Genomic DNA, 72,089 nt, shown 5'->3' on the forward strand with positions numbered 1-72,089 from the left:
CCCATGTTTTAACTGTTCAAATGTTTACAACTCTTCATCATCTGATTCTTTCCCTAGATATGCAGTGCAATTTTTAAGATTGCATTTTTTTTGTGTGTGCAATTATTTCACCTTCAGGATAGAAGTTCCTTTTTTTCTGTTCCATCTTCAGGAATCTTCATTTTTTTCTTTGTTTTTTCTTTCTTTCTTTTTTATGTGTATGCTTTTCTTCCAAGCGCCTATGATTTGTTTAAGTTCTTGCCCTCATGAGGTGCCCAATTTTCTTCCTTTTTCAGTTTTGGGACCTGTTATATCTTACAGCAGTTTAATCCTCCCCTTCCTTTTATTTCTGTGAGGCTTTTCTGCCTCTAGTTTCTTCCCTGTTAGGGTTTTCTTCTCTGGGGAACCAGATGAGGTCAATCCAGAAAGTTGGGTCACTTCAGAAAAGTTCATTCTCCCTAGAGCGGTCCATTTGACTGAACCTGGATTGAGTAAAGGCACAACAATTCTTGCCAGCACTTGTATTGCCATCTAGCTCTCTTTTCTTTTACTCCGGGGGGCCCTTTTCTGGGTTTCTACATACTTGAACCCTGTGCCTAGATATGTGTGGAGTTCTAACTTGCTGCTGTGAGTCACTTTATAATCTCTATCTGTGGTAGGAGGGACCTGGGCTTTGCTGCCTCTTTGTGGTTCCCAAATTGTATGGGACTGAGTAAGGAGGAGGGGAATTGGAATGGATTGGTTGTTCAGGATGGAATTTTCTGACCTGTGTTTTTCTGTTTTTTTGATTATGCATTTATGGAGCAATTCTGCAATATCTACCATCCTCCAGAGTTCTCAATAAGTGGAATTTGTTCTTTATTCACTAAATCTCTGGGGAGGCTTCTTCAGGGGATGTCTTATGGCACCATGTTGGTGACATCACCTAACATGTGTGCTTTCAAAGGGAGTCGAATTACTAGGTTACTGTATAAGATAAGTTAAAAGTTTTTTAAAAAGATGCTTTTATTATAAACAACAAACATGCAAGCATTCTTGACATGGTTATGATCAATGGCTCATAATATCATCACATAGTTGTGTATTCATCACCATGATCATTTTTTTAAACATTTGCATCTCTCCTGCAAAAGAAAAAAGGAAAAACTCATACATACCATACCTCCTACCCTCCCCTCTCATTGGCCACTAGTATTTCAATCTACTCAATTTATTTTAACATTTGTTCCCCCTATTATTTGCTTATTTCTTATCTATATTTTTATTACTTTTTAAATTAAAAAATATAACAATAAATAAACACAAACATTCTTAACATATGGTCATTCCGTTGTACATATATAATCAGTAATTCACATTATCACATAGTTGCATATTCATCATCATGATCATTTCTTAGAACATTTGCATTAATTCAGAAAAAGAAATAAAAAGACAGAAAAAAAATTCATACATTCCCTACCCCTTACCCCTCCTTTTCATTGATCACTAGCATTTCAATCTAAATTTATTTTAACATTTGTTCCCCCTATTATTTATTTTTATTTTGTATGTTTTACTCGTCTGTTGATAAGGTAGATAAAAAGAGCATCAGACACAAGGTTTTCACAATCACACAGTCATAGTGTGAAAGCTACATCATTATACAATCATCTTCAAGAAACATGGCTACTGGAACACAGCTCTGCATTTTCAGGCAGTTCCCTCCAGCCTGTCCATTACATCTTGACTAACAAGATGATATCTATTTAATGCATAAGAATAACCTCCAGGATAACCTCTTGACTCTGTTTGGAATCTCTCAGCCATTAACACTTTATTTTGTCTCATTTCATTCTTCCCCTTTTTGGTCGAGAAGGTTCTCTCAATTTCTTGATGCTGAGTCCCAGCTCATTTTAGGATTTCTGTCCCACATTGCCAGGAAGGTCCACACTCCTGGGAGTCATGTCCCACATAGACAGGGGGAGTGTGGTGAGTTTGGTTGTTGTGTTGGCTGAGAGAGAGGCCACATCTGAGCAACAAAAGAGGTTCTCTTGGTGGGTGACTGTTAGGCCTAATTTTAAGTAGGCTTGACCCATCCTTTGTGGGGTTAATTTTCATATGAACAAATCCTAAGATTGGGAACTCACCTATTGCTTTGATTGTCCCCACTGCTTGTGAGAGTATCACAAATTCTCCACTTGGGAAGTTGAATTTTCCCCCTTTCTCACCATTCCCCCAAGGGGACTTTGCAAATACTTTTTTACTCACTATTCAAATCACTCTGGGATTTATTGGGGCATCACTCTGGACAAACCTGCAAAATTTCATGCCCTACTCAAGGTTCCATGTACTTATGGTGTTCAATTAAGCTGTCCACATAAGTTATATTAGGAAATGCACTAGTCAAAATATAAATTTTGTACCAAATAAACATTTTTTTGCTTTAGTCTCACACATCAGTTAAAATTTTAAAATATTAATTACCATCTATTTAAGTCTTCTGTAATTTCTTATAACAATTTCTTGTAGTTTTCTTTGTATAGGTCTTTTGTCTATTTAGTTAAATTTATTCCTAAATATTTTATTCTTTTGGTTGCAATTGTAAATGGAATTTTTTCTTGATTTCCCCCTCAGATTGTTCATTATTAGTGTATAGAAACACTACAGATTTTTGAGTGTTGATTTTGTAATCTGTCACTTTGCTGTACTCATTTATTAGCTCTAGTAGTTTTGCTGTGGATTTTTTGGGATTTTTAACATATAGTATCATATCATCTGCAAACAGTGAGAGCTTTGCTTCTTCCTTTCCAATTTTGAATTTTGATTTCTTATATTTCTTTTTCTTGTCTAATTTGCTCTGGCTAGAACTTCCAACACAATGTTGAATAACAGTGGTGATAGTGGACATCCCTGTCTTGTTCCTCATCTTAGGGGGAAAGTTTTCAGTTTTCCCCTTTGAGGATGATGTTAGCTGTGGGTTTTTTTATATATTCTCTTTATCATGTTGAAGAATTTCCCTTCTATTCCTATCCTTTGAAGTGTTTTCAACAGGAAAGGATGTTGAATTTTGTCAAATGCCTTTTCTGCATCAGTCGAGATGATCATGTGGTTTTTATGCTTTGATTTGTTGATATGGTGTATTACATTAATTAATTTTCTTATGTTGAACCATCCTTGCATACCTGGGATGAATCCTACTTGGTCATGGTGTGTAATTCTTTTCATGTGCTGCTGGATTTGACTTGCTAGAACTTTGTTGAGGATTTTTGCATCTATACTCATTATAGAGATTGGTCTGCGGTTTTCTTTTTTTGTAATATTTTTGTCTGGCTTTGGTATGAGGGTGATATTGGCTTTGTAGAATGAGTTAGGTAGCTTTCCCTCCTCTTCAATTTTTTTGAGGGGTTTGAGCAGGATTAGTACTAATTCTTTCTGGAATGTTTGGTAGAATTCACCTGTGAAGCCATCTAGTCCTGAACTTATCTTTTTGGGGAGCTTCTTTTTCTTAATTGTAATATTTTCTACTCCTTAAAAAATCTTACCTCTTTATTGAAAAAATAATAGTTTAAGAGTCATTTAGTTCATTTGGTAAATATTTATTGAGTATCTACTATTTGTTAGAAATAGTTCTAGGGTCTTGGGCTATAGCAGTGAACCAAACAAAGTACCTGCTCCCAAAGATTTTTACATTCTCATTGTGGAGGCAGGCAATGAAAAATAAACCAATGAATATAAAACATAGCAGAGCTTATAATCTGCAGCACGAAACAGACAAATATACAATAACAAAGCTCAGCAACAAGTTTTATGGACAGGGAGATGAACTTGGATTTCAGAACTGGGAGGATAAGGCCTAACTTCCCAAGCAAGTGTTCTGAACTGAGACCTGAAGGATAAGGCGGAGTTAGCGTTGTCACCCAGGTGGGTGAGGGACTGAAGGGGAGATAAGGGTGAAGTGTTCCTGGAAAAGGGAACAGCATTGGGAAGAGGTGAGACTTCCCGATGTGTTTTAGGAACCCAAACAGCAATAATCAGTGTGACTGGAGAAAGAATTGAGGAAAGAGGGGTGGAAGGAGGGCTGAAAATTTATACAGAGGCCAATTATGTTGGACTGATATTTGGGGAGCTTCTTAATGACTGATTCAATTTCTTTACTTGTGATTGGTTTGTTGAGGTCATCTATTTCTTCTCGAGTCAATGTTAGTTGCTCATGCCTTTCTAGGAAGTAGTCCATTTCATCTACGTTGTCGTGTTTATTAGCATAAAGTTATTCACAGTATCCTCTCATTACTTCCTTTATTTCTGTGGGATCAGTGGTTATGTCTCCTCTTCCATTTCTGACTTTATTTATTTGCATCCTCTCTCTTCTTCTTTTTGTCAACCCTGCCAAGGACCCATCAATTTTATTGATTTTCTCATAGAAACAACTTCTGGTTTTGTTGATTTTCTCAATTGTTTTCATGTTCTCAATTTCATTTTTTTCTACTCTAATCTTCATTATGTCTTTCCTTTTGCTTGCTTTGGGGTTAGCTTGTTGTTCTTTTTCTAGTTCTTCCAAGTGGACAATTAATTTTTGATTTTTGCCCTTTCTTCTTTTTTGATATAGGCATTTAGGGCAATATATTTCCCTCTTAGCACTGCCTTTGCTGTGTCCCATAAGTTTTGATATGTTGTGTTTTCATTTTCATTTGCCTCTAGAGATTTATTGCTTTCTCTTGTAATTTCTTCCTTGATCCACTGGTTGTTTAAGAGTGTGTTGTTGAGCCTCCATATATTTGTGAGTTTTCTGGCACTCTGCCTATTATTGATTTCCAACTTTATTCCTTTATGATCTGAGAAAGTATTGTGCATGATTTCAATCTTTTTAAATTTATTGAGACTTGCTTTGTGACCCAGCATATGATTTATCCTTGAGAATGATCAAAGAGCACTTGAGAAAAAGGTGTATACTGCTGTTGTGGGTGTAATGTTCTATAAATGTCTGTTAAGTTTAGCTCATTTATTGTATTATTCAAATTCTCTGTTTCTTTATTGGTCCTCTGTCTAGATGTTCTGTCCATTGATGAGAGTGGGGAATTGACGTCTCCAACTATTATGACAGATATTTCTATTTCTTCTTTCAGTGTTTTAAGTGTTTGCCTCATGTATTTTGGAGCATTCTGGCTTGGTGCATAAATATTTATGATTGTTATATCTGCTTGTTGAATTGTTCCTTTTATTAATACATAGTGTCCTTCTTTGTCTCGTTTGACTGTTTTACATTTGAAGTCTAATTTGTTGGACCTTAGTATAGCTACTCCTGCTCTTTTCTGATTGTTATTTGCATGAAATACCTTTTCTTGACCTTTCACTTTCAACCTGTGTTTATCCTTGGGTCTAAGATGTGTTTCCTGTAGACAGCATATAGATGGGTCCTGTTTTTTAATCTATTCTGCCAGTCTATGCATATTAGTTAGGGTTCTCTAGAGAAACAGAATCAACAGGGAACACTCGCAAATATAAAATTTATAAAAGTGTTTCACGTGACTGCAGGAACGCAGAGTCCAAAATCCACAGGGCAGGCTGCGAAGCCGACGACTCCGATGGATGGCCTGGATGAACTCCACAGGGGAGGCTCACCAGCCAAAGCAGGAATGGAACCTGTCTCCTCTGAGTCCTCCTTAATAGGCTTCCCATGATTAGATTTAGCATCACTAATTGCAGAAGACACTCCCCTTTGGCTGATTACAAATGGAATCAGCTGTGGATGCAGCTGAGTGATCATGACCTAATCCTATGAAATGTCCTCATTGCAACAGACAGGCTAGTGCTTGCCCAATCAGATAAACAGGTACCACAACTTGGCCAAGTTGACACCTGTCCCTAACCATGACAGTCCACCCCTTGTCAACTTGGCACCTATATATATATATATCACTTTAGTCCATACTTAATTTCCAAATGAAAACAAATAAGCACACTTTTTTTTCCTTTTACCTGACAATACTCAACTGTCCTGCATATAACTGGAAACACATTAAATCTCTCCAGAATAAGGTGCAAATCCTTGGGCAACATCATTCTTAAACTTGATATCTTACAACTTAAATAGTATAACATGAACAAAACAGCATTACAGTCCTCGTTTCTGTAGCTGATCACGTGGTCGAAGTTCATATTTATCACTACCTTCTTCCACTACCCATTCCATGTTCCCTTTACCCTCAGCAAGCACTTCAGCTGGCCGTGGTTCTTTGCCTGGTAGGGTGACTCAAACCTTCATTCCTGAAGTTTCAGAGCCATTAGTAGTCCTGCCTGGATTGCGTTGTTGCAGTTTTCCATTGATTTTAATCACAGGGCATGGTAGTACTAATAGACGCCTTGGGGATCTCCTATATTCCAAGAAAAGTCTTCTTTACCTCCATTATGTAGTTGCAGTCCTACTTCCTTCTGATAGTCAGGGTCAATTACCCCAAACAATAATGTAATCCCCTTCTTGGCTTATTGATCCAGAGGCATAAGTAGCCCAAAGTGACCAGGTGGCAATCTTAACTTCCAGTTCAGTGGTATCACTGTTGTTTCTCCTGGAAGAAGCACACACCATTTTGGAACTAAAACCTGTAGACCAGCAGAACTCAGGGTATCAGGGACAGGAAGCAAAAATTTTCCTAGTGGATCACTAGGGGTGATAGTGAGTGGTACCACACCCATTTCCATCCCTTGGTTCCTGGACCCATGGATCCTGGCTATGGGAGAAACAGCACCATACAGCGGACGCTGATTCAGAGCATACACAGCTTCCTGGAGAACATTACCCCAGCCTTTCAAGTTTTTGCTACCTAGTTGGCACCGTAATTGAGTTTTCAAAAGGCCATTCCACTGTTCTATCAATCCAGCTGCTTCTGGATGATGGGGAACATGGTAAGACCAGAGAATTCCATGAGCATGTGCCCATTCCCACACTTCATTTTCTGTGAAGTGTGTTCCTTTATCTGAAGCAATGCTATGTGGAATACCATGATGACGGATAAGGCATTCTGCAAGCCCATGGATGGTAGTTTTGGCAGAAGCATTGTGTGCAGGGAAAGCAAACCCATATCCAGAGTATGTGTCTATTCCAATTAGAACAAATCGCTGCCCCTTCCATGAAGGGAGTGGTCCAATGTAATCAACCTGTCACCATGTAGCTGGCTGGTCACCTCGGGGAATGGTGCCATATCGGGGGCTGAGTGTGGGTCTCTGCTGCTGGCAGACTGGGCACTCAGCAGTGGCTGTAGCCAGGTCAGCCTTGGTGAGTGGATGTCCATGTTGCTGAGCCCATGCATAACCTCCATCACTACCACCATGACCACTTTGTTCATGAGCCCATTGGGCACTGACAGGAGTTGCTGGGGAAAGAGGCTGACTGGTATCCACAGAACGGGTCATCTTATCCACTTGATTATTAAAATCTTCCTCTGCTGAAGTCACCCTCTGGTGTGCATTCACATGGGACACAAATATCTTCATGTTTTTAGCCCACTCAGAGAGGTCTATCCACATACTTCTTCCCCAGACCTCTTTGTCACCAATTTTCCAATTATGGTCTTTCCAAGTCCCTGACCATCCAGCCAAACCATTAGCAACAGCCCATGAGTCAGTATACAAATGCACCTCTGGCCAGGTCTCCTTCCAAGCAAAATTAACAACCAGGTGCACTGCTCGAAGTTCTGCCCACTGGGAGGATTTCCCCTCACCACCGTCCTTCAAGGACACCCCAGAAAGGGGTTGTAATGCTGCAGCTGTCCACTTTCGGGTGGTACCTGCATATCGTGCTGAACCATCTGTAAACCAGGCCTGAGTTTTCTCTTCCTCAGTCAATTCACTGTAAGGAACACCCCAAGAGGCCATAGCTCTGGTCTGGGGAAGAGAAGGTAATGTGGCAGCAGGAGTGGAAACCATGGGCATTTGTACCACTTCTTCATGTAACTTACTTGTGCCTTCAGGACCTGCTCTAGCTCTATCTCGTATATACCATTTCCATTTTACAATAGAGTGCTGCTGTGCACGCCCAACTTTATGGCTTGGTGGGTCAGACAACACCCAACTCATGATAGGCAACTTAGGTCTCATGGTAACTTGGTGGACCATGGTTAAGCGTTCAGTCTCTACTAAGGCCCAGTAGCAGGCCAAAAGCTGTTTCTCAAAAGAAGAGTAGTTATCTGCAGCAGATGGTAACGCTTTGCTCCAAAATCCTAAGGGTCTGCATTGTGATTCCCCTATAGGGGCCTGCCAAAGGCTCCAGACAGCATCTCTATCTGCCACTGCCACTTCCAGCACCATTGGATCTGCTGGATCATGCGGCCCAAGTGGCAGAACAGCTTGTACAGCAGACTGGACCTGTCACAAAGCCTCCTCTTGTTCAGGTCCCCACTCAAAATTAGCAGCTTTTCTGGTCACTCGATAAATGGGCCAGAGTGGCACACCCAAATGAGGAATATGTTGTCGCCAAAATCCAAAAAGACCAACTAGGCGTTGTGCCTCTTTTTTGGTTGTGGGAGGGGCCAGATGCAGCAACTTATCCTTCACCTTAGAAGGGATATCTCGACATGCCCCACACCACTGGACACCTAGAAACTTTACTGAGGTGGAAGGCCCCTGTATTTTTGTTGGATTTATCTCCCATCCTCTGACACGCAAATGCCTTACCAGTAAATCTAGAGTAGTTGCTACTTTTTGCTCACTAGGTCCAATCAACATGATATCATCAATATAATGGACCAGTGTGATGTCTTGTGGGAGGCAGAAATGATCAAGGTATCTGCGAACAAGATTATAACATAGGGCTGGAGAGTTAATATACCCCTGAGGTAGGACAGTGAAAGTATATTGCTGACCTTGCCAGCTGAAAGCAAACGTTTTCTGGTGGCCCTTACTAATAGCTATTGAGAAAAAAGCATTTTCCAGATCAATAGCTGCATACCAGGTACCAGGGGAAGTATTGATTTGCTCAAGCAATGGTACTACATCTGGAACAGCAGCTGCAATTGGAGTTACCACCTGGTTGAGTTTACAATAATCCACTGTCATTCTCCAAGACCCATCTGTTTTCTGCACAGACCAAATAGGAGAGTTGAACAGGGATGTGGTGGGAATCACCACCCCTGCATCTTTCAAGTCCTTAAGAGTGGCAGTAATCTCTGCAATCCCTCCAGGAACATGGTATTGCTTCTGATTTACTATTTTGCTTGGTAAGGGCAGTTCTAGTGGCTTCCACTTGGCCTTTCCCACCATAATAGCCCTCACTGCACTAGTTAGAGAACCAACATGGGGATTCTGCCAGTTGCTCAGTATGTCTATGCCAATTATATATTCCAGAACTGGGGAAATAACTACAGGATGGGTCCAGGGGCCCACTGGACCCACTGTGAGACAGACCTGAGCTAAAACTCCATTGATCACCTGGCCTCCATAAGCCCCCACTCTGACATGTTGTCCAGAGTGATGTTTTGTGTCCCCTGATATTAATGTCACTTCTGAACCAGTGTCTAATAATCCCCAAAATATCTGATCATTTCCTTTTTCCCGATGCACAGTTATCCTGGTAAAAGGCCATCGGTCTCCTTGGGGAAGACTTAGAGGAAGATTAACAGTATAAATTTGTGGCAGTGTAACAAGTTTCTCCCCCATAGGGACCTGGCCTCCCCTTCATTCAAGGGGCTCAGTGTCTGTAAACTGTTTCAAGTCTGGAAATTGATTAAGGGGCTGTGACTCTGTGTTTTTGTAATTCAGGTTAGACTTCTGTTCACTTGACCTGGAACTCTTTTGTTTATTCAGCTCAAACAAGAATTTAGTAGACTGCCCTTCTATTGTATTTCTAGGCACCCCATGATTTACTAGCCAATGCCACAAATCTCTGCGTGTCGTATAATTTTGATGCCTCCTTTGAGTTTGTTGTCCATTATAATAGCCATGTCTACCCTGTCTTTGGTGATTAAGTGCTGCCACCTGGCTTCTGCCAACTCGGGATCCTGTCATCCCCATTGTGCTTAAGGATTCCAGCTCAGTGACAGTAGTTCCTACTGTAATATCTGACCTACAGAGAAGTGCAACCACAGAGCTCTTGAGGGATGATGGTGCTAGTCTCACAAATTTATTTCTCACTGTTCTGGTAAAAGGTGCATCTTCTGGACATTCCTGGGGTGTAAGAGCAGGCTTTGCATGATAAATCCACTCTAACATTCCAATCTCTGGTGTGTTGCATTCTGGCAGCTAGCAAACCAGAACACTATGTCTTTTGATTGGGGAGTTTAATACATTAACATTTAGTGTTATCACTGTATGGGTAGTACTTTCTTCTATCATTTTGCCTATATGTCATATCTAATTTTTCTTGTTTTTACCTTTACTGATAGTCTTCATTTCTCCACCCTTCTCCACACCTCTCTCTCCTGTCTTTTCATATCTGCCTCTAGTGCTCCCTTTAGTATTTCTTGCGGAGCTGGTCTCTTGGTCACAATTTCTTTCAGTGATTTTTTTTGTCTGAAAATGTTTTAATTTCTCCCTTATTTTTGAAGAACAATTTTGCTGGATATAGAATTCTTGGTTGGTAGTTTTTCTCTTTTAGTAATTTAAATATATCATCCCACCGTCTTCTCGTCTCCATGGTTTCTGCTGAGAAATCTATGCATAGTCTTATTGGGCTTCCCTTGTATGTGATGGATTGCTTTTCTCTTGCTGCTTTCAAGATTCTCTCTTTCTCTTTGACCTCTGACATTCTGATTAGTAAGTGTCTTGGAGTACGTCTACCTGAATCTATTCTCTTCAGGATACGCTGCCCTCCTTGGAGCTGTAATTTTAAGTTTATCAAAAGAGTTGGGAAATTTTCAGTGAAAATTTCCTCCATTAGTTTTTCTCCTTCTTTTCCCTTCTCTTCTCCTTGTGGGACACCCACAACATGTATATTCATGTGCTTCATGTTGTCATTCAATTCCCTGAGTCCCTGCTCATATTTTTCCCATTCTTTTCCATATATTTTCTTTTGCTTGTCAGATTTCAGGTGCTCTGCACTCCAGTTCACTAATCCTATCTTCTGCCTATTGAAATCTAACATTGTAGGTTTCCATTGCTTTTTTTTTCATTTCTTCTGCTGTGCCTTTCATTCCCATAAGTTCTGTGATTTGCTTTTTCAGACTTTTGATTTCTTCATTCCTTGCTTTCTTTATATCCTTCCTCAATTCATTGATTTGATTTTTGATGAGGTTTTCCATGGCTGTTTGAACACTCTGAATTAATTGTTTCAACTTCTGTATTTCGTTTTAATTGTTGGTTTGTTCCTTTGACTGGGGCATATCTTCAATTTTCCTAGTGTGATTTGCTATTTTTTACTGGTGTCTGGGCATTTAATTACCATAATTAGTTTATTCTGGAGATTGTTTTCACTTCTTTTACCTAGGGTTTTCTTGATGGATGACTTTGTTGTCTCTGTGTTGTTTGACATTCAGTTCAGCTTATTCTGGACCTCTAGCTTAGGTTTTATTTAACAGAGCAGGACTTTTCAGTTCTTGTTTTCTTGTTTCTTGCCCTGCCTGTATGGTGCCTTCCTCCTCCCCCTTAGGAGTGTCTACTTAGGTATTATAGACTCCAACCAGATTTTCCCAGACCAAACTGGCCTCCTGTCAGGAGGAAAGAGTCACCTGCATCAGTTTTCCCTAAGGGTGAGACCCAGCATGTTGAAAGAATTTCCTGTGAAGCCTCTGGTCTCTGTGTTTTTCCTACCCTGCCCAGTATGTGGCGTTTGTCTGCCTGCAGGTTCCACCAGCATCAGATGATTTGATACCTTTAACTTTGGCAGACTCTCCCTGCTGGGGGCATGGTGGAGACCTAGAGAAGAGGTTGTAGGCTGGCTTTAATTGCTTCAATTTTCCAACCCCTGTGGTCTGAATTCCTTGAGGGAGGAAATCCACCTGATCTGGGTCCCACCCCTTTCCTGGGGAAGGCACAGACTCCAGACAAGCTCTCCATAAAGCTTGTTTCTGCTTATGCCTGGAGCAGTTGCAGCCTGAGAAGCCCTGCCGCTGTATTCAAAGGCAGCCAAGCCTTTGTAGAAACACAGCCACAAAAAAGAAAGAGAAAAATCCTTCTCAGAGCAGGACCCCCATTCCTTGGGTTTGCCAATCAAGAGCATAAGTTGGTATGTTGCTCTGTGTACCTTCAGATCCTATGTGCCGCCTTGTTTCCTTCAGGGCGGGCCCAGACCCTTTCAAGTATTATGTGCTGTCTGATCCTAAAAACCTCTGTTTCTTTTTTTGTCTGCCCTGCCCCCTTGGTGCTGGGGCAAAATTCAGCAACTTTTGCTTTGATGAGGTTCAGCTGAGCTGGGGGCCTATTTTTAGTCGTCAGAATTTGTGAAATTAATTCCACAGTTGGAGTCTGGTTGCACTCAGCCCCTGCTGCTGGTGAACTCTCTTTCCTTTCCCCTCTGGGAAGCAGCCTGTGGTGGAGGGATGCCGGCCATTGTGGCTTGGGGAAGTCACGGTTCTGGGGGGCACACAGCCGGTCCAGCTGTTCTAGACTGGGGTACACTGTGTGTCTAGTCACTGACATGTCCCCAGCAGTTGTTCTGTACTGTTCCTGGCTATTTAGTAGCTGTTAGGAGGACAAACTAAATCCCACACCTCGCTAAGCCACCATCTTAGCACTGTCCCCCAAATTAAAGTTTTAAGAGATGCTGTTCAATTGTTTTTCAAAAAGTTGCTGCACCAATTTTACTCCCATTGTTAATATATGAGAATGCCTGGATTTTTCTGCTGTTTATATTTAAAAGTAAATATAGCTTGAAAAGCATTTTGAATCAAGTTGTGTTGATTTGAAAATATTATGTACCCCATAAAAGCCATGTTTTAATCCTGATTCAATCTTGTGGAGGCAGCCATTTCTTCTAATCATGATTCTATATTGAAGGGTGGAAACTTTTGATTAGATTATCTCCATGGGGATATGACATGCCCAATTGTGGGTGTTACATTTTGATTACATGGATATGACTTCATCCATTTTAGGTGGGTCTTGATTAGATTACTAGGATTTTTAAAAGGGGAAACATTTTGGAGAATGTTTCTGGAGGAACCTCAAAGCTGATAGAGCCCAGAGAGCTGAGAAAGCCCAGAGTTAATACAGATGCTGACATGTGGAGAACAGAGACACAGATGTTTGGAGATGTATGGAGTCCAGCAGACATGGCCATGAAATATTAAGCAGGCCAGAACCTGGAGAGAACCAAGAGATGCCAAAAGATGAGAGCCAGAAGTGAGGAATTCCCACAGGAACAGAGGCCAAATGCAATGGATCCCAGGAGCAAGGGAGCAGCAGATGCCAGTCATGTGACTACCCAGCTGACAGAGGTGTTCCTGACCCATTGACCTTCCTTGGATTAAGGTATCTTTCCTTGGATGCCTTAGTTTGGACATTTTTTATAGGCTTAGAACTGTAAACTTGTAACTTATTAAATTCCCCCTTTTAAAGAATTGTTCCAGTTCTGGTGCATCGCATTCTGGCAGTTTGCAAACTGATACACAAGTCATGCTGAAGTTATAGCCAGCATGGACCCAATCACAGACCAAGACGTTGGAACCTACTGTCAATCCACTGGCTAGTTTATTGACTGACAGGCTGGAATTAGCATGCTGTGAATAAAATCCTTCCTTAGCTCCAGAATGTCTGAACTCACAGTATCCTCAAACCTTACAACTTGGTTTTGGTAACTTTGTGGGTGAAAAGTGTGGGAGAGTAAAACGTGAAGATACTATGGGGATTTGGAGGTCTACCCTGGGTTCTAGGATGCTGCAGCATTCTGAGAGGATTTGAAGACAAAGTGGACAGAAACTGCTCATCTTGACTTTCAATGATCCATGGCTAAACAAAAGCAAGGCCCAGCAAACCAGTGTCTGTCACATAAACGTTTTTTCAGGTTCATACAGGATGAGAAATGAGTTAGGTTAAGCCTGATGCCTGGAGCAAGGTCTCTGAATTTTTACCTCCCTTTACTTGGTTCTCCTGGATGTAATTTAGGGATTGCAAAATTCATATATCATTGAAACTATGTTTCTACTTATTATTGAGCATATCTTCTCTTCCAAGCACTATGATCAATACTGGAAAGTCAAAGGTGGAAACAGGCATACCCAGCTCTCACAGAGCTTGCAGTCTGATGGGGTTGGGGTTAGGGAACCAGACAATGCAGTACAGGTAGGGTGCAGGAAGTCCCTGTTTCCTCTTCCTGGGAGCCTGGGTAATTTGAATTTTTATGCCTTGTTTATGAAAATGAATATGGGGTAAAACTCATCAGCCTCTGACCCAGCAGGATGTTATGCATTGGAGAAGAGAGACAGCTGTATTAGGAAATCAGCATATGTATTAGGTGACACCAGTTCACTTGGAGCATGTGCAGAAGATGTTTCAAAGGGAGGTTGAGGGGTGTCTTGACTCTTTAGCTCTGAGGGGATTCCCAAGGGAACTTCTGTCCAGGGCAGTCTCCAGGAGGGTCACAGTATTGCTAATTGAGTGAAGTTTCACATTCTATCACATTATTGCTGGAGTTTAAAATGCTGAAAGTTATAATCCTGTTAGGCCAGGATAGGAGCTTTGGGGGGCCTGCCAACACCAAGAGTGTCCATACATTGCAAAGGGCAGCCAAAGGAGAACACTAGCCCCAGTAAGTCCCTTAGTCTGCAGAGACCCTATGGATAATCATGCAGCTTTGGATCTAATGAAGAATACACATTCATTCCTTCTCTTAGAACTAATTCCTTTCTCCAAAGTGCTAATATATCTTGGATTTGCTTTTGCATTTATTTACTGAAAAGCTCAGAACTATGAGTTGCTCTAGTTGGGGATTATTTAAAAAATCTAGAAGACTTGGTTTGGGGAATAGAAAAAACCATAATGCCAGAAGAAGAACAGGAGAAAAAAGTTTTTTTGTGAAGGGGTAGGAGAGCTGGCATGAGGTTATTCTGTGCCTACAAAAGTAATTTTGAATCTGTGCATTGTGTTTGGGGGTGAAGCTGGGGAAGGAGTTTAAAGAGATTTCAGCAAAAAGCTGAGCAGATTATTTAGATAAAGCGCTTGTTCTGTCCAAAGCTTCTAGGTTCCCATATTCCTTCCAGTAGAGGTAGGACAACTTGGAACCACAAAAATCAAAGTAATATTGAATATTCAGGTAAAGGATCTAATACAGAATGGGGGGCTCTTGATTAGTGACCAATTTGGGACAAAGCAAAATGGACCTACAAGCATCTAATTGAAACTACATAAGAAGTACCGGAAAAGGGTCTTGTGCAGTGGTTTTCAACCAGGGGTGATTTTGCCCCCCAGAGAACATTTGGGAATGTCCGGAGACAGGTTCGGTTGTCATGACTGAGGAAGGGGGACTATTGGAACTGACGTACAGAGAGTGGAGGGCAGGGATGCTGCCAAGCACATACAATACACAGGACAGCCCTCTACAATGAAGAACCACCTTGCATAAAATGTTAATAGTGCTGAGGTTGAGAAACCCTAGTCCAGTGAGAAGGGATAGCAAATGAAGGATAAATTTTGTGGTTCTGATGGTCATTAGGTTGAAATATTTAACATTTTAAATGGTTTATTTACCTTACTGTTTTTATGTTTCATTAAATAGGAACATATTTAGGAGAGCTTTTCAAAGATTTTTTTGGAATCTCTGTGTCATTACCATATTTTTTCTCATAAGATTTCTTTTATGCAATTTTATTGGATATGTTGACATACCATATAATCATCCAAAGTGTACAATCAATGGTTCACAGAATCATAGAGTTGTGCATTCACCACCAAAATCAGTCTTTGAACATTTTCATTACTCCAAAAAAATAAAAATAAGAACAAACATAAAAATAAAAAAGAACAGCCAAAACATCCCATACTCCTTATCCTCCCCGGTATTTATTTCTTTATTTTTTTACTCATCTGCCCACACACCTGATAAAGGAAGTGTCAGTTACAAGGTTTTCACAAACACACAGTCACACCATAAAAGTTATTGTGTTACAGTTCAATGGTTTCAGATATTTCCTTCTAGCTATTCTAATACACTGAAAACTAAAAAAGGATATCTATATAATGCATAAGAATAACCTCCAGGGTAACCTCTGAACTCCGTTTGAAATCTCTCAGCCAGTGAAACTTTATTTTGTCTCATTTCGCTATTCCCCATGCTGGTCAAGAATGCTTTCTCAAACCCATGATGCCAAGTCCAGGCTCATCTCTGGGAGTCATGTCCCAGGTAGCAGGGAGGGCAGTGGCTTTAACTGCAGAGTTGGCTTTGAGAGAGAGGTCAAGTCGGACCAACAAAAGTTCTTTGGGGATGACTCAGGCATAATTATAAGTAGGCTTAGCTTCTCCTTTGTAGGAATAAGTTTCATAAGGTTAAGCCACAAGACCCAGAGCTTGTTCTATTAAATTGGTAGTCCCCAATGCTTGCAAGAACATCAGAAATTCCCCAGGTGGGGAAGTTTAATATTTTCATTTTTCCCCCAGTCTCTCAAAGAGACTTTGCAAATACTTTTTTGTTTTCTGCCAAGATTACTGTGGGATATATCAGGGCATTACACTAACATGTACAAACCAACAAAGATTTCACTCCCTATTGAAGGTTCTATGTAATTATGGTGTTCAAACAAACTTACCATACAAATTAAATTGGATAATGTGCTACAGAAAATATAAATTTTGCACCAAACAAACATCTTTTCCTTTGGTCTCACACAGAAGCTAAAATTTTAAAACACAATCAATACCATCCTTTACCCTTTAGTATGATGTACCTTAGTCCTACCTACATCAGCTTCTTTCATATCTCTAATCTACATCAGCTTCAATCATAGCTCTGATCTTATTTTCAGCTTTTGAACAGTCACTGTATGGGACAATGCTGACTTCACAGCAGCAGAACTCGGGTTGAGTCTCAGACATCACACAGATTTTCACAGTTCCAGGGCGTGATCAGGTTATATATGAAGAGCTCAGCTTCTCAGAATTTAAAAATAAACATTACAACTCAGGAATAGATGTGACTGCTATAAGAGTTTACAATCTAGGAACCTTTACAATATCCCTCCCCTGATAACCTATGCTCTTTTAGGCTATCAATTCCCAATATTTGCACATTATAGTTAGTCCATGTTAGTGAGTCATTATAATATTTGTCTTTTCGCTTCTGCTTCTGGTTCATTTCACTCATCATACTGTCCTCAAGGTTCATTCACCTAGTTGCATGCCTCAAAACCTCATTCCTTCTTAAAGCCACTTGATGTTCCATTGTATGCATATGCCATTGTTTGTCCTCTCATTCATCAGTCTATGTACCCGTAGGTCAAATACATCCACAGCAAATCATGAACATTGCCACCATAAACACCAGTGTTCAAACGTCCATTAGTCCTGCTTTTAGTTTTTCCAAGTATACACCTAATAATGGGATTGCAGGCTCATATGGCAACTGTATACTCTGAAATCACCACGCTGCCCTCCAGAGGGGCTGCACCGTTCTACTTCCCTACCAACAGTAATTAGTTATATCTCTTTTTCCACATTTTCTCCAGCACTTGTAACTTTCTGTTTATTTTTAAACACTTTTATTCATACACCCCACAATCCATCCTAAGTAAACAATCAATGGTTCCTGGTATAATCACATAGTTATACATTCACAACCACAATGTATATGAGGACATTTCCATTTCTTTTGCAAAGAAAGAAGAGGAAACAATGAAGATAAAAAATAATAATAAAATAAAATACAAAGGAGAAGCAACAACAAAAACACCAAGAATCCCACACCCCTCCTTCATATCCTTCAATTCCCTGAGACCCTGTTCATATGTTTTCTTTCTTTTTCTATCTGTTTTTTTTGTATGTAGGATTTCAGATGTCCTGTCCTCTAGTTCACTAATCCTTTCTTCTGCCTCTTCAAATCTGCTGTTGTAAGTTTCCATTGTGTTTTTCTTTTCTTCTTTTGTGTTTTTTATTCCCATAAATTCTGCCATTTGTTTTGTCAAGGTTTTGAGTTCTTCTTTATTGTTGCCCAATGTATCCTTTATGTCCTTCATCTCTTTTCTGTATCGTCCCTCAACTCATCGAGTTGATTTAGCTGTTTGTTTGAACATCTTTAATTAGTTGTTTCAACTCCTGTACTGCATTTGAAGTGTTAGTTCATTCCTTTAGCTGGGTCATATATTTATTTTTCCTAGACCAACTTATATTTTTTGTTGGTGTCTAGGCATCTTATTTCCTCAATTAGTTTACTCTGGAGGTTATTTTCACTCTTTTTACATAGAGTTTTCTTGTTGGTTGGCTTTGTTCTCTGTCTGTTCTTTGGCATTTCAGTTCAACTTATTCTAGACCTCTAGCATAGCTTCTGTTTAACTGATCAGAATTTTTCAGCTTATTTTTTACGGGTGCTTGCCCTGCCCACATGGAACCTTTTTTTGAGGAGGGTCTCCCCAGATATGATTGACACCAATCAGATTTTCCCAGACCGGACAGGCCCAGGTCTCAGCAGGAGGGTGTAATTGGCATCAGGTTTCCCTGAGGATGAGACACAAAAGGTTGTCAGACTTTCCTGTGAAACCTCTAGACTCTGTGCTTTTCCTGTCCTGCCGAGCAGGTGGTGACTGCCAGCCTGTAGCTCCCCACTAGTGTAAAGTGGAATGATGCCTTTAATTCTCAGCAGACCCTATCCCTGGCAGGGATATGATTGAGACAGAGGATGAGCTAGAAGGCAGGCTTAAGCTGTTTCTGTTTTCCAGACCCTAGGGTCTGAATTCTTTGATTGACAGCTGCCATTTGTGCTGGGCCTGTCTCTCCTTTTCTTGGGGAAATTATGCCCTTTAAGAATTTATCTCCTTCACTTAACTGTGCTCTTGTCTGGGTTAGTGCTGACAACTGAAATTGCATGGGGCTTTCTCTAATGAGCTATCTTGAATAGTTAAGAAAACAAAGAAATCCTTTTACAGAGCCAGTCTCCAGCCCCCAAGGATTGTCAGTCAAGAGCTGGTATTGGTGCTCAACTCTGTGTGCCTCTTTCCTTGAGGCACAGCCCTTTTCCAGTGTTCTAAGCTCAGAAGATGCAAAAAGCCTCCATTTTTTTCTTTTCCATCAGACCTGCCTCCTTTCTGCCAGAGAGACCATAGACTTTCTTTCTTGCTTTTTCTGGGTTTATCTGTGCGCAGAGCTTGTATTCAGCCATCCAAATTTGTTAATTGAAACTGTGTTTGGAGTTTGGTTGAGCTACCTTCCTTTGCTCCTGGTAGAGAGTGCTTCTTTTTCCTACAGGTAAGAGTCTCCAACACAGCCTGCTATGCCAGTGGAGGAGAGGAGCCAGCCTTTGAGGTTTGGGGGCTTTACTTACAGTTCTGTGCTTTGATCTTGACCCTTCCATCCATTCTAGATTGGTGCACAATGTGTGTCCGGTCATGGATATCCCCCAAACACTTGCTCCAGACAGTTTTTGCCCTATTTACTAGCTGCTCTAGAGGACAAGCTAAATTCTACACCTCCCTACATGTCCATCTTGCCCCACCTCCCCTCTAATAAGATTTTGAGTTCCTTAATTCTGATTTTTCATACCATTTGTATTTTAAGAATTTTATTCTTGCAATTGAATTAAGAACTATGATATAACAATTATTCATTAAAAAATGAAAAAAGTTCTCTTTGACACTGTGGTCAGAATTTGGGAAATGGTGTCCACACATTGGGTCATTCAGTGAAGAGATTTTCCTGGCAATTTGATTCAGCATTATTGTGTTTTCACAAAATTGTCAGGCTTCCCTTATGTGGTGGCATGGCTGACACAGAGTCTATTGTACTGAGGCTCTGAAGAAACATTGATTTTTGCAGGCCATCCCTCACCCCATATTTTATTATAAAATATTTTCAAACATAGGTTGAAAGAATTTTATAGTAGACCTAGATTGTATGATTATTTTGTACTGTTTTTGTTTTTCACATATCTAGCCACTGCCCATATGTCTAACCATTCGTGAATTCACCTTTTATTTTGATATATATCAATGTTAATTTCAGACATCAGTTCCCTTCATTTCTAAACACTTCACTGTGCATATATCAACTAGAATGTAATATTTCTCTAAGGTTCTTTTTTTTTTTCAGGAGAAGGTTAATTGTGCAGATAGTCAAAGACACACATCTTTTAAGTGTACTTTTCAAGGGTTTTTGACAAATTCATACACCTGTGTAACACAGGCTCCTGTCAAGGTGGAGAAAACTGCCTTCACTCCAGATAGTTCTCCCTACTACTTCCCAATCAGCTTCTGCCTCCGACAATGAGGTTAAGATTTCTTTTTAAATTATACATTGGTTTTTCCTGTTCTTGCAGGACACTTTTGACAAAATGGGGAAATTTCTGACTTTCACCCCAAATCAGGTTGGCCAAGCATGCCAGTGTCCTAAAGTAGGGATTTGCCCCATTCCCCTGCCCTGACTCCCTCTCTCGACCTACCAATTCCACTGAGGTTTCTTTAGGCACTGCATTAGTTTCCCAGGACTGCTGGGACAAAGCACCACTAGCTGGGTGATTTAAAAGAACAGAAATTTATTCTTCTACAGTTCTGGAGAATAGAAGTCTCTTTTTCAGACACAACTTTAACTTCCCCAAAGTCCATGCTCTATTTTCCCTGGATTATAAGAACTCTGATTTTGTTAAGGAAGGAGGCAGGTCTGTGCTTATGGGATTGAGTCCCAGCCCCAGCCCCAGTTGATCTAGATCAGCCTCGATACTCCTGCTGACCTTGCTAATCCTGCTAACCTTGGTAGTCCTGCTGACCTTGGTAGTCTTCCTGACCTTGGTAATCCTGATGACCTTGGTAATCCTGCTGACTTTGGTAGTCCTGCTGATCTCGGTAATCCTGCTGACCTTGGTAACCCTGCTAACCTTGGTAGTCCTGCTGACCTCGGTAAATCCTGCTGACCTCAGTAAGTCCTGCTGACCTCGGTAATCCTGCTGACCTTGGTAATCCTGCTGACCTTGGTAGTCCTGCTGACCTCGGTAAGTCCTGCTGACCTCGGTAATCCTGCTAACCTTGGTAACCCTGCTGACCTTGGTAATCCTGCTGACCTTGGTAGTCCTGCTGACCTTGGTAATCCTGATAACCTTGGTAATCCTGCTGACTTTGGTAGTCCTGCTGATCTTGGTAATCCTGCTGACCTTGGTAAACCTGCTGACCTTGGTAGCCTGCTGACCTCGGTAAGTCCTGCTGACCTCGGTAATCCTGCTGAATTTGGTAATCCTGCTGACCTTGGTAGTCCTGCTGATCTTGGTAATCCTGCTGACCTTGGTAACCCTGCTAACCTTGGTAGCCTGCTGACCTTGGTAATCCTGCTGACCTCGGTAATCCTGCTGAATTTGGTAATCCTGCTGACCTTGGTAGTCCTGATGACCTCGGTAAGTCCTGCTGACCTCGGTAATCCTGCTAACCTTGGTAATCCTGCTGACCTTGGTAATCCTGCTGACCTTGGTAGTCCTGCTGACCTTGGTAAGTCTTGCTGGCCTTGGTAATCCTGCTAACCTTGGTAATCCTGCTGACCTTGGTAATCCTGCTGACCTTGGTAGTCCTGCTGACCTTGGTAAGTCCTGCTGACCTTGGTAATCCTGCTAACCTTGGTAATCCTGCTGACCTTGGTAATCCTGCTGACCTTGGTAGTCCTGCTGACCTCGGTAAGTCCTGCTGACCTCAGTAATCCTGCTAACCTTGGTAATCCTGCTGACCTTGGTAATCCTACTGACCTTGGTAGTCCTGCTGACCTTGGTAAGTCCTGCTGACTTTGGTAATCCTGCTAACCTTGGTAATCCTGCTGACCTTGGTAGTCCTGCTGACCTCGGTAATCCTGCTGACCTCGGTAATCCTGCTGACCTCGGTAGTCCTGCTGACCTTGGTAGTCCTGTTGACCTGCACCAGTGACTGAGTGAGGCGTGGGATGGTGGCCCAGCTCTGCATGGTGTAGCCAGAGCGAAGGTCTGCTGAGGACTGCTGAGAACTGTCCTGATGAAAGGTGATACACAAATAGAAGGCTTCCTTCCTGCTTCTGGATGTAATTGTGTAGGGATAAAAAGTTTAGAGCTGCAGCAGCTACCTCGTGACGTGAGGGGACAGAAGTCACCATGATGAGAGTAGCTGAGCAAAAAGATGGTTTGAGACTGTCCACAACGATGCTACTGTGCTGATGAGCCAATCCTAGAGCCATCTGCCTTTGTACTTGCAGTTATGTGAGGTGTGAAAAATTGCATTTGTTCCCAATTATTTGCTTTTCCCTTCCCTGTAAGAAAGTTGTAAATCCTCACCCATTTCCCCATAACTTAAAGTGCCCTCCTGTAAAGGTGGGTACTTACCTGCAGCACTGTAAAGTTTAGTCACATGACTTGCTTTATCCAATGAAATGTGGGTGGAAGTGACACCACATTCAAGCAAAAGTTTTAAGAGCCATTGCATGGTTCCACCGTTTCCCTTTCCCTCTGTCATAAGAATGGAAAGAAATGCTCCTTTAGGCTGGATCTTAGAACAAAGAAGAGACCTGAAGCAGGAGAAGGGACACTACTAAACCACAACTGACATGTAAGAAGAGCAAGAAATACACTTCTTTTCTGGAAAGCCGCTATGATTTTGGTGACATTTGTTGTGGCATCAGAACTGACAAATAAATGAGGCAATAGATGTCTTTACACTTTGAATTACTCTTGAGTGGACCTTCTATTACTTGTAGCCAAATATAGGCACTCCATTTCCTTTAGGAAAAGAATTAAAATTGTTTAGAATTACATATAAGGCTATTCAAGATCAAATGCCTGCTTATTTCTCTTCAATCTCATATATTAGCTCCTCCCAAGCTCCTTATATTCCAGACATACTGAACTATTGGGAATTCCAAAAAATGCTAAGCTCTTTCATCCTCCCATAGCTTTTAACAAGCTTAATCCTGTGTCTGGAATATAATTGTTCCCTTTTTGTTTAGGTAATTGCTATTTATACTTTAAAATTAATCCCAGGCCTCGCTTCTTCCAGGAAGCCTTCTCAGATCTCAGCCTAGGCTGTTTGTTCATTCTCAGTGGATTTCTCTTCCAGAGTTTATACATTTAGAGGTAACCACTATTATCAGACTGGTATGTCTCCTTACAGACCTTAATCAGTGCATTTAAATATGAAATAGAAGCAATATAGTTTTTAATCTCATAAATGATGCACTATCTATGTATTATTCTGTAATCACGTATCTGCACAATCTCCAAAAGGCTGACCACAAGATCCATCTCTAAGTTGCTTCCTGTGTTTTTGGGATGTGGTTTGGGTATGGCTTGCCTGGAAGAACTACAGGGAATAGATCTTCTTACAGGTTTGCTATTTTCATAGGAAATTCAATTCTGGGTTCTTGGTCCCAAACGCCTTTCTTCCTCCTGTATTGTCTGACTTCTTGAAGTTGTAGAAGGTGCTAACAAATATGCCCCAAGGAAATTAGAGTCAGTGACAACCAATCACCAGGCTCCAGTCGGTGACCCTGGCAGGGGCTGCCTCAGGCCGAGGTGTTCCAGCACCAAGGAGGTGGGTGGTCACAAAAGGCTCACAGCCAGGTCCAGTCACACGGCCCCGCGGCTAGTGAAGCTGCTCCTGAGTTGTTGCCTCTCCTCTTGCTCTGACCATGAGACCTCGAGCCTGAGAATCATCACCTCATCTTTTGTTCTGCCTGACTTGTGTACAAGCAGCTTCAAAAGATAAGTTGTCCTTCCTTTGTCTCTGATGGTTTTGCTCAAGATAAAAACAGATGCTCAGAAATAAAGGGTTTTCTATTTTGTTTCATTATATTTAAAGAGTAACTGCTTTGAGAATTAAGATGCTGCTCTCTACATCTATTTGCATCATTTGATTCTGTGCCAAAAATTTATATGCTAACATTTGCTTGTACCGGGAAAAACCAAAGCTACAGTCTCCTCTCACACAAGGCAGCTTCATTTTCAACTGTACCTTCTCCATGCCTCTGTCATATGAACCCATCTAAGAGTTATTCCTATACTTCAGAGAGAAATCTTTTCTTTTTAAACTGAATTTTTGTTTTTTATGGAAGGCTGGGACTTAAAGAAAACCAACTGGCCCCAAACCCAGATTCCTTCTTGAGCTCGCATGCTTCTTTCAAGATTCCTCAGAAACAGTTTCAGAAAGATGAGTGCCTAAAATTACATTTAAATCTATTTCATAGCTTCCTGAAATTTCTGGAGGGAGAAGGGACTAGAGAAGAATTTCTACTGGCATAATTATTGCCCTCATCTTATCCCTGTCAAATTGTTAAAGTTTAATCTTGTATGGTGATATATCCAGGAACCATAACGTGTTAACAAGTGCTAGAAAACACCCTGGTTTGTCTGTTGTCTATGGTAAAATAGAATTTTCCTGTTTAAAATGCAGTCAAGCATTTCTTTAAACAAAACCCTTTCGACTCTTATAGATTTCTCTTTCAGAGAGCTCCCTCTGAAAAACCGCAACCTCAGCTGACTCCATATGTCATGACCCAACTGGATAAAGACTCAAAGTATGCTGAGTTCTCAACCCCTGGATTGAAGGAGCCATGAGAGGAAGCTGGAAGAAAGAAGGTCTGTGAGCTGGAGAACCTGACGCAGCTGAAGAAGCTGATCTAGCAATGGCAATAAAAGTTCCAAACTTGAGCATCCAACTCAAGTTGGATAGAAATGCATAGAAATGATTCAAGTCAGTGGTCAGTTCAGTGGTCAGGGTAGGTTAGCACTATGGTTCTGTCTGACATCAAAGTGTATTTGAACTCTGGGAACTTAGACACTGGAACTTCAGGTAATCAGGCTTTTCATGGTAAGAACTCAGGTCAGGAGAACTGAAGGACATTTATTTAGGATAAGGGTATAGGAAGTAGGATACAGCCTCTAGGAAAGGGGTATTGGATAGGTCAGGAGTTTTGGAAAGGGTTCCAGTTACCTCAGGAACAGGAAAATTGGATTCAAGGAGGTCTCTAGAGTTGTTCTATAAGAACAGACATAAGGAATATTTATATTCTATATTGTTTATTTTGAGTCATATTTTTCCAAATTACAAAATTAAAACCAGAAATGGTCAAATGTTTACAACTTGGAAGAAACTCACAAACAGGAAAACACCTTTCACTACCCCATTAACCTGAAATAAACAGTGTTCACAATTGGTATGTGTCCTTCAAATCTTCTCTCTCTTTATCTGTAACTTAAAGGTTGTCATCATATATATACTTTTGGGGTCTTTCCACTTAACAATAGACTTTTCTTCTTTCTTATGTTAAACATTCTTTTGTAAAATTATTTTCGTAGTGTTCCTTACATCATATGGAATTTTTGCAGTTAACTTAACAACACCATTGTTAAATATTTAGTTTGTTTTCTATACTATAAATTGCTGGACATTTTTACATACAACTGTATACACAGCTCCACTTTTGAGAATAAGTTTCTTGAAGTAGACCCTTTCTGAATCTGAATCTTTTTTGTTGTCCAAAGAGGTTATACAAATCTACACCCCTAGAAGTGGAGTTCTCTGTCTTTGGTGGGGCTTTCCTGAATCTGGGCTCCACTGGAGACTCAAGACAAGATTGGGATGCACAAGGCTGCTGATACGCATTTTATTGTGAAAACTGTCCTGAGGCATCTGGTCTTGGCCGTGCCACACACCTGGTATATGACCTCTCTGGCCTTTGTTTATTCATTTGTAAAAGAATGTGATTGGATTAGATAATCCCCAAGATCCCTTGCAACTCTTACTTTTTCTTAACCCCATGGCGGGAGAAACATCCAGTGAATCATCCAGATTTAGAGCCACAGATTCATATTGAACAATCAATGGGTGTTTTTTTTTTGAAGAGGACCCCTATCGCAATGATCAAGAAGAAGAACAATCTTTAGAAACTGGAAAAGAAAATCTTCTATCCCCAACCGAGGCCTGAGAAACCAAGTAAATGTCCTCAGCAGCTCACACATTTCAGGAGTTGATTACAGAATGACCACCCTCTTCAGATACCGCTCCTTCATATACCTCTGAGGCAGTAAATTCTTACTTCATGGAGTTAATTTCTAAGGTACTTTATTTTTTCCTTTTATATGGCTACCTTGTATAAACAAGAAAAGAGCAAGAGTGAATGGCGAAGAGCAAATGCAAAATTGTAAATAAGAAAATGAGATTTCATTAATGGATCCAGAAAACCAGACAGAGGTGATGGGTTGCTGTGTATACTCAGGGAAGTGGCCAGGCTAAAACGGGCCACCAAGAACTTTGAAGACAGCCTGCCTCTGGTCCTTTATGGGGCTGCCTCTTTTGCTGTGACCCCCATGCTAGGATTGTCTGTCAGCTCATCAGTCTGTCTTATGCAGCAAACAAGGCACAATCTGGTGCAATCTTGTAACTGAGTCAATTCCTCCCAGTTGATTGGGCCAGTAGATGAATATAGAATGATTCTTCTGGAGCAGCTGAGCTGCTGTTAAAAAGTGCCTCTAAGTCCTTAGAGTAAAGCACTATGTACAGAGACCAGTGGGAGCCTGGTCTCTATACATAGTTTAGCCACATGGGTAATTTATTTCAAATCACACCCAAGAAATCCAGAGTATCTAAACAAGTCATAGGTCAGAAGGAAGGACTGAGGGAGAGCAACTGGGAAGCAGCTTCATGAAATGTTCAGCATGGCATAGCTGGAAAAGGAAGGATAAGAGATAAAATGACTGTTTAAATTATTATAGAATGTAAACTCTTTGGATGACATCTAATCCAGCCATATTTCCCTCAATTATATCACCCGCAGGGTTTACTTTCCCATCAGTACTGGATCACAGAGCTGTCAGCTGGTGTTTTTGAAGGGTAATTTGTAGCTCTAAGGATGATACTGAAATCTGTTTATGGTTGTTTATCTAAGGGTCATCTTTTTTCCGCGCAGCTTACTTCTCCTGGGATTCTATTTGGGCAGCGCTCTTCAATTCCCTAAACAGAACAACTGTCAGCATTTCATAAGGGGTAAGTTTCCTGTTCATATTAATTTTATGACCTATGACTGCATCATAGTCATTGAGCCAACTATGTTAATGATGCTTTATGTGTTTAAAATGCTTTAAAGTTCATCCAAAACATTCATAGATAGTATTTCATAAATTAATTATATATGGCACAGTAATTATACATATCCAACTACTAATAGTAAAACAGTAATTAAATAGATCGGGTAGTTATCAATGTGACAGACATTGTTTTAACCAAAAATCCCAGCGTGTGGGTACTATCATCACTTCCATTTTAGAGGTGGGGAATTGAGGACCAGAAAGGTTAAACAACTTGTCCAAGTCACACAGCTGGTAATCATTGTGCTACTTACATAAGGCAGGAGAATGAAACATCATGGTGTGGGGTAGTACTTGAAAGAGGTTTTTTTTCATAGATTTATTTATTTTTTAAACTTTTTAATTGTATAGTATACATAGATGCAAAGCAAAGAAATAAAAAAAGCAATAGCTTTCAAAGCACTCTTCAACAAGTAGTTACAGGACAGACTCCAGAGTTTGTCATGGGCTACCATATAATCCTCTCACATTTTTCCTTCTAGTTGCTCCAGAATATAGGAGGCTAGAAAGCTTAAATATTTTTTTATCATCACATTGGGCTTTTTTTCTTCTTTTTTTGTGAAAAAATAACATATATACAAAAAAGCAATAAATTTCAAAGCACAGCACCACAATAAGTTGTAGAACATATTTCAGGGTTTGACATGGGTTACCTGAACACTGGTAATTTTAGGTTTTTACTTCTAGCTGCTCTAAGACATTGGAGGCCAAAAGAGATATCAATTTAATGATTCAGCAATCATATTCATTTGTTAAATCCTATCTTCCCTGTATAACTACGCCATCACCTTTGATCTTTCCATCCCTCTCTTTAGGGGTATTTGGGCTACGGCCATTCTAACTTTTTCATATTGGAAGGGGCTGTCACTAATATGGGGTAGGGAGATGGAACTATCTGATGTTCTGGAGAGGCTGGTCCTTCTTGGCTTCAGGACTTATCTAGACCAGGGACCCATCTGGAGATTGTAAGTTTCTGGAAAGTTATTCTATTGCATGGAACCCTTGTGGAATCTTATATGTTGCCGTAGGTGTTCTTTAGGATTGACTGGAATGGTCCCGGTTGGGGGTTGGCAGGTTATGACAGGTAGCAAGGTCTACCTGAAGCTTGTATAAGAGCAACCTCCAGAACAGCCTCTCAACTCCATTTGAACTCTCTCTGCCACTGATGCTTTATTAATTACACTTCTTTTCCCGATTTTGGTCAGGATGGAATTGTTGATTCTGTGGTGCCAGTGCCAGATTCATCCCTGGGAGTCCTCTCCCATGCCGTGAGGGAGACTTTCACCCTTGGATGTCATGTCCCACGTAGGTGGGAGGGCAATGATTTCACTTGCAGACCTGGGCTTAGAGTGACGCCACATCTGAGCAACAAAAGAGGTCCTCCAGAAGTAACTCTTAGGCATACCTATGGGTAGGCTAAGCTTCTCCGTTACCTACATAAGCTTCACAAGAGTAAGCCTCATGATTGAGGGCTTGGCCTATTGATTTGACTGTCCCTAAAGTTTGACACAGTATCAAGGGATTCCCTGATGGTAAGGTTGAAGGAGCTTTTAACTGAAGTCCCCATAATAGCTCAGGAGAATAAAGATGTACTTCCAGAGAAATCTGGCACTAAAATCAATTGGGGCTTTCAGAAGCCTCAATATTTCCTTTAAATTGTGTGTGTGTTTTTTTCTTAAAATTGCATACAAAGTTAACATCTGTTCTATAATACATCCAAGTTTGTTTTATTCCCAATGTACACAAAATTCCTGAATAGAACTATGCTCTGGGCTGTGCCTTATTTATCTTGGGGTTTCTGGCTGTCCTAACATATCATCTATGTGTCTCTCAGTTTGATAATTTCAGGGATCATGGAGAGAACATTGGGTACAAGTCACGTGACTGGGGTCTTGTTTCAGGGTTGTTACTGTGTAGCTCTGGGACCATGAACAAGTCACTGAGCTTCAGGGATTGGGATTTCTCAAATGTGAAATGAGGGGTTGGATAAGATTAGTTGTTCTTATATGATACTTCTGAAATTCCTCGGGGTCCAGAGGGATAGAAAAAAGAGAAGGTGAAGGGCTGTTATCACATTTGCTTGATACTTTAAATTTTGGGCTTTCTGTTAAGATTTATATATAGGACAATTGAGTCCCACTCCATTTCAAATATAGGAACAAAATGTTTGGGAAAACTAATACCTGAACAAGATGATTTCTAAAGCCAGTTCAGTCTAAGAGTTTAAGGAGAAGGGTCAAGGTCTCCACCCTCCTTAGGAGTTCATGCCTGTCTCTTTGCTTAATCTATGTTCACTTGGGAATGGCTTCAGTGTATAGATGATGACTTAGTTATTTTCTCTTGTCAAGATTTAGGTAATGTCCCCTGGGCTTTTCTTGTCACGACCAGTACTCAGCTATATGCTTCATCTTTGTTGAGGTGGGACTAGGACACAGTTGGAAGTATCAGAAAAGGTTACCGTTAAGTATTTCACTTTATGCTTTTGACTTTTCAAAACATCACATGGTCAATAAGACATGCATTTATATATATATGAAATATCCTCATTTAATGAAAAAAGTTTCATTGGTCCATAGGCTCTAGGATGGTGACTAAGTCATCTGTCCTTCAGAAGAAATGGCGCGGAAGCTCTTGACATGTGTCCCAACATCCTGGGCACAGGATGGAATTCTATGCCTTCTATAGATATACTGACTTCTTAAAGAGAGTGCTTAAGCAGAAAGGGACTGTGGGGTTGATTGTCTTTCACTGGCCAGGGATCTATGAAAAGTGGGGATCAAAGGAGGGTTAGAGCTGATTTCTCCCAACAGCCTTTGCAGAGAGGCTTTACAACATTTGTTCTTGTATCTGCTAAGTTGGGAAATTCCTGTTTTTATTGTTTGGGACAATCCTGGATTATCTCTGTTATCTGAAAATAACTATAATTATTAGTATCACCCTCTTTTGTTCTTGTATGGACAATAAATTTCATGGTCCCCTTACTGCTGAGAAAAGGGTTCCTTGGCACTTACCACACTATGTATTTCAAGCAAGGAAGAGAAGTAGGCACTTGAGAACTGATGGACTTGATGGAGTTTCAAAGGTCAAGAAAGGATGCTCCTCTCAGAGAATTAGGAGGACTCTGACAACAAGATAAAAAACTATAAGAAATCACTATTGATGTTCATAACTGCAGCAGTAAAATACTATACATCTCATATCTCTCCAATAGCTTCATGTCTTCATGCCATAGTGGAGAACTAATGACATTTGTTTGTAAGTACCAAATCTTTTATAGATCTGGTACTTGGAAATATAAAGTGGAACTTTACTGTTAAGGGGTTCTGAAAATTATAGTTTCCAGGATACTGGGGGAGACTAGAAAAGGAAGCTGGAATTTTGAAACCAAGTGTGGGAGTAGAAATCGAAAAGAAGGCAAAACTAAAATAAATTTAAACAAGAAACAGTCCATGTACAGATGGCGAGAATGTGCTCTGATTTAAGGAATTTTAAAAAATCCATTTTACCCACCTGAGGTCCAGTGGAAAAACGCAAGGAAAAAATACAGAAACTCATTCACTACATATAGATATGGCTCTTTGGGAAAATAACATGCATATTCTTATCAACGTGAAAGAATTACTCAAAAGAATTTATTCAAAAGTAAAAGGAAATTTTGTTCACAGAAAAAGCCTTTTAAAGTATTACCTGTAAAGGAAAACAGTAGTTAATCCTTGACACTCTCAAGAGGCACTTTCTGAGAATTTTGAGTATCTTAAGTTTGTGGATTTGTTCATTTTTCTTTTTTTTTTTTTTTAAAGAGAGAGGGAGGAAGGGAAGGAAAGACAGAGAGAAGGAAGGAAGGATGGAAGGAAGGAAGGGAGGAAGAAAGGGAAACATCTTTAAACATTTTCTTGTTTTATTATATTTTGTTTGTTTGTTTGTTTTTTACATGGGCTGGGGCCGGGAATCGAACCGGGGTCCTCTGGCATAGCAGGCAAGCACTCTTGCCCGCTGAGCCACCGCGGCCCGCCCCCATTTTTCTTTTAATTCAGTCAGTTTTTGTTTTGAGACTGTATTACAAATTAAAAAGAATTTTAGTATTGTTCACTATTCTTGCTGGGTTGACACTTTATCAATATCAAATACCTCTCTTTTGCTATAATAATACTTCTTGCTGTCATGTCTATTTTGTCTGAGATTAGCCTAACTACTCGAATTTACATGAAATTAGACAGTATGATCTAATAACAGCAGTGAGAGTAGGCATCTTTGATTGGTTCCTGATCTTACAGGAAAAGCAGTCAGTCTTTGACCAGTGAATAGGACATTAGCTTTGGGTTTTTCATATATGCCTTCTTCATGTGGAGGAAGTTAGCGTTTAGAGAAAAACAAATCAAAATCATAATAAGGTATCATTTTTATACCCACTAGAATGGTTGCTGTTCAAACAAGTGTTGGAGAGGATGTGGAGAAATAGGAACATTTGTTCAGTGAGGATATAAAATAGTGTAGCTGCTATAGAAAATAGTGTGGCAATTCCTCAGAAAGCTAATTATAGAATTACTATATACTTGGCAATCCTGCCTCTATGTTTGTACCCAAATGAATTGAAATCACCTATGCAAAAAGATATTTTCATGCAGGTTTCATAGTAGCATCATCAATAACTGCCAAAAGACGGAAGCAACCGTTTTAGTTCCTAGAACCCAAATCAAGAGCCATGCAATGAGTTGGCTCAAACAAGGGGAATTTTTTGACCGATGGTTCTGAGGCTAAGGGAAGTCCAAACCAGGGTGTCACCATGGCAATGCATTCTAGGGATGGCTGCTAGTGGTCCTCATTGGTCCTGAGCTCCTCCATCCGTGGCAATGCACCTGGCAGTTTCTCCTGCCTTCTCCCTTCTCTTCTGGGTCCAGCTTCTGGCTGCTGCCTCTTTATTCTCTTCCTATTTGTGGCCTTCCTTACAAGGCCGTCAGTAATAGGACTAAGAACCATCCAGATCAGTTGGGCCACATCTTCACGGAATTTCATCAGAAGTCTTATTTACATTGGCTCCTGCCCACAGGAATGGATTAACTCTAAGAACTGTTTTCCTGGGGCACGTAACTCTGAGCAACCACACAACTCAAGTGTTCATCAACTGATGAATGGATAAACAAAAAATATATGTGTATAATGGAATATTACTCAGCCACTAAAAGGAGAATGAAGTATTCCTCAGTTGTAAAAAGGAAAAAAAATTCTGATACACATGACACGTAGGTGAACTGTTGAGAGAAGTACACACCAAAAGGACAAGTATTGTCTGGTCTCATTAACATGAAATAATTAGAATTAGAAATTCATAGAGTTAGAAACTAGAACACAGGTGCTTAGGGGTCAGGGTGGGGATAAGGAATTGGGAGCTAGTGCTCAATTTGTCCAGAGTTTTGTTTGGGATGATGGAAATATTTTGGTAATGGATGGTGGTTATGGGAATGCAACATTGTGAATGTAATTAATACCTTTGAATTATACACTAGAACGTGGTTAAAAGAGGAAATTTTAAGTTGTATATATGTTACTAGAGTAAAATAGAAAAAACCCCATAAGATTGTATATCACAGTGATCTTAAATGTAAACTATGAACTAGCATCAGTATTATTATTATAATATCATGTTATCAATTGTAACAAAGATACCAGACTAATGGAAACTATTACTAGTAGGGGAAACTGTGTGTGTGCATGTGTGCATGTGGTATATGGGAACTCTGTGTTTTATGTATGATTTTTCTGTAAACCTACAACTTCTCTAATTAAAAAATGGGCAAAGGACTTGAATAGAAATTTTTTCCAAAGAACACATAATAATGGCCAATAAGCATATGAAAAGATGTCAACAGCATTAGCCATTGGGAACTGCAAGTCGAAAACACAATGAGATACCACCTCTCACCCACAAGGATAACAATTAAAAAAATGAAAACGAACGTAGGTTGGAGAAGATAGAGAAATATGAACTTTAGTGCATTCTTGGTGAGGATGTAAAATGGTGTAGCCAGTGTGGAAAGCAATACGGCAGTTCCTCAAAAAGTTAAATATAGAATTACAATACGATCCAGCAATCCCTCTTCTAAGTATATAACCAAAGAAAGTGAAAACTGTTTCAAACAGATACTTGTGCACCCATGTTTATAGATTCATTGTTCACAATAGCCAAAAAGTGGAAACAACCCAAGTGTACATAAACAAATGAATGGAAAAACAAAATATGGTACAGACATACAACAGAATGTTATTTGGCAATAACAAAGAATGAATTTTCAAGACATACTGCAACACTGAAGAATCTTGTAAATATTATGCTCAATGAAATAAGCAAGACACATAAAGTCAAATATTGTATGATGTCACTTACAAGTGATGTCTAAGAATAGCTGATAAGCAGAGAGGAAAAATAGACTAGAGGTTACCAGGGGATGGAGGCAGGGGTAGGGGAGAAACAGAGCCAACAGAAGATATCTGTAAATATGAGATTTATAAAGGTTTCTCATGCAAACTTGGGAATGGAAGAGTCCAAAATCCATAGGGCAGGCTGCAAAGCTGGCAGCTCTGTTGAAGGGTCTGGATGAACTCCACAGGAGAGGCTCACTGGCTGAAGAAGTGGTGAAAAAAAATCCCTCTTCCCCCTTAAAAGTTTTCAACTGATTGGATTATCTATTTGCGGGAGACATGTCTTTGTTGATTGCAGATGTAATCAGACACAGATGCAATCAACTGACTGATGATTTAATACACCAACTTTCTGATTTATCAACTAGCAATGAAATATCCTTGCAGCACCAGTCAGGCCAGTGCTTGCCTGACAGACAACTGGGCATAATCACTTGGCCAAGTTGACACCAGAAACTAACCATCCCAGGGGATATGGAGTTTTTGTAAATGAAAGTTTTTTACAAGTTAGTGGAGTTATGTGAATATCAATTAATACTTCATATACCATCTGATAATGTTTTCTTTCATGCTAGATTGTACCTTTTTTTTATCCTTTGGCTAGAGAGCAAGCTTCAGTTGAGGATGTTTTTTGGGGGGCTTTATTGGTGTTTTCCAATCTGCTGATTTCTTCATCTCCATATATATGATGCTAAAAGAAAATCCTGGAATGTGTTACTGTGTCATTTCTCAGTTCCTGAGGTTTCTAGCTACTCTACCTTCTCTCTACCTACCCGAGTCTTCTTAAATTTCTTTTATAAATATTGTCCAGGGTCTTTTGTTATACTTAGTAGGAGAAATAGGGAAAAGTATTCCTATTCCATCATCAAAGAAGTGAAAGTCTTTCTATTTTGATTATTAAAAACTACTAGTAACCATTTGCTTTTAACCAATAGGGGTCTGTCAGTCATTATTCAGTTTGCAGAGATCTTGATTATCTTTCCATACCACTGAATGTCATATATATTAATAGCATCATGATGATTGGATGTGAGGTCTTTGGTAAAATAATTCCTATTTTACTTACCAAGAGGCTGGGAGATAAATATTTGAATAGTATGGAGCCCATGACTTGTACTCCACAAGTTGTGATTGAGAGTAAGTTGCTGCACATAGCCACCTATGTGACTGGGACAGAAGTTAAAGGACAACAGATCTCTTCGGGAAGAGAAAAATGTACAGATGTTATCAGAAACCACTTATCTTGTAAAGCATTAAAACTTCTTCCCCCCATCACTGTTGATAACAAATCTCCAGACCCCTATGTCATGAGACTCTGCTGAAACTCTGTTCCAATACCTTATGGAATGTGCTAAACCCTTATAAGCTGCCTCTTGCTCTCTTGCTTTTGTGGAGTGCTACTTCCATTTCCCAGATGGCCGCCACTGGACTATGCCTGGTGTATTCTTTGGTCTTGGGACTGCAACAAGCCCTTCAAGAACTGGGTTGAAACAATTGGTGAGCCAGCCAGGAGACCAAAGAGCCACTGGTCATAGCAGGCATAAGACCTGGGAAGGAAGACTCCATGGGGGAAAAACATGTGGAGAGATGTGGCTGCTCTCCTGGATGAATGGGGACTGCCATGTGTGTATGGGGATGCCCTGAAAACTCCAGCAGGGTTGCTAAGTGTTTTGCAACAAATAGCAGGACAATTCAATTTTAGCACAAAGGAAAAAGAATGACAAGTTGTGGCAGCCATAGCCCGACCTCTGTTAGGGGGCTTATGTATGCCCACAGAGGCAGAATAGGTAGCTAAAGCAACAGACCACCATCTAGAGGAAGAATTAAAATTAGAGAGGAATGCATAGGCCACTCAAACAGACATGAAATGTGCCTTAACTGAGTGCTTGTGTGGTGTGGATAATTGGTTAGAAACATTGGACTGTATACATGCTCAAGCCAATGGTAGAAAATTACCCTGCATTCAAGTCCAGAGAATACTTACTACTACAGGATGAGACCCCAAAGTGTGGGACCCCATAGTCTCCTTCTCAGAAGAGGAAGGGGAGAAAGCATGGGAGGGAGGAGGATCGAGAGCTGCTACAGGTATGCCCTATAATACGACAGAAATGAAAGGCATCGCAAGTTCAACCCCCTGGGGTTCACCCACTCCAACCTCTTGAACAGAAGTTATATGTTACTATGAGAATTTATACTGCAACCAAATTGGGAAATTTAGGGCAGTGGTATAGACAAAAAACTAGGGAGTCTCTATTCACTTGGCTTCTGAGGTTATGGGACACCGGAGCAGAGAGGTTAATGCTTGCTGGAATGGAGGTGAATAAACTGGTGTTTATTTCAATGATTACAATGCACCCTTCACTATGACAATGCTTGTATACTACCTCAGCTGATGCAAAAACCGCCTCCTTACTAGTCTGACTGGTTGATGGTGTAAAGCTGAAGGACCTAATGAAGGTCTGCATGATACCCTCCAACTGGCAAATTATGGAGGAGCTCCAAGGCATTTTTAAGGGGGCTGGGAATGAAATACACAATTTATGCCATAGCTTTCATAGGTTCTGACACTGATACTTTTACTGCATGAATGAAAGTATTATATCCTGTCCCCTCCCTCACCCCCAAATATCATGGACCTCTTGTGTTTGTCCTAAGACCACCAGAAGGATAGCTCATGGCCCTTGCTGCTCAGGTTGTAAGCAATCTTAGAGAGCCGGAGAGGCCATGGAAAAGGAGGGGGGGTGTTAGTCGCAGGAGTAAGGGTAATGGAAAAACCTCCCCATGAACATGTTGGCCCTAATCAGGTATCTTGCAAGCAGATGTGGGTGGCTCTTGTTGCTGCAGGCAGAGATAGAAGGTATACAAAGGCAAATTAATGAAGTCTTGGTAAAACTATGGAACAAACTGCCTAAAGACTAAAGATTTACTAAAGGGAGCTCCCAAGCTTCTGAGGGAGAAAGAAAATTAGAAAAGAAACCACTGTTCAGAGCCAGCTTGAGACTGGGAACTTTCGTCTGCCTTGGAAGAGGTTTGGTGTGCTAGTTTGAAAGTGTTGTGCACCCCAGAAAAGCCATGCTCTTTAATCCTGTTTCAATATTGTAGAGTGGAAATCCTTTTGATGGATTATCTCCACATAGATGTAATGCCCGCAGTTGTGGGTGTCAACTTTTGATGAGATGTGGCGTGCCCTGTTGTGAGTGTGGCCTTTTGGTTAGATAGAGATGTGACTCCATCCATTTGAGGTGGGTCTTGATTAGTTTACTGGAGTACTTTAAAAAGGGAAACATTTTGAAGAAACCTCAGAAGCAGATGCTTGGAGAACAGTTGCTTCAGAGCTAACAGAGACACAGATGTTTGGAGATGCTTGGAGTGCTGACAGAGAGAGCAGATGCCTAGACATGGGCAGAGCCCAGTGAATGTCACCATGTGCCTTCTCATGAGATGCTAAGTAAACCAGAACCCAGAGGAGCTAGGTGGAGGCCCACAGATGCTTAAAGAGGGAACCACTGGCATCAGAAGCTGGAAACAATGGAACCAGGAATAAGAATTAGCAGAAGTCAGCCACATGCCTTCCCAGCTGACAGAGGTGTTCCAGATGGCATCGGCCTTTCCTGAGGGAAGGTAACTTCTTGTTGGTGCCTTAATTTGGACATTTTCATGGCCTTAGGGTTGTAACTTGTAACATAATAAATTCCCTTTATAAAAGCCATTCCATTTCTGGTATATTCTTTCTGGCAGCTTTAGCAAACTAATATTCTTGGTGAGGCCGAGATCTCTAAGTGCAAACAAAAGCCAGGAACCCTAGGGATTAGAGGCCACTTGTAGAATTAAACATCTACTTGTCCCCTACAAATCAGCAGCAAGTGTTAGCACTAGTAGATACAGGAGCCAACTGTACCTTCATCACTGGGAATGTAGCCTGATTTTGCAGGCCAGTACTGGCTATAGACAGCTATAGGGGAAAAATGAACCAAGGAAAGCGGTACAGTCTAACTTTACAAATTGGGAGACTGGCCCTCCCAAGACTAAATGGTATATATTTTCCCTATACCAGAACACATTTTGGGAATTGATCTTCTACAGAATGTCATGTTGCGGACCACTATAGGGGAATTCTGCATCCAGTATATAGTAATTAAAGCAGTTTTGAGAGGACAAGCTAAATGGTCCCCTGTAAAAGTACTCCTTCCTCAGAGGGTCGTGACTGTAAAACAGTATAAATATCAAAGACAAGACCAAAAAATGTCAGCCACTACCAAAGAGTTGGAGCAGATAGGGATAATAATACCACCCATAGCCCTTTCAGTAGTTCTTTATGGCTAGTAGGAAAGTCTGATGGAACATGGCATAGGAAGTAGATTATTGAGAGTTAAATAGAATAACACCACTATTGTACGCCCCAGTCCCAAACATCATTGGTTTATATTGCAAGACATTAGTACCCAATTGTATCAGTACCATTTTGCATCGGATCTTGCTAATGTTTTCTTTAGTATTTTCCTAGAAAAATCAAGCTAGCCTGCATTAGCCTTCACTTGGGGAGGCTAACAATGGTCTTCCACTGTGCTTCCCCAAGGCTATGTACGTAGTCCGACCATCTGCCATGGTCTTGTGACAAAGAATTTGGCTAAGTGGAAAAGTCCTGTAAGTGTAACTCTATTTCACTGTATTGATGATGTCATGTTAAGAAGTAGCTCTTTTTTAGAATTAGGAGAAGCTTCAAGCTCATTGCTATCTCACCTTGAGAATCAGGAGTGGGCAGTCAATTGCAACAAGCTGCAAGGCCCTGGCTGCTCTGTCAAATTCTTGGGTGTTGTAGGGTCAACTAAGACAAAAATTATACCTTCTGTAATGGACAGATGCAGTGTTTACCCATGCCACAAATGCCAAAGCAACAAATGGCTCTCTTGGGGTTGTTGAGTTATTGGAGGCTTTTTGTTCCTCACTTAGCCCAAATGTTAAAACCTTTGTATGTTTTCATTAGAAAAGGGCATCCCTGGGTGTTCTAGTTTGTTAGCTGCTGGAGTGCAACCCACCAGAGATGGATTGGCTTTTAAATAAAAGGGGATTTATTTTGTTAGTTCTTCAGAGGAAAGACAGCCAACTTTCAACTGAGGTTCTTTCTTACGAGGGAAGGCACAGGATGGTCTCTGCTGGCCTTCTCTCCAGGCCTCTGGGTTCCAACAACTTTCCCTGGGGTGATTCCTTTCTGCATCTCCAAAGGTCTGGGCTGAGCTGCCAGTGCAGAGATGAGGAATGCTGAGCTGCTTGGGTGTGCTACATTGCACTCTCTCATTTAAGCACCAGCCAATTAAGTCAAACATCATTCATTGCAGCAGGCACGCCTCCTAGCCGACTGCAGGTGTAAATCAGCAACAGATGAGGTTCACGTACCTTTGGCTGATGTCCGCAGCAACAGAACTAGGTGGCTTCACCTGGTCAAGTTGACAACTGAATCTAACTACAACACTGGGAATGACATTCCTTGCAACAGGCTGATTTTGAAAAGGCAAAAAGGGCAATAGCATGGGCACAAGCACTCGGGGACACAGATCCAGACTGGCCCTGAGAATTGATGTAACCAACACTGGTATTGGCTTTGGGTGGGGTCTGTGGCAGAGGCCACATTCTAAATGAATGCCCCTTGGCTTTTGTTCAGAATTATAGAAAGGGGCAGAGCTGAGATACAGCCCCCCCCAGAAAAGCAATTATTTGCTTTATATAATGCCTTATTACAAGTGGAGGGACTTACATAAAGATGCCTAACCACCTTGAAAACTGCCATCCCTATTCAGGGTTGGCTAACTGACATGGCTTCTAAGCCACACTCTGGCAAGTGCCCAACTGAACACACAGATCAAATGGAAAATATACCAGCTACAGTGCAGCATTTTTAATACCAACCTTCTGAGTGAAGCATGAAATTCTCAGACCAGTGTCTTAAATAGAAGATTAAACAGCTAAAGCTACTGCACCTGAAATAGCTGTTGAAATGCCCACTATAAAAGGCACAGGTACCATTCCTGAGTCTAATTGGTGCACTAGCAGGCAGTCTCTCACATGGACAGCTGTGACAATACAACCCAGTAAAGACACTATTTGGTGGGAGATTGGAGCTATACAAAACAGTCTATGGACTGAGTTAAGGACAGTATAGTTGGTAATAGTGTATGAACCAGGAGAAGCACCCACAATCTATACCAACAGCTGGGCTGTTTATAAAAGCCTTAAACCTGGATGGTAACTTGGAAGCAGAAACAATAGACAGTCATAGTTTGCCTCCTCTGGGACAAGAATTGTGGAAAGACATCTGGGATGCCTGCCCACAACAAACACTGTCTATCATGTCCCTGCCTGCCCTCCAACATGTTACCTGGGGATGTAGAAGCAGATGCACTTGCACAGGTTCAGAGAAGCACAGCTGAAACCAGGGCAGTGGTGGAATGGCTTCAGTGGAAAAGTGGACACTCAGGATATCAAATCTTGTGGCATGCAGTCTGGCAGTCCAGCTGCCAATCATGCACCAACAGCTGGTAGGCATCACTAGAGAGCATCCTTCCTGCTCTCTGTGCTGACCATGTAGGCTACCCCACCAGATGGGAAGAAGTATCGTCTGGTCACAAATCTTGGTGACCCAGTGGCAAGTGGATTACGTCAGTCCCCTTCTGCTCTCAGAGGGAGTGAGTCATGCTTTTACTGACATGGCTACAGGACACTTGCTAGCTTTCCTCATGGGAAAGGTGAACCACTGGGCCACCATCCAGTGTTTGGAAAGGGTGAGCACTCTGTATGGCACACGTACAGAGATAGACAGTGATTGGGGATCGCTTTCACTGGGCAAATAGCTCAATCTTAGGCCATGGATCAGAGCATCATTTGGACATTCCATTTGCTCTACAAACCCACAGAGGTGGGCCTTATGGAAAGATTAAATGGTTTGTTAAAGGAACAGCTAAAATATGATGAGGTCCTTGCAGTGATGGACTAAGAGGCTCTAACTCACTTGAATGCCACACCAGGAGCTGCTTCCCCTGCCCTGTTGAAATGCTGACAGTTGGGCCAATGTAGGACCTAAGAACACAAGTCAATGGGACTACTTTGCAGCTGTAAAGGGGAAATGATAGTAATTTGTCAATGCCCATTCCTCAGACCATACAAAATGGGAAAAACGAGGTCAGTTGGCCTCGATGCTGGTCTATGAAGCCAGGTTGGTTAAGAATCCTAAGTCCCTGGGGAATAGAATTCACCAAAAATGATGTAATAAGACTTCATTTCATACAGGAAATGCCTGTTAAGATCATTATCACCAATTTGGGGCCTCCTATTCCCATGGGAACCTTATGCATGATGATGTGGACCCTACTTATGCCTAGATTAACAATTGCTTTAAAGGTAGGGGACTTTCAAGGTTTGCAGGGGGAGAATATCTGGTATATAAAACCTACCTATAATGTCCCTCTGCCTGACACCTTATTATCAGCCAATGGAACGCTAGCATGTATATTGTTAGATCAGCAAGAATTGCTCCTTATTGGTCCCTGCAAACATCTTTCCTTTTGCCTGTAGCATCCTAGCAAACACCTTTCTACAGTGGGCTTCAGTGGTAACTTATGCCCACAATTGAACCTGATGTTGGGTTTGCATGAGCTTGCCATCTTTGGGTGCTGCTGGCCTTCTTTGGACTGTGACCCCTATGAATTGGACTGTGTAATATCCTGCCAGCCTGGTAGAATTCATTGCATTGGAAAAATCTGGAAAAAAATGTTCTCCTTAAAGACTGAAATACAACTACTGCCCTATCATGAGACCAGGGCTTACATGTTCTCTCCTGTAGGAGAACAGGTGAACAAGCCCAGACCTGTATAGCAGTATGCTGTATATGATGGTTTCAGGTGGCTCATGGCAGAAGCTGCAACAGTAGACTATGATGACCCTGTCTGTATGAAATGACTTGATGGAATTCATGATCTGGGATGGCTAACCCCTGAATTGTGTAACTTTACTGTTAAGATACAAAACAATAGTCTTCTCCACTGGCAAAACATCTCCAGCCAACATGGGGGATATTCTTCCCCTAAGGGATGGCTGTGGACCTCTGGGCAATGTGGTTGGCCCTATTTGCCCTATACTGGACAGGACGTTGTATGTGGGGACAACCCTGGTTGTTCCTACTATCTTATATGACTCATTACCCATACTCCTTGTAATTGGGAAATGATTAAAGCTAGATGTAGAATAAAACACACTCCCTGCTGGTATTCTTTAGCCATTTTTGCACCAAGTAGAGCTACAATAGTTACTGAGAAACATGTGGCAGCTTTAGGTAATCATACTTCCCAAGCACTTAATGATTCCAAAATAGCTATATCCTTGCTAAATGAAGAAACCACACACATTAGAAAAGTATTTTTACAAAATAGAATGGACTTAGGTATCCTCACTGCAGCAAAAGGCAGTGTCTTAATATATGTGCTGTGTATGTGTCTTAATATGCAGTGCTGCGTATATATTCCTAATCATCCACACAGTTTTTCACAAGTTTTAAGACATATGCAAGAGCACATACATGATATTAATCAATTATCAGTAGACCCTTTGCCTAAATAATTTAATTTCATTTCTTGACCATGGCAGCATCTCTTTGTAGGGTTGTTATCTCTGTGTGTGGGACTCCTAGCACTCTGTTTTCTCTTCTGTTCTTGTGTAATATGGATGCAATGTCTGTCAATGTGGCATGCTGCATGGGATAGATTGTGGAGACCCATGGCCTGAGTTCCCCCTCTGTGCTGGTTTGAATTTGTCAGATACCCCAGAAAAGCCTATGTTGTTTTAACCCAGTCTTGTGGGGACAGATCCATTATTTGGTGGGACCTTTTGATTAGATTGTTTCCATGGAGATATAATCTTGGCCGTTCAAGGTGGGGTCTTAAATCTACTTTCTAGAGTCCTTTAAGGAAGAAATTTTTTTTGGGAGGAAGCTCAGAGCTGAGAGAAGCTAAGAGACAAAGAAAATACTCCAGGAGAAGCCAGCTGAGAGAGCCATTTTGAAACCAACCCAGGAGAGAAGGGTTAGCAGACATTGTTATGTGCCTTCCTTTGAGACAGAGGAACACTGGATGTCATCGGCCTTTCTTCAGTCAAGGTATCTTTCTTTGGATGCCTTAACTTGGACATTTTCATGGCCTTAGAACTGTAAATTTGTAACCTATTAAATCCCCTTTGTAAAAGTCAATCTGTTTCTAGTATATTGCATTCTAGCAGTTTTAGCAAACCAAAAACACCCTCCATAGTGAGAGTAAGCTGTTGCATGTATGTAGGTGCCTTTGTGACCCGAACAGAAGTCAAATGTCAACAGACCTTCTCAGGGAGGAATTAATGTACAAAGGGTATCATAAACCATTTATCTTGTATAGCATTAAAGTTCTTCACCCCTGATCATGGTTGATAACAAATCTCCAGAACATTATGTCATGAGACACTCATAAAACTCTGTTCTTATACCCTATAGAATGTCTTTGTGTTAAGCCCTTATTTTTGTAACACAACAGTCCCACCCAGGATTGGTCCTCAAAGGTAAGTAAGTATGAAGAATCTTCCTAGTGGGCATAACTCCAAGCAGTTCATTTAATTGCTTACTTTGGCTGGATGGAGAGATGTCAACAGGGATGAATGTATGCTGCTCACAGACAGACACTAGTAGCTTGACAAGATGCTCAGAGACTTGGGAGGATTGATGATACAGAAATGTGGAGAAGGAGTATGAGGGTGGATCTCCAAATGGAAAAAGAGTGAGAAGATATTTGTGTCCCATGTAAAATTTCACTAAAGGGTATCTACTGTAAAGAAGACTCAAAAAAATAAGATGACCCTTCTGTGGTTATTAGTGAACCTCTTTCCAGTCACCCCATTATTTTTCTCAGTGGACTCAGGAATGAAGTGGCTATAATAATAGTGGCAGAGCTTATACATGGGCTCAATACTATAGGCTTCCCTTCACCAAGGATGACTCGTTTGTGCTGCTTCTGGTCCCCAAACCTGCTAATAGCAGAAGCCAGTGCTGTTTCTGAGCCTGACATAACATAATTCCTTAGATTCCTGGTGGCAGGTTGATTATACATACATCAATAATAGCACTGCATTTTGTCTTTAATGGAATAGACAGTAACTCCAGATATCGATTTGCTTTTCCAACCTATAGTACTCATGCCAGCTTCACTATCTGTGGCCTTAGCAAATGTCTTATTCACCATATGGCATTTCATATAATAGTTTTCCACAACAAAAAGGTGTGCTAATGGTTTCATGCCCACAAAATTATCAGGTCTTATTTTGTAGTCCATCCAATGGAAGCATCTGGTTTTATAGAATGGTGGCATGACTTACTGAAAACTCAATGAATATGCCAGTAAGAAGACAGACGCTTGTGTGAGTGGAGAGCCCTTCTACAGGATACATCATATGCTTTGAACCAGTGACCAATCCCTGATACAAGTTCTCCCATAGTTAGGAAACACTGGCCTAGGAGTTAAGAGAGGAAGGAGAGATGGTGACTTCCTGCAGCCTTATTCCTAATAGCTGTTATTCCTAATGGAAGACTTGCAAAAATTTGCTTCATGTTTCTGCATTTTGGGGCTCTGCTGGTTTAGAAATCTTAGTTCATAAGTAAGGAAAGCTTTGTTCAATACAATGGCATGGAAGTTCTCTATTTTGTTTTCCTCATGTTAGTGAACCAAGAGGCAAAGAAGGGGAAAGACACTGCTATCTGAAGTGACCAATCCTCAAACAAGATTTCTACTGTAAAACAGGGTCAAGAAAGCGTACAAGTGGAATCCAGCGGATTCTTTGGGGGTGCTTGTTAACACTTTCATGCCAGTGATGAAGTTAATGGAAGAATATAGCAATACAACATAGACAGAGCCACTATGGTTCAGGCTCTTCAGGCATAAATGTTTTGGGTCACTGCACTAGTGGCCAGTTGCAGCTGAGGACAAAGGAAATATGGAATGAAGATAGGAAGAAGAGGGTTATACATCTCAATCATGATTTTGGGATTCATTGTAGAAATGATGACTGTAGTAGGTAGTTCCTATTTTCTTGGCTTGATTATGTATGTGTACGTTTGTACTAAGCAATTTTCTTTTCCCCTTTCTTTTTCTTTTTATCCTTCTATTTTTCACAAGGTGTGTTGTTGTTGGTCATTAAGCTTGTAGCCTTTATTATTTTTATGTAATTTTATTGAGATATCATCACACACCATACAATCCATCCAAAGTATGAAACTATGTGGGTCACAATATCATCACATAGTTGTGTATTCATCACCGTGATCATTGTGAGAATAACTGCATTACTCCACAACAATAAATAAAAAGATGAAATAAAAACCCCATACATCCCATACCCCTTACTCCTCCCTCTTACTGACCTCTGTATTGTGGTCTACCCATTTTAAAGACTTGCAATAGAGGTAAGTTAACTAAGACAGTGTAGTATGGATATCTATCTATCTATCTATCTATCTATCTATCTATCTATCTATCTATCTATCTATCTATCTATATCTATATCTATATTTATATCTATACTATATCTATCTGAAACAAAACAAGACATCCAGAAGTAGTTCCATACAGATATGGCTAACTGATTTTTTTTCTTTTTTTGCAATATATAGCTATACAATCATTGTCAAAGATCAGGCTATGGATTATAGTTCAACAGCTTCAGAGATTTCCGTCTGGCTACTTTAAAACATTAGACATTAAAAATAAATATCTGTATAATAACTCAGTAGTCATACTCATTCCTCAAAATCCTAATTTCTCAGTGTCACCTCCTCCCTCTCATTTGATCCTTCTCTCAATCTTCAGGGATATATGGGATATGACGATTTTAACTTCTCTGTGCTGGAAAGAGGTGTTGACCTCCTCGGGGTAGAGGAATGAAGCTGGTTATTGCTCTTGGAGAGACTGGTCCCTCTCCGGGTTTCTTATCTGGCCTAGAATCAATCTAGAAGCCTTAAGTTTCTGAGAAAATAAACTTACTGAGAAACATTTTTTATAGAGACTTAGATAGAGCTCGGGTATTCCCTAGATTTTCCAGGAATACTGTTGGTTGTAGCATGGTACACTGTGGTAGTCTGAAACATCTGGCTGAAGCTTTCATAAGAGTAACCTCAAGAATGACCTCTTGACTCTATTTGAAATATTTTAGCCATTGAAACTTTATTTTGTTCCATTTCTTATCCCCTTTTCATCATTCCCAATCCTGCAATGCCAGGGCCAGGCTCATCCTTGGAGTCATGTCCCACAGAGGGGGGAGGGTAGTGAGTTTGTTTGCAGAGTTAGTTTCAAGAGAGAAGCCACATCTTAACAATAAAAGAGGCTCTCTGGGGGTGACCTTTAGGCACAATTACATGCAGACCTAGCTTTACCATTGCAGAAATAAGTTTCGTAAGGCCAAGCTTCAAGATCGAGGGCTTGGCTTCCTAAATTTTAGGAAGTCCCTGATGCCTGAGAGAATATCAGGAATTTCCCAGGTGGGGAAGTTTAATAGTTCCACCTTTTCCTGCAATCTCTCATGGTGACTTTGCAAATATGTTCTTATTTTCTGCCCAAAATACTCTGGGATATATCCAGGTATTACTTTAACCTGTACAGAATAATAAGATCTCATTCCTTGTTCTAGGTTCCATGTAATTAGGTTGTGTAAATAAATGGACCAGATAGGTTAAATTAGATAGTGTGCTAAGCTTGTAGCCTTTAGATGGATTACAGGATATTGAAGGGGGTTGTGACTCAACTAGATAATGGTTCCTAGTGATAATAGTTATGTTTGGAGATCTTTTTGCGCAGAGTGTATGCCTCTTTATTTTTATGAGGGATGGTGGCACGGTGGTTGCCGAAAGCATGCTGTTAGTATTGCTGTTGTTTGGAATTTAAGTATTAGAGGGTGCAATTGAGCTCTGGCAGTGTCAGATCGTCTGTTGATATTCAGCATTGCTCCTTCTTTCTTCGGAGTGACTCCCTGTACCAATATGATAGATGCCTGCCTGGGAATCACATGCTCCAGATTCCCTTATCCTAAGGGCTCCATTTACATTTCACCAGTGAGAGAAGTTCTATGCCCTGGCTAGAACTTGAAGGTCGTTATTCGTCCTCTGTAGTGGCAGACAGATGTGTGGGCTTTCGCAGATGTGAGATCTTGCAGCAGCTTCAGGCCTTTCTCATAAATTGCCTGTGCTGGTGCTAATGCAGCTGTGACCACTGGTGGCATTTCCTTTAGTCCGTGTGGGTGACTATACTGGCTTCCTGTTTTTTTTTTTTCAATTGACTGAACTTGGGAGCCAGTGGCAGCTTTCCCTGTCCCTCACTCCTCCAGCCCTTCCAGTAGTTTGGAAGCATCTAAATCCCTGTGTTAGGTCCCTTTTTGCTTGGAGGTTTCTCTTTTCTTGACAGACTCTGCACTAATACACCTTTGGTAGAAAACCATTCTAATGTGTCCTTAACTCATATTCTTGTAAAATATGGACTGTGGTTTCATGTATGTGCTTGATTTTTTTTTTACATTAATGGAATTGTATTATAAATCACATTCTGTTTCTTGCTTTTCATAAGATTTTTAAAAATTTTCATTTTATTTGTTATTGATATATATTATATATTCATGGACCATGCAATCTTCCAAAATGGTACAGTCAATGGTTCATAATATCATCATATTGTGCATTTATCATCACAATCGACTTTTTTTTCTTTTTTGTGAAAAATGACATATATACAAAAAAGTAGTAAATTTCAAAGCACATCACAATAATTAGTTGTAGAACAGATTTCAGAATTTGGTACAGCTTACAACCCACAGTTTTAGGTTTCTACTTCTAGTTGCTCTAAGATATTGGAGACTAAAAGAAATATCAAAATAATGATTCAGCAATCATACTCGTTCGTTAAACCCTAACTTCTCTGTATAACACCACCATCACCTTTGATCTTTCTCTCACTCTTTAGGGGTATCTGGGCTATGCCTATTCTAACTTTTTCATATTAGAAGGAACTCTTAGGCATAACTATGGTAGGCTAAGCTCCTCTGCTATATACATAAGTTTCACAAGAGTAAGCCTCAAGATCAAGGGCTTGGCCTATTGATTTGGGTGTTGCTTATGTTACAGCATCAGGGGTTTCCCCATGGTAAAGTTTAATAGTTCCATATTTTCTCTCCCATCCCTCAAGGGAACTTGTCAGTACTTTTTGATTATCTGCTTCATATACTGTGGGATTCATCCAAGTATTACATTAAGCTGTATAGAATTAAAGACCCTCATTCTAATTCTGGGCTCCCTGTGCTTGGATTGTTTAAATGATCTATCCAGACAGGTTGAGTTAGATTATTTTCATATGATTTTGAGATTTATCCTTGTTTTTTGTTTCTTGCTGCACTGTATGCTATCACATACATTTTCTGCACATAACTTATTCATTCCCCTAGTGATAAATAACTAGGCTGCCTTTAACTGCTGCAACTATAAACACTGCCATGGGAAATATTATTGTACATGCTCTCTTATGGATCTTTTGGAGAATTTCTCCATGATTTATACCTAGGAGTGGATTCACTGGGTCAGAAAAATAAACATACTTAGTTTTGCTAAACACTGGCAGAGTTTTTTGGAGGACAGTTCCAGCTTACACTCTCATCATCTGTTTTTCCTTTCAGATGATTAAAGTTATCACTTTGGATCTCATTGTTTTAATGTGAGTTCTCTGATTACTAGTAAGTTTGAGCATTTCTCCATAAACTTGTTAAACATTTGTGCTAGTTTGTCTGTATATTGACTCTATATCCTGTCCATTTTCCTGTCGTATTTCCCATCTTCCCTTGTTGAATTTTAGTTCTTTGTATGCTCCTCTATTTTGGGTTTAGATAGTCTAATATCTGTCCCAGTCTGTTACTTCTGCATATGCTTTCCTTCATTCATTAGAAATCCATAAAACTAATGAATCAAATATGTCGTTTTTTCTTTTCAATTTGTGCTTCTTATATCTTACCTAAGAAAATGTTTTCTATCCTTAGAACTCAGTGGTATTTTCCCATACAGTCTTATATTGGTTTTATAGTTTTATCATTCACATTTAGACCTTAAATTCTTTCATGTCCCTTCATATACAGTATACGCTAGGCACCTAGTTTAATTTTTATTGATATATGGAAATGTTTTTTCCAGAAACATCTTTTACATGTTTTCTATTCCATTGTTTTGGTGTCACCTTTATTTGAAATCATGTATATATATATATATATATACATTTATATTACACACCTATTTTCTGTGTTCTCTATTTTGTCCCATTGTTCTATTTGTTCCTAACATAGTAGCTACTGTTTTGATTAATAAGAATTTATAATATGGCTTCATTTCTGGTAGAGTTCAATGCTATTTTAATGGAACAGTTATATTTTTAATCACAAAGGAAAATATTTTTCTAAATATTTTTACTAGTTCTACTTCTTTTATGTGAATTATGTGTTCAAATTCTTTGCCCATTTTTATTTTAACATCCCCTATATATTTTTTTAATTTTGAATCAGATTTTGCGTCTTACAGACATTAACCTTTGTCTACAGTGTTGATGTAAGAGTTCTTTTGCTCTTAACATCAAACTGACAGTTGGAGAACATTTATGAGAGTTAGGAAAAGTGTAATTTAGTGATGATTGATTATGGATGTGCATGTGTGTATGTGTCTAAATATGTTCTGAGAAAAGAGTACAACAATAGAACCACAGAGGTTTAGAGCCAGAGAGCCTTCTAGTCTAGTCATTTTCAAATGAAAGTTCAGAAAAATTCAATACTTTGCCCAAGTTCCCAGGCTCATCACGGGCAGACTTAGTTGTGGACCCCAGGGCCCTGACTCCCAGCCAAGGCCCTTTTTGGAACACCTTATGGGCTCTACTCCGGGGTTGGGGTGGGGTTAGTTGGCAGCTCAATGGAGGGTAGGAAGAGGGTGAGAGATTATGTGTTGGCAGGGGAGGGACAGCAGTACACACGGGGAGCGTGGGCCTGGTGCTGAGGCTGTAGAACTCTAAATAGCAGCAATGCCTCTTCCAAAGATTTCGGGGCAAGTAGCTCGCTTCTTGCTTCATGTGTTTTCTTTATGTGTCTGTTTCATGGTAGCTGTGTCCCCCACAGCCTTTGTATGCTAATAACACAGCCCAGAGCTATGTGACCAGTAGTAGCAGACCCAGAGAGAGCCTCTGGGGAGAGCACACAAACAGCGGGGCACCCCAGATTCCTACCTGGTGAGGGTCTGCCGAGGCACTGAGGCAGGTAGCGTCCAGGTCCTCGGAAGGAAGTCTGTCCTATCCAGGGGGTGTAAATTCCACGAAAAGGTCTGCAAACAGAGGGCCTGAAGGCAGTTTTGTGGGAAGAGTTGTTCTATGAGAGAGAGAGAGAGAGAGAGAGAGAGAGAGAGAGAGAGAGAGAGAGAGAGAGAGAGAGACTCAAGAAGGGGAATGGAGAGGCCTGTCTTCATAAGACGTTGTAGCTTCACACGTGGGGCCAGGCCAGGCCATAGCAGTGGAGAGGCAGACCTGGGGGCCCCTCCCTGGGGGCAGACAGGGGTTGGGGGTTTTGGTGACGATGTTAATAAAATATATCACCATCACTGCCTACCATTTCCTGAGAATTAATATACGCTAGGTATTGTGATAAAAGTTTTATGTGGAATATCTTATTTAATGTTTAAACAGTCTGGAAGTCATGAGTAATTGCCCCAAATCACCCGATAGAGAGGGTGCTGGGAACAAAACCCACATCAGGCTGACTCTACAACCCATGCTCCTAACCACTATGCTTATAAAATTAATGCTTCTCTTTTGACCCCCTCTCAAACATTAAGCTCACGCTTTTTAAAAAACATTTTATTTTTTTATTTTTTTATTTTTTAAAATTTTGGATGCTGTTTGGTGGGGATGACACTTCATTCTTTTCCCTTGTGACTGACTATCCTGGGAATCAAATCTGGGTCTTCCTCCGGGCGGGTGGGAGTTCTACCACAGACCCACCCCTGTACCCCCCAAGCACCCACTTTTTGTTCAGACCAAGTCCATCCTTCTCATGGCCACCACCTTTTGGCCTATGGAAATTTCTTCCTCCCCCGATTTCTTTGCCAGCCATTCTCTGTATCACTTTTTTTGTCTATACAATTGTGCAAAAGAGCTTTCACTCTGTGTGTGATTATATGGGTCTTCGTCTCTCAGTCTACAAGCCTTGTGAAGGAGGAACTGTCTTCCTCATCGTTGCGCCATCCCACGTCCCAAGCACCCCAAACATACTCATGCCTGATACCAGAGATGCCCCTATCAGCTGAATTTTGTCCCTCCAGAAGAAATATTCGGGTCCTAACTCCTGTCTGGTGAATGTGACCTTATTTGGCCATAGGGCCTTTGAAGACGTGACCAGTTAAGAAGAGACCACACTGGATCAGAGTGGGCCTCAGCCTAGGTCCTAGAAGTACTTCTTTTTAGACATAGAGACAGACAGACAGACACAGGGAAGAAGGTCATTTGTAGGATGGAGGCAGAGATTGGAGTGAAGTATCTATTAGCCAAGGAATGCTAGGGATTGTCAGCAGACACCAGAAGATAGAGAAGGCAAGAAAGAATAAATTCTATTGTTTAAGCCACTCAGTTTATGGCACTTTGTAACAGCTGCCCTATGACTCTAAGTTGCATGCTCAATAATATTAATTAATTACTTTTTAAAATGATAATAGAAAGGCAGTGTCAGGGAGAGAAGAGAGCAAGAGACCTGGGATCCAAGACCTAAATTTGACTCCCAATTAAGTCACCTACGAATCTGAAAACTCAGGCCTCCATTTCCTTAGGTGTTAATCAGGTGTGAGACCTGCCTCACATGGGTGCTATGAAAATCAGTGACAAGATTGTTGTGAATGCCTTTGAAAACCAAAGAACGATGCACAAATATTATTGTCAACATATATTTATGTTGGTTAGGCTAACTTGGTGTACTTCTGAAGACAAAGTTCATCCTTAGTCCTGTTTACCTCCCTATTTCACTGCCCATCCCCACTTCATGCTTCCTGGGAGGCTTTTGGAGGCCTCCATTGTGTTTTACCATGGTTCATTGCAATGTGAATCATTTAGTGTAACTCAGGTATCACGTCTACATCTCTGGGACCTAACAGAGCATCTAGCACGTAGTAGGTGTTCAATAGATAGTTGCTTAAATGACTGAAATGAGTGACTAGGTATCTGTACCTAAGAATATTTTTGACCCTCTGGATGATAAAATCCATCATTTTATGGATTTTTATGGGGCATCATTTTATGGGGCAGGAAGGGGATTTCCTAAACTTAGTGTAAAGAAGGAAAAGAGCATTTTCTAGCTTGCATATTTCATTCGCCAACTGAGAGGCCCAAAATGGGGATGTCAGCTCTCAAGTTCTATTCTTGCCCTAGAATTTTACGATTCCACGAAGTGCAAGTAACAAAACAACTTAAAATGTAAGAAGTTCAACCCAAACTATAAAATACCCGTCCTCTTTTGGTTTTACCAAAAGCTGGAACTACGTTTTCAAAATTAGTCATGTGTTATGTATTTTTAAAAGCTAAAACTGGGACAAAAACAAGTAGCAGCATCTGTTCTCCACATTTCTCTCCCTCTGACATCATCAGGATATTTCTTCTCTGTTAATTTTTTCAGATTATACACACCTGAGAATTAAAGGATAAATGCTTCATTTACTGCTAAGCAGCTTTCTGGGCTGCCTCTGAATAAAGAGAAGAGGGACGAGTGAGAGGACCAGGCTCTGCAGCTTGCAGCCCTCAGGCCTGATGCCTCGTGGGGTGACTTTCAGAGAGCCAGCAGGCAGGGAGCCCCAAACTTCTTTCAAGTGAAAGACATGTTCAGTCACAGTGACGGTAAACAGTGCTTTCCACAGTCCCTGCTTTATCTTTTTTTTTTTTTTTTTTTTTTTAAAGGATGAGCCTTATTTTTGAAACAATCAGAGAACACCAGGGACGGCAAACCCTGAACTGCACGGCAGGGCCATTTGCCCAAAAGACACCGGGAAAGGGAGTGTTGGTCAGAATTAAAGAAGCTAACAGATTTGTCACAGAAGCTCCTTTTGATGAGGACTTCACTGCTGCATTCTGGAGGTTGTTGAGGGAGTGCGAGTCCAGATTCTTGAGCATATACAGACCATTAGCTATGGTTTTATGCAATAAAGACCATTATACTTTCTTGTACCCCTGCTAGGAAGGGGTTATCATTGAGCATCTGTCAGAGTAAGTGGTAAAGCTAACAGGATCTTGCACAGGATTCTGACAAGGCTGAGGAGAGAGTGGCAAGATGGGCTTTTGAGTGTCCTCTAGTCTATCCCACTCTGCCATTCCCCAAACAAGCTTTATGCTCTCCAATCTTTAAGCCTTTGCTTTTGCTGTTCCCTCCTAGAGGGCCTTTCCCAACATTTCTGACTTTAAAATTTTATCTGCTTTGTTGATTTGAAGTTCATACACCCCTCCCTCTGGAAGCCTTCCTGGATCCCCGGTTGGAGCCTATTTCTTTTGAACTTTCCTAGCATCCACTTGGCCTTACACATGCACAGCCTGGTACCATGGATGCTTGCTAGTTTTTCCTTTCTTCAGTGGTTCTGAGTCCTGGAGGGCAGGAACTGTATCTTCCTTTTGACACACCTCTTGACTGAGTCCTTTCCTCTCTCTCTCCTCAGTCACTGCCTCGGTTTCAGTATTTTTTTTTTTTTTTTAACATGGGCAGGCACCGGAAATCGAACCCGGGTCCTCTGGCATAGCAGGCAAGCATTTCTGCCTGCTGACCCACCGTGGCCCGCCCGGTTTCAGTCTTTCTTATTTCTCACTTAGACTGTGGTGATAGCCTCCCAACTGGCCGCCAGTACTTCCAGCCTCTTGCTCCGTCAATCCATGCCCCACACTGTTCCACATTATCTTCCTAAAATGCAAATCTGATGCCTCTCTCTCGTCAAAGTACTTCAATGGATTCCTGTTGCTTTTTGATAAAATTGTTACATGCAAATCTCCCAGTAATAGGACTTCTAGCCCCTTCAGTCCCAGCTCTACTTTTCCCTTTAAGGGTACTGACATCTGATCTCCCTGCATTATGTGCTGTTTCTGGAACATTCTATGATGGTGCCTATTTTTTTGATGCTAATCCCACTGCCTGGAATGCCTTTCCCAGACTTGATTTACCAGGAGAATTCCTACACTATCGTTGAAAATCCAGTTTAAATATTTCTTCCTTGGGGAAGTCTTCCTTCCCTTGTTAATGTTTAACTTTGTAGCGTTCCCCTTTTATAATGCACATTGTATTATGGAGAGTACATGCAATGATACACATAAAGAGCTCAGCATAGTACCTATGTCTATAAATGTTAGCTATTGTTATTTGCAACTATTATATTAGGAATATACCAGTAGGTCAAACACTGAGGAAGAGAGAAAAGTCACTAAGAGAATGAAGACAGAGTGATTTTGAGTGTGGGTGAATTTAGAAAAAGACACTTAGCTATATTAATATGCAGACGAATATCTGGCAACAGGGAAAGTAACCCTTTCACAGAATAAGAAGTGATCAGATTTCCTTTATTTTATTCCCAACTTGAAAGGAAAGGCAGTGAGTCCCAGTTGTTATACTTAAGGGAAGTATATGCTTACTCAGAACCTGATTTTGGGAGCCCTGTCTTTGTTCAATCAATTCTGTCTACTTGAAATGTCTCCATCTTCTTTATTTATCCAGTGTCCACTCTGTCCTTCCAGATTTAGTTCCTTTTCCACCTCTTTTAGAAAGCTTCTCCTATTATTATAGCTCCTAGAACTGACTTCTGACTCTTGCAGCTCTCTCTCTCTCTCTCTCTCTCTCTCTCTCTGTACGCGTAGCAGTGGTTGGGGAAAGGTAGGAAGGGGCAAGAGAGAGGGAGCGATGTCTGTTTCGAAAAGTCATGGTATTTTCCAGGTTGGCAGCCTCATCAGAAGCAAATGGACTCATCCACGATCTTTGTCAAGGGAAGCAGCCCTAGACTGTTCCTTAAACAGGAGCACGCCATATCAAGGGACCCTCCCAGTCTGGTTGATTCAAACATGAGTGGGCGTTGACCCAAGGTAGGCAGTTGAAAGGTAGTCAGGAACTTTGGAAGTGGTCTGGTGAAGGAACTCTGACTAAACGTGGGTTCTGGCAATTACAGAGACCAATTAGATTTTTGTTCACAGTTATTTGTTGGGAAGAGAAGCCGGTTGGTTGTCTAGTAGATTCTGGAAGAGTAGTTGAGTCACATTGAAAGTATCTCATTAAGTAATAGATTCACCACACTCCAGTGCTGAGGAACATGTGATAATCCCATCACCAGGGCTTCTTTTATACTCATTGACCTTCTCAGTAAACTTTTGGTAAGGCGTGAGTCTTCGATTTCAGCAAGATTCTTGGCTTCTCTTACTAATATTCTTACAATAGCCCTGTTCTCCAATTTTATAGGTAGGAAAGGGGCTAAATGTTTCACACATCAAATTCACCTAGAAGAGGGATGTTTCTCCTACTGTACCTGAGCGGAACAGGGCTTGTAGTATGTTCTGGGAAGGGTTGGTTGGTTGATTAATTTATTGAGTTAATCAGATTGAGTTTGACAAGACCTTAAACTCTCAATACATGGAGTTGTTCTTCTGGTGTCTGCCATAGAGAATCCAGCCTAGACCTGGTGTTGCACATAAACCTACTGCTTGTGGACCTAAGGAGTGGATCTAAGCATCTATACTTATTTCTTAGCAGGTGCTGTGATGGATTGGTTGAAAGAACATAGGGAATTCAAGTAACTCTTTGGCCTTAATTTTCCTCTTTAAAATAATGTTGATAATGTCAATTTCTTGACATCACAACAGGTGATGTCAGTATTAAGCCATTAAAAGATCCCCCCCATTAATTTGTCACTTAGCTAATTTGAGCTTCATGTAACCCCCCAGAAGTAGCTATAATGAATCTCAGATTAGAAATGAAGAAATTGAGACTCAGAGCAGTTAAAGGATGTGGCCAAGGTCCCACAGCAAAGCTGAGGCTTGAATTCAGTCTTAACCCTGGGATCTCTCTGCAAACACAAATTCTGGCTGAATACTAGTCACTAGTATTCTTTTCATTTTCAGGAGGCCTAGAAAGCTGTAAAATGAGAACGTCATGTTCATCAGTGGAGGGGAAAGATAAGTCTGGGCTTCAACTCACCTACCAAATTGAATAGGGATTCAGGAAATACCTGTAGAGTAGTTCTCTACCTCATTGAGTTGGGAATCTTAATTTATGTTCATAAATTCCTTGAAGGGCAGATAATGAAGGCCATGATAAAATGCAAAACATTATCACTTGAGTCTCTTTACCTCACAGCAAATCAAGTAAGAGCAAGTATCAGAAGAGTAAGAAGTAGGATAGGTCAGAGCTAGTTGGGGAAGTCAAGGACACACTTAGTGGCCAACTCTCAACCCTCACCTATCCCCCTTGTTTGTTTGCATGCAGGTGTTTGGTATATTTCTATTTGTGCCGATTGCATGCAGGTTTTCAGTATGTGTCTAGTTCACAAGAGACCAGAGGCAGCTGGGGGTAGATGTTAAATCTTAACCAGCCCCAGTTGCTTGCCAGGGCACCAAGTTTCCTCAATGGCAGAACCCCTCCTCCTGGAGCATATAAAAGCTCAGCATTCAGTCAGTGTAAGGTCCCTCATCTTTGATAGGAAGAGAGGTATGCGGAGTTGCATACTTCTCCACACCCCAGGGGACCAGCAACAGTCAGTCTTTTATCTCCTATACAATAAAAGGCATGTGGAGCTGCCATCCAGCAACCTTAAGTCAAGCAGTTGGCTTCCCTGAGGGACTGGCTGAGGTGGAATCTTTTTCTCTCTGCTCTTTTGGGCCTTTGTGCTGTGCAAGCAATGTAGTAGTCATTTGTTGGGGAGCCTCTGCTGTGCTTGAACCTGTTCCACAATGTACCGTACAGCACATCACTCTTCAAGAGCCCTGTTTGAGGCTTGTCAGAGTCTTCAGTAACCAGCACTAAGACTCTGAAAGAGTTTGGGGGGCATTGCTAGTTTCGAACATTAGAAGTTTTTCAGGGTTATAAGGTAGTTCAAAGCAGATCATCAAGGAAGAGTAACAACATCCACTCTAATCTTGGAGATACCAAGACCATAAGGGAGGTAAGTGTTAGCACTGTGGGGCCTTGAATCCAGGCTCTTTGTTGAAGGGAATGGTGGGGCTGGTGGGGAGAGGGGAAAGCAAAAGATGGCTATACTTTTTTCTACCTTGCCTGCATAGCTGAGAAGGAAACTGTTCTAGTTTCCTAGCTGCCAGAATGCAACACACCAGAGATGGATTGACTTTCAATAAAAGGGAATTTATTTTACTTAATGTATAGTTCTTCAGAGGAAAGGCAGCTAACTTTCCACTGAGGTCCTTTCTTATGTGGGAAGGCACAGGATGGTCTCTGCTGGTCTTCTCTCCAGGCCTCTGGGTTCCAACAACTTTCCCTGGGGTGATTCCTTTCTGCATTTCCAAAGGGAGGCTGAGCTGCTTGGGCTGTGCTACATTGAACTCTCTCATTTAAGCACAAGTCAATTAACTCAAACGTCATTCATTGCAGCAGGCACACCTCCTAGCCAGATGTAATCAGCCACAGATGAGATTCACATACCATTGGCTCACGTCCACAGCAACAGAACTAAGCACGTTCATCTGGCCAAGTTGACAACTGACTCTACCACAGAAACAGATAATGGGATGGTTTGGGGGCATACCAGAAGAGGCAGCAGAACTTGAGAATGAAGTGTGAATCTAGAGACAAATGAGCCTGTCTGTCTGAGTTTTGGTTTTACTCTTGATGCAACAGCAGCTCATTCACAGAGACAGGAGGTTGTTGACTCTTTTTCCTTTTTTTCCCAAAGTAGGGTGAACTTTGACTTAATCAGCAGTGGTTGGCAGGCAGGCATGAACAACGCTCTTGTGCAGATGTAATGACTTAGCTAAAATTAGTGCAATGCAATCATGATTTCAAATTGCCCAATATAATCTGTCTTGTGAAGAGAGGGCGTGATGTTTGTTCAAGGAGTTTTCAGCAACATCATCAAAAAGAAATTGTAGTCAACTCTCAATCATCCCTTCTGAGAGAGAGGAGCAGCGTGTGGGTCCCATGATGACACACGACCCCCAAGTCCTTTACATTTGGCTTGGATTAATGTTTGGAGTTCATTAGAATGCAGGTGTTTCTAATGTTCTGGGAATTCAGATAATTTCAAACCCAACACCGAAGGCACAAACAGGACAAGAGCCAACTCTCTGGCAACCTGGTGAGTTTGGACAGTCCCCTTCACAGGGAGTGGCGATGGCATCCTTCCCAGCTGCCCTTGCTAAGGCAAAAAGCGCCTGTTACCTGCCACGGCCGTGCATGGTACAACCCCATAAGTGGTGTGGCGTACACCTCTTGTGTGGAGAGGGATGTTTAGGTGTTTTGCTCCAAATGAATCTGTCATTTGCTTCAAATGACCACAGAGAGGATAAAGTGTAAAAGTGTAGGAAATGTTCTTTATGGAGATGTTGAGAAAACCATACCACTTTTGAGTGAGGTAACTTACGTTTTCAATTGCATCTCAGAAATTCCCTAGCTATGTGACCTTGGAGAGGCTACTGAAGGTCTTTAGTCAGCTCCCACGTGAGTACAAAGGGTATAATAATATTTGCTATGTTATTGTGCTGATTGTTTCATGCATAATGAATAAGGCATCATGGTAGGCACTCAATAAATGGTATTATGCTGTTATGCTGTGGATTATTTTATTTTGTTAATGGGAACCTGGAGGTAAGATGATGCAAACCATACTATGAATAATTGAGCAGAAACCTGTACCTTTACCTTAAACACAAACAGGGATGAGGGAATGATAATTTCCCAAGGGAAAATCATGGTGCAGGTAAAGAAGGGCTAATGGATGCTCAGTAGCCAAAAATGCAGCTGTTCACTATAGTGTCTTTTTTAAAAAAATTTATTTTCCTTACCCGTATGTTGAAACACTTTATCACTTAAGGCCTAACAAATGCCATCTCTTTAATACAGCCTTCTCTGGTACTCCCTAGTTAGTCTTCAAGGTAGAATAGACCCTGCTTTTGTGCTTCCAGGGCAGTTTCTTCATATCTCTGTAAAGTACATTGTTTTCTCCCTGAGGTTATTGCTTTTATTCATGAACACTCTTAGCTCATCTTGTGAGCAACTGGAAAACCACAATACTGACTTTTGTACCTCCTCCCAAAGCAGAAACCACAACACCTTAAAAACAGTACGAGCTTAAAATAATTGCATTGAAATGGGTCTTCACCCCTTCTTGGAGCAGCAGGTGGAGGCAGTGCTCATGCTTGGACTCTGAGACCCAGCAGAAAGCTGAGTCTTCTTTGGAGACTGCCTCTGCTTCTCCAGATTGGTTTGGCTCAGTAGTGAAAAGGCAATGGTTGAAAACACTTCTAGAAAGTTCTTTTTTAATAACAATAATATTGATGGTTACTTAATCCATTCTAATCTATGATCTACAACGTTAGATACCAACAGGAGTAATTCAATTGTGCATTCCTTCATTTATGGACTGTATGAGCATCTATAAGCCTGGGAAGAAAACAGCCTCTAAGTGGAAGGGACTCTTCTGCTCCGGAACTACAAAAGATTGTTGTCTAAAATTTGAATGATATCTGTAATTAGCTTCTCAGGGAAGATGCTTCTATCTATCCACACTGTCACATCTTTAGAATCCCCTGGGGGAGGGACTCTGACACCCAAAGCGCCATGCATACTTGGTAAGTTTTCTGTCTCTGTCAGTTGCTCATTTCTCTTCTCAGTGACCTCTGGACATTTCTAATGGCTTATCTTACTCTGGAGTGGCAGCCCCAATGGCAGGTTGCAGGTCACCGTGGCTTATCACCAATTTACATGGCTTCTCCAAGCAAATGGTGAGCCCTACTTGACTGGGATGAGAGCCATATTGATTATTAACTTCAGACAAGCATCTGGTTTTCATTACCCGTGGTAGCAGACCAGAGTGGGGTGCTCTACCGGCTGGTGTGGTCACTTAACAACCATCAGGGCTAGCTATAAAGAAAATTTAACGTATCCTGTAATTACGGAGGGGCCGAGGAATCCGAGGATCTGATTTCGGGACAGGAGTAAATGCTTATTGTATCTGTTCCACACGTTTATTTTCTCTGAGGTCGGGCCGGGGGTGGGGTGGGGGCTGCTGAAATGTGGCCATCCCCTCGACGGACGCTCCTGCAGGAATGAGCGACTTGTTTAGGTCAGGAAGCTCCAGTGTGGCTCCAGGCGGATGGTCCCTTAATGCTTTTACGGGCTTTGGAATTTGGGCTGATGGAAATGGACGGGTGGATCTTGTCTGGAATAAACAATCCGCACCCTCCTCAGTGCTGGACGCCCTTCCTGGTGCTCCACTGAACCCTTCTGGCGGGTCCCTCGAACGGCTTCTCTGACTGCAGCTTTCTTGCTCTCTGACTATAGGGAATTGGATCAGCAAAGTAACACTAACTGCTCATCAGATACGCACTGGACATGTGCTGGGCATCTTGCCCATATTTTATCACTTAATCCTCAGGACTCCCTGTGAGTTAGCCATTGTTATGCCTATTGAAAAAAATGAAGAAACTGAGGCTCAGAATCGTTAAACTAAGGGAAGAAATAGTGCTTTCCTGGACATGAGGAGAGAAACCTCCTTTCTGCTAAACCAGAGCTGGAGGGTGATAAATAGCTAGCTAATATATATATTAAGTTATTTAGGGACGTTTCTCGTAGAACTTTTTGACACAGTGACCTATGTACTATGGATTGGAGAACTGGACTGATAACTGTCGAAATATCCTGGTATAGGAAAAATGAAAATCCTGTCTAATCAAGAATAATGCCACGTGATTTAGCTCATGTAGCTTAATTTATAAAGTCTGAGCTATAAAGATGCCCAAAGTGCAAGCAAGTAAAATGGACATCTATGTTTCAAAGGTATAAACTCTGAAGATATATCCATGGAAAAATAGAGTACCACCAGTAAGAGCTTGTAAAACACAGAAGGACAACTCAAGGATCAGTGACCAGGACAAAGCTTAATATTTGGGTGATGCATCAGAAGAAGGCAATGGGTGGCGAAGGAGGGGGTGGCAGGGGTGGGTGACCTTACACAAATTATCAAGTGGAGAATGCAGGGAGGGTGTCTTTTGGCTTTTCCTTTCTTGCAACCTAAAGTCCCTGTAACTGTCTTTATACTCCAATATCAAATGTTGCCCTCAGGAGAAGTTCAGAATAGTTTATGCAAACTAAAGTTTAAATGGCTGATATCAAGGAATACCTTTCTGAAGAGAATTTCATACCTTAACAGATTGGGTATGGTTTGGAGCATATGGCACCATGGTGCATGCAGAGTTAATTGCTGAGGAGGGACTCATGGACTAAGTAGGAACTAGAAGATGACCAGCATTCATTGACAGGCACAAGGAGAATCCACAAGGCCCTCTGGGGAAAATCCATGATCTTGTTTTGTAGCTGATATATGATGCGGGTTATCAGACACTTATGGACACTGTCTAAAAGAAAAGATGGCAGAATCATTTATTATATAGAGCTGTTCTAGTTTGCAGCTGCCAGAATGCAGATCAAGAAACAAAACGGCTTTTAAAAAAGGGGAATTTAATGAGTGCTAGTTTACAGTTCTAAGGCCGAGAAAATGTCCCATTAAACAAGTCTATAGAAATGTCCAATCTGAGGCATCCAGGAAAGATACTTGGTTCAAGAAGGCCGATGAAGTTCAGGTTTCTCTTTCATCTGGAAGGGACATGGCAGACAGGCATCATCTGCTAGCTTCTTCTCTGGCTTCTGTTTCATGACGCTCCCGGGAGTTTTCCTTCTTCATCTCCAAAGGTTGCTGGCTCGTGGACTCTGCTTCTCGTGGCTATGTAGTTCTCTGCTCTCTCGAATCTCCCATTCTCCAAAATGTTTCTTCTTTTATAGGACTCCCAAACCAATCAAGATCCACCCAATGGGTGGAGACATGTCATCGCTTAATCCAGCTTAATAACCACTCTTGACTAAGTCACATCATCCAGGGAGATGATCTGATTATGGTTTCAAACATACAGTATTGAATAGGAACTATTCTGCCTTTATGAAATGGGATTTTGATTAAAACATGGCTTTTTTGGGGGCATACATCCTTTAGCCAGCATAAGGGGAATAGGTGGAACTAGACAATTGTTAGGTGACTGGACTGATACTGAATTAGTTCTTAAAAAAAATCCCCATGGATCATAGCTCAAGCTCAGGGACAAGGCCAACTAGCTAGAGCTAAGGGAGGGGGACTGAATGGGGTGGAAGCTAAGCATCTAGTGCAGCAGTGAGTAATATTCATAAACCTATAATAATGTGAATACTAAATATCGCTATAAACTAGAAACTGTGAATAACTACTGTATTGGCCTTCTATTGCTGGTATCAATGACCACAGGTTAAGGAGCTTAACTTCATCATTTATTAGCTCACAGTTCTGGAGATCGGAAATTCAGGCAAAGCATAAAGGAGTTCTCTGCTCAGGGTCTCACAAGGCCTAAATTAGGGTATCAGCTGGTCTGTCCTTTTGGGAAGCTCTGGGGGAAGAATCACTTCCAAGCCCTTCAGCTTGTTGCTAGAGTTCATTCTTTGTGAATGAAGGATGAGGTCCCTCATTTTCCTGCTAGCTGTTGGCTGGGGATGGCTCTCAGTTCTTAGAGGTGTCCCTCTCCATCAGCAGTTCACAGTAAGGGTTCTTCCTTGCTTCCAGGCTAGCAAAGTGTGTCTCTGACTCCCTCTTTTGGGGATATACCTAGCAGTGGGTTGCTGGGTAGTACTGTAATTTTATACTTCATTTTCTGAGGAAACGAATGGAGATGCACAGGGGCTGCACCATTTTACATTCCACCAGCAATGAATTCATGTTCCTATTTTTCTATATCCTTTCCAATATTTGTAACTTTTTCTTAAATAGCCATTCTAATGGGTGTGAAATGATACCTCATTATGGGTTTGATTTGCATTGCCCTGATGGCTAATGTTGAGCACATTTTCATGTGCTTTTTTGACATTTGCATATCTTCTTTGGAGAGATACCTATCTGTCCATTTTTAAATTGGGTTGTTTTGTTAAGTTGAAGGATTTTTGATATATACTGGTTATTAAATTTTATTGGATATATGGTTTCCAAATATTGTCTCTATTGTGGATGTTGTCATTTTACTTTCACAATCAAGTCTTTGAGGCACAAAAATGTTTTAATTTTGAGGAGATCCATTTATCCATTTTTTCTTTGTTGGTGTAAAGACTAAGAGACTATTACCTGTCACAAGGTCCCAAGGATGCTTCCCTATGTTTTCATCTGGGGTTGATAGTTCTGCCTTTTATATTTAGGTTTTTGATCTATTTTTTTATTTGATTTTTTGTATAAGATGTGAGATGGGGATTCTCCTTCAATTTTTGGAAATGGAGATTCAGTTTTCCCAGCCCTGTTTTGTTGAAGAGACTATCTTTTCCAGTTGAGTGATCTTTGTCTCTTGTTAAAAATCAGTTGGCCAGGATGCAAGGGTAGTTCAGTGGTAGAGAATTTCACCTGCCATGCGGGAGACCCGGGTTCGATTCCTGGACCATGTACTTCCCCCAAAACAAAAACAAGCAAAAACAAACAAACAAAAAACCAACAAGCAAAACAAAAATTCAACAAATGGTGCTGCAATAACGGGATACTTACATGGAAAAATAATGAAATGTGACTGCCATAAGCTACAAAAAAAAAGGCAGTTGGTCATAAAGAAAAGGGTTGGTTTCTGAGTTCTCAATTTGAAACTGTTGGTCTATATATATGTCCTTATGCCAATAACATGTGTTTTGATTACTGTGGTTTTGTAATCAGTTGTGAGATCAGAAGTATTAGTCTTCCAACTTCAGTTTTCTTTTTCAAGATGGCTTTAGCTATTGGGGAGGCCCCTACCCTTCCACATAAATTTGATGATTAGCTTTTGTATTTTTACAATGAAAGTTGTTGGAATTTTGATTGGGATTGCCTTTAATCTGTAAATCACTTTGGGTAGAATTGGCATCTTAATATTTAGTCTTCTGATTCATGAACATGGCATATCTTTCCATTTGTTTCGATCTCTTCTGGTTTCTTTTAGCAATGTTCTATAGTTTTCTGTGAACAAGTCCTTTATATCCTTGGTTAGATTTATTTCTAGATATTTGATTCTTTTAGTTGCTATTGTAATGGGTTTTTTTTTCTTGAATCTTTTCAGATTGTTCATTACTGGTGTATAGGAACACTACTGTTGGGTGTTGATCTTGCACCTGCCATTTTGCTGAGTTCATTTATTAGTTTTAGGAGTGTTGTGGATTTTCTGCATTTAGGATCATGCCATTGCAAATATTAAAGTTTTACTTCTTCCTTTCAATTTAGATGCTTTTATTTTATATTTTCCTTGCTAATTAGTCTGGTAGACATTCTGGTACTGTGTCAAATAACAGTGGTGACAATGGACACTCTTGTCTTGTTCTTAACCTTCAGAGGGTAAAGTTTTCAATCTTTCATCATTAAGGAGGATGTTAGCTGTGGATTTTTCATATGTTTGGGAGACACCAGAGAGGAGATTCCTAAGTCAGTCTTTCCAGCCAGACAAAGTCAGGGACCCATGACAGGATGGGATTGGCTCCAAACTACTGTGGGGAGTAGATCAGGATGGCCATGCAAAGCTTTTTTGTTTTTCCTGAGCTTTTTTTGACCTGCCCAGTAAATGCAGCCTTGAACTTGTCCCTGCAGTTTTAAGGAAGCGTGGTCTTTAAATCCCTACTGCCCTTGGGACAGATTGGAACAATCAGTCCTGAGAGCTGGTCCCTCAGCTACTCAAAGTAGCTAATCAAAAGCCGTGATCAGCTGTTCCCAACCTGACCTTGGATAAGTGGACTTTTGTGTCCCTTTCTGTTATCAGCAAGTGGCCTACTGCTAGAATGGGGGATGGGCACCGGTCTCCCCCAGGGGAAGAGAGACATTTACTTGTCTTTACAGTATTTTACCAGCCTCTATTCATGCTCTTCCCTGGATGCTGAACAGTTCTATGGACACAGAGTTTTGAAATTACTTCAGACAGTTTCTGCTGTTCAATAGTTCTGGTAGAAAGACTTAATCCTGGAGCTTCCCACTCTACTATCTTCCATAGTCTTCCAATTCATTGGATTAAAAATGTTTGCTGCATTTTGATAAAAGAAAGCAACTTCTATTTCATATTAGTTAAAATATCACTTTGGATGGTTCACTTCTTAAATCTTTTGACCTGAAGAGCTGCAATGGGCTTGTATAAATTAAAGAATTGTTCAAGCTCATTTGAGAAGACTTTGGTGCTGTGCTGATTGGTGTGAATTGAGGCATTTCTCACTGTGTAGGATAAGTGAATTTATTATTTTGAGTTGTTGGAAATCAGTGAAAAGATATCAAATTAATTCGAACATGCTTTCTTTAGCTTGAGTTTTCATTTAATTTCTAAACAGTGTTATCTTGGTGGTCTTTGATAAGCTACTTGGCCAATTCAGTTAAATCTCGATCTGTTTCATTTTCGTTTTAAAATAATTTGTCTGTCAAGCAAAGTGATCAACTTTTGCATATCAGAAAGAGGAAGCTATATATTAGGGCTTCTAACTTAGAGAAGAAACCTTAAAACTCCTGAAGGACTCATTCTGTAAGTGATATGATTTAATATTTCGTAATTGGATCCAAAATGCCCTGCCACACTGTTTAGTCTGCTATGAAAGGTAGGTTCTGGGTATGGTCTTATTTTGTGTTTACTAAGTCTTGGTCCTCAGGCTCAGGCCTTCCTTTCATTTCATCCATTATTATAATAAGATCTTCATGGTTCTTTTCCAGGTTTTGTTGATAAAACAAAGGAAGGCTGCTAATTACTTTGCTTAAGCCTGACAGGGAGTGGTGTGGAGAGATGCTCAGCTTGATCAGAGTTAGGCCTGCCTGAGAGCAGACTTGTGTTGTCCTAGTCTTATTGCAGCTCTCCTTACCTGTGGCTGCTCATAGTGGTTGCGGGGGCCTGTGAAGCTAAGAGATGACAGTACCTACGGTGGACAAGCAATACAAGCACTCTCCCACTTGAAAAATGAAATTTCAAATACTTCCTACCTCAGTTTTCATGGTCCTGCTTCTTCACTTGTGTTTTGGCTTTAGGGGATATCTCATGATATGTACCAGTTCCAAAAGAGATTTCCTTTTAGAAATTACCTGAGATATTTGTTTGATTTTATAGGTGATCTGGAAGGACAGTCCATTTGCCGAAATAACAAATTAGGAAGGTTTATGTATGATTTAAACGAGGCTGAGATTGTGAGACTTCTGTTTTATTCCAACAATCCATCTAAACCATTTAGTCTCATCACTGCTTGTATAAGGCTCTAGGCCTTTTAAGGTGATGTAAACAGAACCAGTGTCAGGTATGGGTTGTGGATCCTAAATGCTAAGTTAAGTCCATTTTCTTATGTGCTGAATGGAGTGCGTGAACAAGGGGACAGAAACATTGGAGAGATTTTAAAAGAAAATGTCAGCCAACTCAAGAACATCACACTGTTTCTATTGAGGTTATCAAAAATCCTTGGGTTGTTAAATCCAATGATTCTCTGCAGACCTCATTTTACTTGCTTTTTCTGCCAGTATTTATCATTATTGATCACTTCTTTCATTTTGTAACTTGCTTTCATGATGCCATCTTTTCTGGCTCATTTTCATTTGTTTGCTATTCCTTCCAGTCTTTCTTGCAGATTTATCTTTACATTTCAGCCCCAGAGTTCCTCTCCTCAGGTTACTTCTCTCTACACAATCTTCCTTCTTCCTGGGCAATCTGTCCAGGCAATGGAAGCAATATTCTTAGGTATGCATGACTCTTACGTCTGTATCTTCAGCTCAAAATTCTCTCCTGAGTTCCACCCCATATATCCATTGGTCTGATTGAAGTAAGTTCCACGGGCTTTCCTAGCTGAACATCTCACAAATCTGAACACTTCATACTGCCCGTAAACCCACTTCCCTTCTTGGGCTCATCAATTAGAGAATGATTTGTCACCTTTCACCAACTGCTCATGATGGAAACCTGAGAGTCATACTAAATTCCTCTTCTTCCTTCCCCTCCTATCCAGCAATTCTACCTCCTGAAATATTTCTCCCATCTATCATCACTGCCCTAGAGTGATTGCAAGAACCTCCCTCTTATTGACCAAATGACTCTGATACATCTTATCTGAAATTATCTTCTGAAGCCAAATTTTATTTCCAACAAACAAATCTTATGTCACTTCCGTGCACAAATTATTCAATGATTACTCATTACCAACAAAATAAAATCTAAATTTTTCTTCATGGACTGACCCATTCCTTCCAGTTCAACTTCTTGTACCATTATGCCCCTTGACTTTATTTTTGAGCATGCTGTGTTACAGATGGCTTATAAAGAAACGACTGGATGAATATATTAAAAGCAGTCCCCAAATACATGTGCTTTCACTCACACACTGGTTTCGGTGCACACGCTGTTTCTGTTGCTGCGGGTACCTTGCTCCCCTGCACTCCTTCGTGACACCTCCCCACTGTCCTGGGTGCCACTCACCCAGCAGGTGCTGGTGCTCGTCTCCTGCAGCGCTCAGCACACACCTCTGCCAAGAGCGTGGTGGCCACTCTGCATTGTAAATGTCTCTTTGTTTCTCTGTCTTTAAAATAGACTGTAAACTTTTGCAGACTGCAGACACTGGTTTTCCATCTCTGTAAATTTAGGGATTAATGTAGTGCTGGCACATGATAGGTACCCAGTGATTATTTTCTGAGTGAAAGCATGCTCTATCAATAATTGGAGGGTAGAGGTCTTTTATCCTTACTTGGTGGATTGAATCTTAACCAAAAATTAAAAATGAATGACTTCTGGTGAGGAGTATTAGAGAAGAATGGGGACCACTTCCCTCTTGTTTGGTGCGAAAAGTAGAGTTGGGGCAGGCCTGGAACCATCTCCTGTCACCAACCTTGACAATTGCTACACAACCTTGGCCATCCTTCTTCTCTCTGTCTTGTCTTTGGTCTTTGAGGATAAAAGAAGGAAAAATGAGCCAGATGAGAGAGAGAGAGTGAGAAAGAGAGATTGATTAATTATGTAGCTGCTGGCCTGTCTAGTTCCTCTAAATTGAGGATTCAAATACTGGACTTTGAGTGCCTTCTGTTTGTTGGGTGAGAAGTTCCTATGAAACTGGACATTCAGAAAAGGATAAAGAAAAATCGAAAGAATACCTATGTACCCATCTTAAGATTTCCGGGCAAATACATTTGAAGTGCTTTGTACACTCCTGAGAAGTAACTGATATTCTGAAACTGCAGGAGTTTGTAATTCCAGGAAATATCTGTACTTTTACTATATATCCCTAATAATGACAAATTTTTAAGTAATGCACAGGAAATATTTCCTGAGTTTCTGCTTTGGTCCTTTTCATTCTTATTCATTGTTCTTTTCAGCCCACATCTACCTCCCTTTCTGCCCATTGTAGAACTTGTAAACAACATTTCTCCCCCTGTAGAGCATGCCTTCTCACATTTGATTTTATTTGCTCCTAACTTCTTTTGCAATGCGAAACGCCAGACTTCTTATTCAGAGTTCTGACTTCCTTCTCCCTCTCTGGGTCACGATGCTGGGGATTTAGCAGGCCAACCAGCTAGTGGAATGGTCTTTTTTTTTTTTTTTTTCCTTCTCTCTCTCTTTTTTTTCAGTGTTTTAAATACAGCGGGATCTGAGGACCTAGCAAAGAAAATAGGATGCGTGTCAGAATAGAAAATATATAAATATTTAAAAACTGGAATGTAATGGATTCAGAAAAGAGTGTTCAGCAAAAATCACATTTGAGAATTGGAAAGAAGGATTGTGGGGGGAGAGAAATCTGCGTGAGGCCAGGCAGCTCTGAGAAGGGATTAAAGCAGCAGGAAATGTGGTGAGCCTTTTGTTCAAAATGAGGGAGTTCCCCTCCAGAGTGTGGGCTTGGAATTGGGAATTGTCCCACACGGTTATAATAAATAAAAAAAATTAATAGTTTGCATATCCTTCCTGTCTTCAAAAAACCAAAAATCCTCCCAGGCCTTGTACATCCTCCAGATGAATTTTAGAAGCTCTTAGAACTTACCAATGGTCAAGAAAGGCCACTGTGAACGGCTGGCTCTTCTGTTTTGAAGAATGCATCTGTCTCACTGTAGCCACAGTTGCTAGGAAATGGAGTTCAGAGATGGATCTTGGCAGCCTTTGATCTGAACTGACTGAAAAAAAAAAAAAAAAAAAAAAAAGAAAAAAAAAGAAATTGAACCCATTAATTCTGACGATAATTTAAGCAGCAACACTCCAAGCTGGCGTGAATAATATGGTTGCAAAACACCAATAATAATTACCAGGATTTCCAGAACAAGGAGCGATTACAAATTTGACTCGTGTGCTGCCCCCAAAATCACTCTGGCCTAATTACTGTTAAAAAACAGATGAAGATAAAAGTTAGCATGGCTCCCGCGAGTCGTCTTGTCAGGACTCACATTACAAAAACAGCCATTCTGGGAGAAGAGAAAGAGACAAGTTTTCAGAGTGGCCACTAGTGATTGCAGAGAACAAGACTGCTAGAAAAGGGCCGTGTCTGTTTCCCAGAAACTTCCTGTGGAAAAGTTATTTTGTGCTACTTGTGGATTTTCATTAGTTTCTTCCATTAATGAACACATGCAACTGCCATATGGAAATATGATTTGCAGCCCCAATTGCTCCTAAAATTGAGCATTTCTAATTGCAGCTAACTTCCTTCAGAAATATTCTTCTTAATTAGAAAAGTTTAGTCCAGCATGGGAGGAGAAAGGAATAAAAGAGGCAATGAGGAGGCTGTCTCTGAAACTTCTAAAGGAAGAAAGTTGGGAGCCGGAGAGATCCTACAAATTGAATGTTTCTGTGTGCTTTGAGTTCCATGGTCAGCCATGATATTCAACGTGACAACATGATGTTGTGGAGAAAGCATAGGGAACTTGGGTTTGAGTCTCATCTCTGCCACTGCCATACAACAGCTGTGTGACCCTGGGGAAGTTATTTAACCTCTCTGGTCCTTTGTTTTCTCATTGATAACTTGGGGTTGATGATACTGACCCCAAAGCAATGTTATCACGTGCTTTACAAAGGAGGAAAGACTTTAATAAGTGATTCCATTCTGTAGGAAATGGCTTGAGGGTGTGCCCTGGTTGTAGATGGACTAAAGTGTGGCTTTGGCTGCATGAAGATGTTGGAAGATGGTCTTCGCTGTCAGTGCCAGTTGTGTCTGCTTGTTTATGTTCTACTTATGGATGTTGTCTAGGAAGGGGATAATTTATGATGCTAGTTCTGATGAGCCTTAACCTGAACTCATTTTTGCTTTCAAACTGAGATTTTTATTCTTATAAAGATTGATTCGGTTTCTCATAATTCCTCTTCTTTCCTCTGATTCCAACATACATGCTCTTGGAATCAAAGAGGTTTAAAGGCTAAATTAAAAAAAAAAGCTTACAGATAACCATAAAAATTACAATTGCTAAAGAAAATAAAAACAATGTGAAATCTAAAAATAATGTAAAAATGGAGTTTTACTATGGCTTATTTTTAGTGGCAACATACTGAACGTAGCCTACATGTCCAATAGTTGGGATTAAAAAACGGCATGCTTTGCTCACATTAAAAACGTGTTTCTAAAAGAATATTAAATATCTTGGGAAAATGTTCATAATATGTGGCTAAGTGATAAAAGTAGATTTAACTGCAACATCAAAATAACAGATTTATGTGTGCATGGTGAATTATGGATTTTTCCTTTTGGGCTTCTATATATTTCTCCATTTTATTTTTACTTTATGAATTACTTTGAAATTGGGGGAAAATACATGTAATGTAAAAGCTATGGCGAGACCAATATTTTCTGTGACTAATTTACAAGGACTAAAGTTTCGGGCATTTCTGGGATTCTGTTCCCATGAAGACCATACTATTTTGTAGTCATGAGTTTATCTAGCTAAGCATGAGATACGGCATTTAACATCTAATATGCCCGAAAGAAAAACATTTCTGAGTAGGGTTGATGACCTTGGTCTTTGCATGGTAGGAAGTAAAAGAACTGGTTTAGGCTATACTTCCACAAAGGAACCAAAATATCAGTTATTTTAATGAAAAAAAAATCAGTTAAATCAAGTTTCTGGGATTTTTATGAAACAATGGGCTGACATCAAAATGTGAAGAAAATAATTACGCTCTGTGACTTCGTACAGAAGCAATCTCTAGTCTTTCAGAGACAGAGAGTTTGACGGTTGGTCCAAGGTAACTTCGGCAGCTGGGACCTCCTTGTGCGTTATGAATCTGACAATACTACACAATACCACCACCACACAGCCATCACGAGAAGACCCTACTAAGAGATAGGCTTTGTTTATATCAGCTTGTTTAATTCCATCTATTAACACATTATATTATAATGAGGAAACTAAAGCTTAGAGATGTTAATTTACCTTAGACTGCTCATCTATGTACAGAAGAGCTAGGGATTGAATGAGTTTATGCTTTCCATACCTCTCATGCAGACATGGACTCAGGTACCCTTGGGAAGGCTTTTAACATGCAAAGAAAAAGTTCATATCATTTTAATGGTGGCCTAAAGAAACTGTCCGAATTTTTCTCTGCTTAAGCTTTTGACTTCAAGTCTTCTGCATAGTGAAGTTAATTGATTTTTCAGATTGGGTGTACTGCTTTTAAAACCAGCAGGTAAGGGACCATTGATGTAGGATTGATATATTCCAAAAACTTTGAGAAGGCTATTGTGAAACAGGTTTTTTTTCTCTCCCTAGTATTTTATCATCAGAGAATAAATCTAACCAGAGGACCTATGTACTCAAAGCCATTGGATGAGCAATTTAAGGCTACTTAAGGAAGAGATCAAGATGGGGAGAATTCTCCTCTTCCCCCCTCCAGTCTCTGCTCTATTCTGAAAAGATTTGAGCATCTTTCAAATGTGACTTAAGAGATGAAAATCTTGAGTGTTTTTGCCTTTTGTCAATAGCTTTTAGTCTGTAGGTCAATCAGAAAACCAATATATACTGGTGAATGCATATCACGGTGAGGATTAGGAGAGAGAAATATGCAAAGAAAAAAAAGATACATTTATAACCAAAGTAAGGACATAGGAAAATTATTTTATTATTGGAAATAAACAAACAAGGGGATTATCACAATAGGGTAACATCTACCAGGAGTGTGTGGTTTATGTCGGTATCAGGGAATTAGAGTGATAGCTCCTTTATCTCATGTCATTCTCACTCCCTGCCTCTGCTGGGTACTAATTAATATCTCCATTTTCCTGTTGAGGAAACTCAGGCTTAGAGAGGCTAAATGACCTGTTCAGAGTCGGAGCTGAGAAGTACCAGAGC

Source organism: Tamandua tetradactyla, chromosome 4, assembly GCF_023851605.1.
Source record: "Tamandua tetradactyla isolate mTamTet1 chromosome 4, mTamTet1.pri, whole genome shotgun sequence".
Lineage (NCBI taxonomy): Eukaryota > Metazoa > Chordata > Mammalia > Pilosa > Myrmecophagidae > Tamandua > Tamandua tetradactyla.